The 72089-nt window shown below is 35.6% G+C and overlaps 1 pseudogene across 1 annotated transcript; it reads right to left on the bottom strand.

Annotated features, from left to right (window-relative positions):
• Positions 1-13487: 13487 nt before the first annotated feature.
• Positions 13488-43856, bottom strand: LOC308340201 (large ribosomal subunit protein P1-like; annotated as a pseudogene). Its single transcript has 3 exons — positions 43830-43856; positions 43226-43466; positions 13488-13854 (listed from the first exon to the last, which is right to left on the bottom strand). The product of its transcript is annotated as a large ribosomal subunit protein P1-like (transcript).
• Between the last annotated feature and the right edge of the window lie 28233 nt (positions 43857-72089).

Raw genomic sequence — 72089 nt, 5'->3', positions numbered from 1 at the left:
CAAGTGTTTATGTGCTGTCAAGATGATACACCATTTAAAAAATATATTATACCCATATTCGGTTTCATCAGTTTAAAAAAAGTGTTAAAATCACTAATTTATTTTTACACGCACACACGTGCACACTAACCACTCACAAACACGTATACACTACAAGCATAATGTATCATTTTATAACTACTGCATACAAAACACCAGAATACAAAACTGTAAGATGGATAATACCACAACTGACATTCTCAGTCTTGATTCTTGATATACAATATCTTGATCCAGAGAATAAATGTCTAAAAGTAAAAACACACGCACTATTGCAAACCAGGTAAAGAAATGCATTTAACAGAGGCAAGGCCTTTTTGTGATGGCCATTAAAATTACATCACGTAGATGGCTAGTGTCTAATCAGATGGCTAGTGTTTAATTAAAGGGGTGGATAAAAAAGGTCAATGCCATCTTTTTTAGATTTCTGCACAAGCACTATGTATTAGTAACTAATTTTGATTTCAATATTATGAAAAATGGAAATCTTATAGGACATTTAAATTGCCCAAGGAAAAGGGATTAAATATTATTTATTAAATTAGAAAAGATGTTATTTTCTAATCAGTTGGAATTGGCAGTTCTTGCATTTATGGTAACTATTAGGCTGTGAAAAAGCATTATCTCACATGAGCAGTTGCCTAGAGCAGTGAAAATATCATGTGCTTTGGCATCAAACTCAGGAAATCATACTTTGCTGTACACTGTGCTTATGGGGGAATCTCTTACTCCATTCCTGATACTAGTCAAATTCCCACCTTTTAAGTCTTATTTGGAGATAAACCATTTATATTATCATAAGTGATAAAAACATTAGGCACCCATTTTCCCAGATCTCCAGGTAGCTAGGGCAGATCATATGACTCGGTCTCGCCAATCAGACTCACGTGTCTGGATTTTGAAATTAGACCTGTTGACACATTGGAAAATTAATGAAAGAATTACCTCTGGCTGCAGTAGCAATGGCAGTAATGAGAATATCCTCCACAGTTGCGGCAGGGAACATCTCGGGGTCCAGGGCTGGGGAAGGATTTGTTGCAAGCTTTTTGCTGCTGGTTAGAGCATTGGCAGCACCATCCTCAGCAAAGGAGTGCTACAGCAGAATTCCAACCAATTTTGATTATGGGGCCACTTTCTTTCCTGCCCATGGACCCAACCTGGTTCTCTGATTTTTCCAGAAATTCTGGGAGCTACTCATTTACCTTTCTCTACATGGTTTTTCTGCCTGAGTAAATCAGGAAATCAGACTGATCTGAAGTGGGATAAACTGATTAACTATACCTTCTTATTCTTCTAGGGAAGTCCTGTTTGAGTTGGTTATTACCCCCCAAATTCTACCAATCCTTTTTCTAATGCTCGTTTATCAAAGAAAATTGTACAAAAAAGTAGGTAATTGGGAGCTATTTTCACCCAAAGATGGTTCAGGGTTTCAGGCTATGATGGTACAGGCATACAGCACAGGAATTTAAACTTTGTAATCACGTTTGAAAACCCACAGTGTCACTGCAAAAGTGACATTGAGAAATAAGGCTCTATGCCTAGTAGATAGGTTGTTTTAACTTTGCGGCCGTTCAGTCACATATTCAGTTGTTACGTTGAAGGTAACAGAAGGTAAGCTGATGTTGGCATATGATGCTGCATGGCTTGCATAATTCCCTTGAGAGAATTTTGTTATTTCTCATTCTACTTGTATCCCTGCAGCTAGGCTAACTAGCTACATTTCTGTTTCTTCTTGAACAAGCACCTCTATTACAGCCATTTATTAAACATACTTATAAATTTCCAATTACTTCAAGCTTAAATTCATATCTAAATCGCAGTGAGGTATCCCTTTCCTGGAATATGTTGCTTTGTTCAAAGCCTTTGTCCTCTAAGGTTATCACTTAGCCTAGGATGTGATGTTATATCTAGTATTTACTAATATAAGCTAATATAAACAAATATATGTACATATACATATATACACACAGATATAGGTATACATGCATATGTTTGTGTGTGTTTATATGTTTTCTGAAGTGTGATTTTCTGTCTCTAGTTGGTTGTTTCCAATTAGTATGAATTTTGGAAAAGTGCCTAATTGTATTTATCATCATTTTTTGTTATTTTATTCCAATTAAATTGGAATAACTTATTTTTGAGAACATAAGATTCTGTATAAAAAATGGACAATTTCTTTTTTTTTTTTAAGATTTTATTTATTTATTTGTCAGAGAGAGAGTACACACAAGCAGGCAGAGAGGCAGGCAGAGGCAGCGAGAGAAGCAGGCTCCCTGCTGAGCAAGGAGCCCGATGTGGGACTCGAGCCCAGGACCCTGGGATCATGACCCAAGCCGAAGGCAGCGGCTTAACCAACTGAGCCACCCAGGTGTCCCAAAAATGGACAATTTCTATTCTTTGTCTATAATCTTTATAATATTCTCTTTCTGCCTTACTTTTTTTTTACTTACTCCTCTTTTCAGCATGGCACAGCTTAAAATTATCATGCTAAAAAAAATTCCATTGACTGGCTTGGAAAATATATGTGCATAGATTATTTCAAATATAATGAAAACCTTTAAATAAAGAAAGTAAATTTACTAGTTTAATAGCTATGTCAGAAATTATTATATTAGATACTAGATTTGCATTTTAAAACTCATACAGTAACTTGTTTTCTTGAAAAAGAATTTTTTTTTGTAAAATAGGTTCTAACTAAAGGTAGATTTAGCAAAAATTTGTTTTACAGTAACTTTCTAAAATGCCTTTGTACACAGCCATTGATTTTTACATATCACTGTAATTGACCTCAAAGTGTTTGAATCTAGTTGGATTTAGCTTAATTTGTTAGCTTATTTGTAATGTTTTTTAATTTAACTACTTTTAATTGTTTATTTGTGAGCATACAATCTGCATAAAAATAACTGTCTTTGAAGAATATGGCTACAACAAATTATAAATATTATCCCCTTTGATTTAGGATCTAAGTGGAAATAATAACTAAAATAAATACACAATAAAAATTTTCTTACACTTCAATGCCTCTTGTCTTTGGAACTGTAATAGATGTTACTAATTTGAAATGAAAATATCTTACTGATAATTATCAAATATTCCACCCCTTTTGAAATTGGAAATAAATATATTATTTAAAGCATAAAACATTAAAAACATATAATTTTTCTCATACTTTTAATCCTTTATTTACTTATTTTCATCTAAAAATAAGTAGTGGTAATAACTTATTTGAAATTTTCATAACTGTACTTGTTTTCAGTTCTCTTATTTTAAAAGAACACCTTTAAGAAACTCTGAGAAGATGATTATTTAGCACAGTATTATATCTGTTTTATTTATAGTTTTACCAGTTCAGCAAAATTTTGTCTTTTGCTTAATAAATTAGTTCTAGTTAAACTAAGCATATAGCTTCAAACCCTAAATGACTGGGTTTATTGCATTGTTTCTTTAAAAAAACAAACATTTTATTTATTTATTTGAGAGAGAGAACACAAATGAGAGAGGACACAAGCCTCGTGAAGAGCAGAGGGAGAAGCAGACTCCCTGCTGAGTGGGGAGCCTGATGTGGGACTCCATCCCAGGACTCTGGGATCATGACCTGAACTGAAGCAGATTCGCATTTGGCTGAGCCACCCAGGTGCCCCTATACTATTGTTTCTTAATTTTTTTTTTCCATTATTATTTCCAACCCCAAAGCCTTTTCAGACTTCTTTTTCTCCTAATCCTGCACCCATGAAATTTTCATAACAGAGATTATTCTGTATATCCTATTTGTCCTATGGCCCTACAGAGGTTCAGAAACCATTGTAATATCTAATATTCTGTCACTCCAATTTTTTGGAGTCTATTTTTCCCCTTTGGGGTGAAATCACTCTCACTGAAAATGTATGGTCTATTCCTAGATTTGCCATTTGTTTAGTAACATATTTACAATTCTTGGTGTTGCTGATGGAACACTTGCTGGTAGTCACTACCAGCACACACAATATGTTAATAGCATTAGGAGATAGCACGTAACATTTTGTCTCTGAGGTGGTCTTGAAAAATCAAAATCAAATGTCATATTTCAGTAAAATGTTTCTAAGGGAAATCAACCAGATGCAAAATCCGCTTTCCATAAATTATAGTTTGCTTCACAGTTCTTAAACATCTGCAAGCATGTCAATCAAAAGGCATGTTGAAATTGCTCTCCCAATCTATGCAAAAGGAGATTTTTTTCTTTTTTCATTTTAGTCTTATTACAACGAGTACCAGCACACATGTCTCTGGCAAATGGTTTGCTGCACTAGCTCCCCTGCTGTCAATGTCAATTAGCGACCATGGCAGGTCTTGTGGTTTGGCCAGGCTAGAGGATGGAAAAGCCACTACCCTAGAACCCGAGTCCCTCACCAATGGCGTGAAGAGGAGGGGAGCAAATCAATGGCAGAATAAATGGTCTTGTTTTAAAATCTATTTTTAAAATGCCATTACAACACAAAATCACGGGAAGCAGTAGGACCTGTAAATAGCTGTAGCTTGTATTTTGCAATGATAAGAATCAAATAATCATATATAATCATATAAGTTATATATATATATGATTATATATAATCATATATATATATAACTATTATTTGATAAATGGTCATCAAATCATTTTGTTTTACACATTTAAAATATTTAAAGGCATAAAAATATAAATAAATTAGAGGTTTTTCTTAATATGGTATCATTTCACTCTGATCTTTGGCTCTGGATTCTTCTCATTCTGTTTCATTGGATCAGAGGTAATACAATTACCTTTTCTGAAGCAATGCAGAAGTGGTATACAATTGTTATTATCTATAAGATAAATACTAGATCTTCAGATTTGGTAATGATGGAAGCAAAATCAAAATCCAGTAACACAGTACAGAACTGAAGGGAGTTTCACCAAAATTATGCTCCCAGGATAACACATCTATTCAGATTTGAGTTTTCACACATTAGCTACATCCTCCCAGTGGATCGATTATTGAGCAAACAATTGTTGCAGTTCAGTGCCCAAGAAGAGTAGATATACTTCTAATGCACTTTTTAAATTTCCCATGTGTGTATATCAAATATGATAATGTGGGAGGGCTTGCTATATTCCAAAGCACCATAAAAATGGGATCCACTTTGGCTAAATTTTCAACTCCTTGAAAAAAGGGATTGTGTCATGTTTATCTTTGTATTTCCAGCATCTGGCAGAGGGCCTGGCACAGTGCATCTGTACAGAGTTAAGCAATTAATTAATGGCATGCCTGGTGCCACAAAGGATTTGTGGTAGTTTATAGGAAATATATACAATAAAATAGCAAAATACAGACATATTTGTAGGGAGAAAACAAGTTGGAAAAGACCATCAGGACCGAACCTGAAAACTGTAGGTCCTCAGAAGCATTTTGATTATGTGTTTGTTCCTGAGTATTATGGTGTCCAAAAGAAAACAGACAATAACACTTTTGCTAGTTTATAAGGGCATGCTTATAGGTAAAGTGCATTCACATCTGCAAAATTACTTATGGGATGTCAAATTCATAGAATTGCTGTGAATTTTTTTTTCTCTTTCCACACTTAACCAGTACAGATAGCATAATAAAAAAAAAAGTTATACTTGTGTGTTATTAATCACCGCAGCTCATGCTCTGTTCTTTTAACCAAGCATTTCTTACTTTCCAATAGTCTATTTCCATTTATAAATATGTGTACTTGGTGCAAGGTATTTTTCAATATCGTTTAGTGGATGGCCAAATTCTGAAAGTAAATACTATATGGAGAGTTACTTTGTAATATGGGGACAAAACTCTGGTTCCCTTAAAAAAAACCTCATTTTTTGAGAAGTACTGAATTTAAGTGGATATTTTCAGTGTAAGTTTTTGTATAGAAGACACTGAAAAATGGTGATACATTGTGGATGACTTAATAACTCCTTAGAGAAAATACAGGAATGAGTTTTTAAGGCTGTTCCTGTAATAGCTTTTGGTGAAATAACACTACTGTACTCAAATAACTTGATAGGGTTCCAAGACCAAATAATCTATGTACAAACTACTTGATTGCATGGCTTAATCCATGTTTAAATCCTTAATTGTCTGCAAAGATAAATGGACTCTATATGCTTCATAAACTCCTTCCAAGTAACATTATAGTATCTGTCAGTCTGCTTTTTATAAAAGGTTAAGAAGCTTAAAAAATGCTCATAACTGTTTGTGCCATGAATGATGATAAATTTGAATTATTTCGAGAGCTGGGTGAAAAACACAAATGCCAATGCCTTCAGAAATAATACTTTAGAAACAATATTTATCTTCTTACTTATATGAAACAATGTTTTGATGTGGACCATTTTATTTTTTATCATTGTATATGTTGAAGTTTGCATTAATAAATGAGTGAGAGCAAAAAGAAAAGGAGAAAGGGGCTTTTTTTTTTTTTTTTTTTTTTTTTAAGAGAGAAAGAGAGTGAGAGAGGGATGGAAAGGGCGGGGAATAGAGAATCCCAGGCAGTATCCACACACAGCACAGAGCCTAAGTCTGGGCTGGATCTCAATATCCTAAGATTATGGCCTGAGGTGAAATCAAGTGTCAGATACTTAACTGACAGAGCCACCCAAGTGCCTCAGAAAGGAAAGTTTTTTAATATTAGCCAAGTACTCACCACCATTATTTCTTTTCTTCACATAGATTTCAAAATATCTGTCTGTGTTAAGAACTGAAAAGATGATACGAATAGAAGACAGAAGGAGTAGTTTTCAATCTTGGCCAACTATTGAAATGTAAAGTATAAAACACTATCAAATTAAAAATGCTAAAAAAAATTTTAAAAGTGCCAAAACCAATCAAAAGAGGTAGAAGAGGATTGAGATCTCAAAGAATACTAATTAATGCTTAAAGATAAATTTAATCACTACATTTTGCAGCTCAAAAAATAGAAGAGGAACAATTTACCAGTTGTACAATCTCTGCCCTGTCCATTTCATGTCTATATTCTGAAGATTAAGGGAAGTGATGGACACAAAAGAATGTTGTAAACTGTGAATCCCTGTCTTTGTTATCTAAGTGGCCATTATTTTACTTGTTTTTTACTGTTTGTAAAATATTTTTTAAAATGTATGACTATGTGTTCTTATATCATGGAGGATTTATGATTGCTAGGATTATGATGAAAATACAGTGACTGTAGTTAACAATAGGTATCATGAATTTAAAAATTTGTTTGGGGTAGGACACCAAGGTGGCTCAGTTGGTTCAGTGTCTGCCTTTGGTTCAGGTCATGATTCTAGGATGCTGGGATCCAGCCCAGCCTCAGGCTTTCTGCTCAGTGGGGAGCCTGCTTCTCTCTCTGCCTGCTGTTCCCCTTGCTTGCACTCTCTCTCTCTGACAAATAAATAAATTAAATATTTTTTTAAAAATGTGTTGAGGGTAGATTTCATGTTAAGTGTTCTTAGCCTATCCCCTCCAACATAAACAGAAACAAAGGGACACAAGGAAGCTTTTGGAAGTAATGGATAAATTTATTACCCTGTATATCTGATTGTGGTGATGGTAATATGAGTGTATAAATGTGTCCAAACTCAACAAATTGTATACATTAATTATATGTCACTTTTTGTATACTGATTGAATTTCAATAAATTTGGGGAGGACGGGACCTGTTAAAATAGTATCAAAAGTCAAACATGAGACTCAGAGAAAAGCTTGCAAAACAATAGTTTCCTTTTTTTTAGTGCTTATTCCCCAATAAATCTAAGTGTAAACTACTAGAATCCATAGAACAAATTTCCATTTCTGTCTCATGATAGTTATCAACATAGGTATGCCCGATGTTCCATTATAAATTATAAACAGAATTTATGTACATATGTATATATGTGTGTATGTGTATGCATATGTACATAGTCCAGTACTGAGAATAATGATATGGTGGATACAATGGTATGAGTGGCAATAACAAGGTTTGTTCACTAATCATTCCCTGAAATTTATACTTTTAGAGGTACACAAATTATGATAAACATGTCATGCCACCTTAAAGACCAGCTCATTAGGTAAAGACATGTACAGATACCACTAGAGTAGTATCATGGCAAGAAACTTAAAAACAAAAGAAAAGCATTAAAATGGAGCAAAATAAAAGGAGACTCACAGAGAAAAATGTATTGGCAAAATTCTTCACATCCAAGAATGTTACGGGGAAAAGTGAGTCCTGGGAAGCGTATCCACTTACATGCTTTAATTCTGATTTTATGCTCATCAAATGACCTTCTGACAACTATATGTCCTCCCCAGACATTCCCATGGGAAACAGGAATCAGCAGGGTAGATACTCAAGATAAATTTTTATTTATTTTTTGTTCAAGATAGATTTTTAAACAAAAAAATGGATGACCATTACAATTCTGGATTAACTCCTCTGAACTTTTTCACTTTATATCTTTGCTACTTATGTGTCTACAAATTATAGATTTCCTTTTATTAGAATTACTTTACATCTCATTTCTCGTTAGTTTATAAAATATCTATGCCTGATTTTCTTGCCGAAGCTGAAGATACTTTGAAATAGAACTGTGCTTTACACTCATCCATAGTAAATTCACAGTACACATTTATTCTTCGGTTTCTCATGATAAAAATAAAAACAACATCCAATTTGTAATTCTATGTGTCAAATAAGAGATAACATTGCTAATTTATTTTTCCTTTAGTGGCTCAGAATATAGAAGAAATTTGTAATTTCTGAACCTCAGCATCTGGAAGTATATGTTTAAATTTCAAATTATAGTATCAGTTAAACATATATGAAAATCACTTTTTAAAACAAAAACTAAGAGGATACCATGCAAGACACATGTGCGTACAATGGAATATTTGCAGTCAAAAGAGTGTTTTCCAAGGGTTCCTGGGTGGCTCAGGAGTTTAAGCATTGACTCTCGATCTCAGCTCAGGTCTTAATCTCAAGGTCTTGAGTTCAAGCCCTGAGTTGGGCTCCACATTGTGTCATGGAGCCTACTTAAAAAAAAAAAAAAAAAAAAAAAAGTGTTTTCCACAAAATGATTATTACCACTGAAGTAACTAGAAGCATAGTGTATCTTACTGAAAAGGCTAAAATTTTTAGATTCCATTTAAGATTTCTAAAGCCATTTCTATTTTTTTCAGAATAAAAACTCCAAAAGCACATTCAAACTTATACAAGTTTCTCTATGCCTCCCTCCTCATTATACCTGCCCTGGCTTCATTACTATTATTTGTAGGTTTTCAGTTAAAGCATATACCTAAAAAGAAAGAGAGAAGAAAGGAAAGGAAAGAAAGGAAAGAAAGAAAGGAAGAAAGGAAGAAAGGAAGAAAGGAAGAAAGAAAGAAAGAAAGAAAGAAAGAAAGAAAGAAAGAAAAAGAAAGAAAGAGACAGGGGAAAAGAAAGAAAAAGAAAAATCCACTCACTTGTGCAATGAATTCCTAAACAATTGTCAAGTCAATAAAATAATGCATTTCTAAGATTTCTTATATTTATGTAATTTCTTTTTTACTGTGAGACAGCACCAAGTTAATATTTGTTAAAACCATGCAGTATCTGTACAATAAATGTTACTGATTCAGCTGCTAACATGTTTATAGTCCATCAAAATATAATATTTATACTTAGCTTTAGTACATTGAAATAAAAATCCAATCATTTTATAGACTCTCTTCCAACATACCTTCAAATTAGGTATCAGAACATGCTATTACATTTACCCACATGAATATACCAGAAAACATATTTTAAGGTGTTGGATGCTTTAAATAAATCATTAAAATAGAAAATAAAATAGAAAAAATATATGCTGCATATACAATTGAAATTTAGTCATAACTAATAGGAATGTGTGTCCTTTTAGTTCTCAATTACAGGAATGTTATTATCTTCTGGGGTTATAGGAAGTAGTTCCTAAGATCATACAAGTCCATGACTTTGAGATATAGATAGATAGTATGAATGAATGAATGGATGAATAAATACAAGAGCTACTGTGATTTAGAAAACAGTGATGACATAGTGATTGTTTTGATGAGAAGCATAGTTGTTTTGTCTTTGAACACTTCCTCTTTGATTGAAGAGCTACATTTTGGATTTTGTAATAACTTGTAGTTTGCACAGAACTATTTCCTTTTAAAATTAGGCTGAATGTTTTGCTGCCCTCACCAGGATACCACAGCATATGCAACTCTTAATTTCATTGAAAAGAATTTTGAATATTTGCTTAAAAATATTCATATACTTCTGTGCATATACACAAAATCTTACTGGAAGCCTTATTATACATCTAATTGTTTTGTTCATTCATTTGTTCATTCACTCATTCATTCAAATTTAAAACTAAGGCACTAGCAATATCAAAGAAAGCCAACTGAAAATTAGCAGTAGTTACTAGCAATAAAGCATGCTGATAAGGGAAATACTTGTTTTATAGTAATTTATAATTTTGAAGGTTAAAATAATAAGCTTATTTTGTGTAGATGAATACAATTATGTTATCATGTACAATTAAATTATAGAATATAAGGCACGCATTTATTTCAGCAGCTACATAATAACAATAGATTCACAGTTTATATAAAATGATAATTATTTAACTACAAGGAAAAACATCCCCTTGTCTGGTGAAAAAAAAAGTACTCATTTAATGGCAAAGGCATGCCTCTGATAACAGCCAGGGAGAATGGCTGAGGCAATCAGAGAAATCTACAGAGCAGTTTCACTCTTCTGTAGGCCTTCAAAATATAATGGGATATACTATTATCTACACACTTTTCCTCAAAGGCCTCTTTTTTTTTTCTTTCAAAGTAATGATCACTGATAATTCCTTACTTTTTTTTTTTTTTAAGATTTTATTTATTTATTTGACAGAGAGATCACAAGTAGGCAGAGAGGCAGGCGGAGAGAGGGAGAAGCAGGCTCCCCGCTGAGCAGAGAGCCCGATGCCGGGCTCGATCCCAGGACCCTGGGATCATGACCTGAGCCGAAGGCAGAGGCTTAACCCACTGAGCCACCCAGGTGCCCCAATTCCTTACTTTTTATACTACATTTCTTTTTTATGAGAAAATTATACTATTTTCTGAGCTCCTTATTATTTAGAAGGTTAGTTTTATTATTATAGAAAGATCTATATTAATGAGTTCTCATTAGCTATAATTTTTGAAGAAAAACACTTCTGGACCTTGAGGATAGTATGCTAAGTAACATAAGTCAGACAGAGAAAGACAAATAGTGTACAATATCATTTATATGTAGAATCTAAGTAAGTAGATCTCATAGAAACAGAGAAGAATGGTGGGTTACCAGGGGCTGTGGGGTGGGGGAATTGGGGAGATGTAAAAGCGTATACATACTTTCAGTTTAGAAGGTGAATTAATTTTGGAGATTTAATGCACAGCTTAGTGATAACAGTCATTAATACTACACTTCAAAGTTGCCATGAGATCTTAAATGTTCTCACCACAAAAAAGAATAATTATGTGATCTATTAGAAGTGTTAAATAATGCCACACTGGTAATCACAGTTTAATATTTAAGTGTATCAAATCAACAGGCAGTACTCCTTAAACTTACATAAGTCTATCTTAATAAAAAATGTGGTGGGGCACCTGGGTGGCACAGTTGGTTAAATGTCTGACTCTTGGTTTAGGCTCAGGTGGAGAGATGCAGCCCTGCATTGGGCTCTGTGCTCAGTGCAGAGTCTGCCTAAGACTTTCTCTCCCTCTGCCCACGCCCCCCCCTCCCCCGATCTCTCTCTCTTTCTCAAATAAATAAATATTTTTAAAAATGGTGTAAGTATAAGGTACAAAAAGGAAAGAAAAACTTTACTTCAGATTTTTATGGTAACAAAGGACAATAGCTATCATCCATGCTTTTAAACTTTGATGAGTACAGACTGGTAAAATCAGAGATATTCTGTGATTTCCCTGGTAGAGCTCTGGATGCTATATAATATCCCATAGTCAAGATTATAGAGATAAATAATGAAAACATTTGTCCTTTACCTGAGAGTTTGTTCTGAAAAAAAAAAATGTACATACATGCATATACATATATTTGGTAACTATGGTTAATATACATATACTATATTCTTGAAATTTGCTGAGAGTAGATCTTAAGTGTTCTCACCACACACACACACACACACACACACACGCACACAGAGGTAACTATGTGAAGTTATAAATACATATTAGCTTGATGACAGTAATCATTTCACAATGTATATGTATATTAAAATATCACATTGTATACTCTAAATAATATAATTTTTATTTGTCAATTTTAGCTCAATAAAGCTGGGGAAAAAGATAAAACAATAGTTTTATGTGCAAAATTTGAAGAATTTTGAAGAATATAAGAAATGAAAACAGTTTTTGAAAAATAGACATATTGTTGAAACAGGTTAATGATTATATTTGATAAACTATGTATAATGGGTATTTGAGTGTTTATTTCATTCTTCATTTTAATATGTATCTATCTTCATTTCCTCTTGATGAAAATGTATCTCTATTATTACTCTTTTCAAATGGTGCCCTTTTTTATTGTCAACTTTTTGTTTATCTTCTCCTTTGAATCTTTATTCTTTAGTCCATTAATTACTTCTCTCATGTTAAGTGGTTCCTGCCTTCTTTGGATTTATTTAATGTTCCTTCTCAGAATTAAGTTAGCAATTTTCTTACTATTTTTATATTTTTATTCTTTTCTAACAGAAATGCTAAATCTATCATTTTTCTTTAATATATCATTATCCATTATTTTAATACATATTTCCATTGACTTCCATTTTTATGTTATATATAAGTTTATTTGGTGCCATTTAAAAGTGCATTTTAAGATTTCTATACTTTGTATTGTGATACTGATTTCTAAGTTAAACTGCATTGTGCATTGGAATGCATGATGATATGCATTCCAAGCACATCATCAGTCTCACTACCATACTTTACAAATGTCAAACCTGACCAGTTGTAATACATATTAACTATACTTTAAGAATGCATTTCCTTAAACACTGGATGTTGCATACTCATGTTCAGAAATTTTATATTCTATATTTTTGTTTACTTGAATATCAAATATTTGATTCAGGCATGTTTTTGTCCTATAATGCAATGGATTTTTTTTCTAAAATCTCATCAAAATTAGATTACTTTTTGCTCATATATTTGTTATTTTATGAGACATTAATCCGTTTTGATATTAATATGAATAATCCTTTTTCTAGGTATTTATTATATATTTGGTATCATCCTTCCTCTCATCTCCTCTGTTTTCCTATATCTTAGTTATGGTTTTTAGAAAGAGGGCATAGCAGCCAATCTTTAGATATTAATTGGCAAACTTATTTTCATTCATCATCATGCCTGATAGATTTGTTTTTAATTTTTTTAGAGAGTTCAGCTTTTTATTGGACAGGTTACAGAAGAGGTTTAGTCAAAAAGATCAAAGCCCATGTCATCATCAGACTCCTCTAATTCTACTTTCTTTGCTTCCATTTTCTTCTCCTCAGCTGGGGCAGCAGTGATGGAAGGAGCAGGACTTCCTGCTGGTATAGCACCAACTGCTGGGACGGGTCCACCGGCTCCTACATGGCACATGAGGCTCCCCATATAGACAGACTTTGGCCAGGGTCTTTGCAAAGAGCCTGGCCATAAATGTTTGACATTTACACCTGCTGCTTTAATGAGGGCATTGATTTTATCCTCCAGTATTGTCACCTCGTCACAATGCAGGATGAGGGCCATGAGCAGATGCAGGAGAGCTCAAGGTGCAGGAGAAGACTGAGCGGGGGGCTGCCTGGGAATGGCACTTATCACCAGATGAGGAGAGGGCCTTACCCCAACGCAGCCTTTGTTTCCTCGGAAGGACCGAACACCTTAGCTGAAGGTAAGGAAAAGCTTTCCTGATATATTTGGATTTATTTCTACCTACATATTTTGTCTCCTCCATTTGCCCCCCTCCCCCTGCCATTTTACATTGTTTTTATCTTTCCTTGCCTTATTCTGATAGGACTTTTTTCTCTTATTCCAACTTTTCCATCTACTATTTTAGAATTTATGCATTCTATTTTTATGTTAGTGGTTATGCTAGAAATTTTACCATGCTACTTAAGTAACGAGGCTAAAAATCTGAAGTTATTTAATTATCTTCATCCTCAACAAAGCAAAAGCTTTGGAAGACATTAACTCTAACCACTCTCCGCAGATCACATGCTGCTATAGTTCGGTTTAATAAGATAATTTTTGTTTGACTTTGTTTCTTTGATTTACTCATACAAATGCAACATCTTGCTTATATTCTTTCTTTTACCTCAGTCCTTTCTTCTGAGATCATTTTCTGTTAGGTTTATAAAGTTATAACTTCTTTGATCTCAGGCTCCTTCCCTGTTTATGATAATGTGACTCAAATGTAACTTTCATTAATTTGTATGGAAACTACTTCTCCAGGGAAGGTTTAGAATCCATTCTTTTTTTTTTTTTTTAAGTTTTTATTTTTTTGTTTTATTAACATATAATGTATTATTAGCCCCAGGGGTACAGGTCTGTGAATCACCAAGTTTACACACTTCACAGGACTCACCATAGCACATCCCTTCCTCAATGTCCATAACCCAACCACCCTCTCCCTCTCCTCCTCCCCCTAGCAACCGTCAGTTTGTTTTGTGATATTAAGAGTCTCTTATGGTTTGTCTCCCTCCTGATCCCATCTTGTTTCATTTATTCCCTTCCTACCCCCAAAGCCCCCATGTTGCCTCTCAACTTCCTCATATCAGGGAGATCATATAATTGTCTTTCTCTGTAGAATCCATTCTTTACCTTTCAAAGCCTTTAGTCACTTCCTCTTTGAGCACTTGTCAAGACTATGCAGCCTAAACACCTTTCTGAGAAATTTCTGTTAGCTTTTGTTTTCTTTGCTCTCTTTATCTAGAGTTCATATTTAGTTGTATTTTGGGTCTCTCATGAGTATATCTTCCCTCATTTTATCCTTTGGTTCCATATCTTTGGTGTATAACTTGACTTATCTAAGTTGTCAATTACTTTTTATTTAATTTTAGAAATACTGATTTTTAAGAGCTTCCTTCTTCCTATTTGCTTTTTATGTTATTCTTTCATATATTGTGAATGCAATGTTTAAGGGAAATACAATTATTTAAAATTATCTTCTTTTCTTCAATCTGTTTCCTGTTGAGCAGTGTTTCTCAACTGGAGATGATTTAGTCCCCTCAGGATATTGGCAACGTGTGAAGGCATTTTTAACTATCATAAGTAGGATGGACACATTATTGGTTTCTACTGTGTATCATTTCCAAGATGTCAATAGTGCCATGACTGAGAAACTGCTTTAGATTCACTTTTAAAATCTCAATCTTTCATTGTTCTACTGTTCCTAGGATGTCCTTTCATATTTAAAGATTTATTTATTGGGGGGCCTGAGTGGCTCAGTCGTTAAGCATCTGCCTTTGGCTTAGGTCATGATCTCAGGATCCTGGGATCGAGTCCCACATCCAGCTCTCTGCTCGGCGGGAAGCCTGCTTCTCCCTCTCCCACTCCCCCTGCTTGTGTTCCTGCACTCACTGTCTCACTCTCTGTCAAATAAATGAATAAAATCTTTAGAAATAAATAACTAAATATTTATATTTATTTCTATTTTATTAATATTGATATTAATATTTTATTAATATTTAAATATCATGGTCCTGAGATCATGACCTTAGCTGAAGCCAAGAGCTAGATGCTTAACCAACTGAACCACCCAGGTGCCCCTATTCTTTCATATTTAAAAATGAGACAATAAAAAATTGGTTTGGAACTTGGATGATTTTGTCAATGGTAAGCTTTGTCACAGGATGAGTACAACAAAAACAACAATTTATACTTGGCATTCAATTGCTTTAGAAAAGAATCCTTTAAATCTTTGCCTGTGTGCCTAGCTTCCAGGCCTTAATGAGATGGTACAAAAGAAGAGGTAATAGAATATTGTGCTCATATACAGAAGCCATGTATTGAATCCTCTTGTTTAGAACCATACATCGATCTCACACTTTATTGTATACACTACTCTCGAGTTTCTACTTTCCCTAGGGTTCTCCTATGACAAGTCTTTGCTATTTCAGTCCTTCCATTTGTACTAGAAGCTCCAGCTATTGTTGTCCTAGTTCACCACTTGTTACTTCATTTGCTCTCAGCATTCAGAATTTTATTGAAATCTCTTCTCTGAAGAATGTACTTTACTTATCCTCTTGAATACTGTGAACTTATAATTTTAGGATTGTAACATCCCACCATACTGATGTTTTGGATGTAAAGAAGATACACATGCAGAATGTACTGGCCACGTGGTGGTGATCACTGAAGAATATTTGCTTTTTTCACTTTTGGACTTATGGAATCATCAGAAAATACTAAAAGCAGTAATCTCTTTTTCATCATAGTTGAGGTGATTTTTTTAATATGCTTATCAAAAAAGATAATTGTCTACTCACAATCTTTTAATAGTTCCCAATTGTATTTTAGCTAAAATATAAAATCCTTATCATGATATCCTACTCAAAATGTTTGAGGATGGTCCGTCTACCTCTGTAATACCACTCCTGTGATCTCTCCAGGGCAACCACATTTATATTATTCTTCCAAAGAATTAACTTATCTCCAGAATTAGAGATATTATAGACGATGTTTCTTTTGCCTGGGAAAATTTTTCTAACTGAAGTATTGCTTCCACCAAGAGACCTTCTCAGACTACTACCCATTCCATGTCTTGATGTCTGATTGTAATAATTTCTTATTTTGCTCCATATTTTTCTTTCAAACCACTTTTACATCTTGTAACTATTATATAGTCACTCTATGTGACTATTGTAAATACTTTTCCCTTCTACAAAGTATTGAAGTTTTATGAGGGCATGGACCACATCTTTTAACTGAACACAGCACTTATACAGTACTTATGATGGTGTCTAACAGATTATGCAGCAATTACATAATTATAAATGAGTCAGCAACACTAAAAAATGCTATTTGTATTTTCGATGTTGTCAAGAATTGTGATGACTCTCTTTTTAAATTTAAATTTTTAAATTTTTTAAAAAGATTTGATTTATTTATTTGACAGAGATCACAAGTAGGCAGAGAGGCAGGCAGAGAGAGAGGGGGAAGCAGGCTCCCAGAGGAGCAGAGAGCAGACGTGGGGCTTGATCCCAGGCCCCTGGGATCATGACCTGAATTGAAGGCAGATGCTTAACTGACTGAGCCACCCAGCACCCTGTGATGACTCTCTTTTTAATAGATAAACTTCATTTGTATTTCCCTGATGCCAAGATACCACCTCACACCAGTCAGAATGGCCAAAATTAACAAGTCAGGAAACAACAGATGTTGGCAAGGATGTGGAGAAAGGGGAATCCTCCTACACTGTTAGTGGGAATGCAAGCTGGTGCAGCTACTCTGGAAAACAGTATGGAGGTTCCTCAAAAAGTTGAAAATAGATCTAGCCTATGACCCAGCAATCACACTACTGGGTATTTACCCTAGATACAAATACAGTGATCCAGAGGGGCACATGCACCCCGACGTTTATAACATCAATGTCCACAATAGCTAAACTACGGAAAGAACCTAGATGTCCATCAACAGATGAATGGATAAGGAAGAAGTGGTATATATATATAATGGAATACTATGCAGCCATCACAAAACAAAATCTTGCCATTTGCAATGACGTGGATGGAACTAGAGGGTATTAGGCTAAGCAAAATAAGTCAATCAGAGAAAGACAATTATCATATGTTCTCTCTGATATGAGGAATTTGAGAGGCAGGGTGGGGAGTTGTGAGGGGTAGGGAGAGAAAAAAATGAAACAAGAAGGGACAAGGGAGGGAGACAAACCATAAGAGACTCTTAATCTCAGGAAACAAACTGTGGGTTTCTGGAGGGGAGAGGGTGGGAGGAATGGGGTGGCTGGGTTATGGACATTGGGTAGGGTATGTGCTATGGCAAGTGCTGTGAATTGTGTAAAACTGATGATTCACAGACCTGTACCCCTGAAGCAAATAATATGTGTTAATAAAATTTTAAAAAATTAAATAATAGATAAACTTCAGTTGCCTAAAGTTTAATCACTGAATGAATAGAAGATTACTATGTATCATGAAAATGGGGAGTATCTTGTAACTTGTGTATCCATATGTGTGTGCATGTCTGTGTGTATTTTCTTTTAATCTTGAAGCGACCAAAAGTCCTCATAGTTTTAATGTTACCCAACATCTTAGAGGTCAATACTAGGTTATAATTTCTCTTAGTTTTTCAATCTCTCTCTTTCCCCTTCTGCCATATACACAGTTATGTGATCCTGACTTCTTTCTCATGGTGTTAACTTTGCTCGGTGACATGGCATTTATATCCCTGGTATACACTATAATGAGCAAAAATGCCTTCAGCATTATGGTCTTGAAACACTATTACATCATAAATTACATGAGTTCAGTAATTGAACCTACATACTATTGTTTTTTTAGAAATATTAAGAAAAAAAATTTCTATTTTTACATTTGATATAGAATTTTCATCACTTAATAACAAAACTCACGGGCAGATTTGTGTTTGTCATATAAACCCCAAATTGCATATTTTTTAAAAGAACTATAGGTTATTACTTGATATAGTAAATTTCCATTAGGTTTTAAAGCCACAAATAAGCACTTTACCAATGTCCTCCTTAACCTGTATCAGTAAATAGATGCTTTTTATCTAGATAATGGAGAAATAGAACTGTATAAAGAGCTGTAGTAATATTCACATCAGAACAGTTTCTCCAAATGTCCTTTGCCTCTCCACTAAATTACTTCATTATAATCATAAAAATGTAACTTTATGATTACATCAATGTTATATCCCTCTGCAATTGCATATGCCTTTTGACCTTTCAATACATGTCTGTATTGAGAAAAGAGTATCATGTTGAAAAATTGGGGCTGCCTTGCCTCAAAGACAAGAAATTTTATTCAGATTTTTGTTTGTTTGTTTGTTTAAGCATTTCACTACTGTTCAAGCTTTAATCAATTCCAAAGTGCTGAATTCTGTGTTTAATTACGTGTATGTGTAAGTAAAAATTTTTGGAGCTTTGTGGATATGTGGCATTCTTGTTAGCACTTTCTTACATCTGTAAGGTAATTACTACCTAAGACACTGGTCTAATCCACACAGTTGTCATTGGTGGACACCTGATCTAAACCTAAGTTTATCTAATTGTAAAATCCACATGCTTAAACTGAAGGCTATATTCTTAATTTATGATATATTTTACCGATGCTGATTACCTTGGAGTCTTAACATCTTCACATAAGTGAAAGAAAAAGTATCTGCTTCAAATACATAATACATTAAATGTCATATTATATTATATTAAATAAAATAAAATATTGCTGGACCAAAATACGGGGTAAGAAGATAACAATCTGCAATTCAGACTTGTAGGTAGTAATACCATACAGTTCATATGCTAATATGGGAGACAAATCAAATTGAAATATTACACAAGAATAGATTTTTCAATATAGTCCATAGCTTCTGATTCTGGTGGTATGTCTGTCTGTCTCTGTCTTTCTCTCTTTCTCTATATATACAAAATGTAAAATTTTGCCTTTTATGTCAAATTTTGAATAAAAATCTGATTTGTGTCCTGTAATCATAATGACTTCATCTCAGGGCAATGATGGAGTTTTGCTTTTTTTTTTCCCTCTCTCTCTCCTCATGCTCTAAAGAGAAAATATATGAGATCATTGTCATTTGGAATTGGCCCAGAGGCAGGATGAGTTACCAAGAACACAGTTGGAAGGTAAGCATTATGAGAAAAGGGATCTTGTCCTTAATGATGGCCTTCCCCCAACACCAGTTCAGTGTCAAGCACAGGAGTGGAATAAAATTTTACTCAATAAGTATCTGTTAATTCAATGAATGACTATAATAATATCATTTCTATGACTAGATTTATGCTTAACAGGTATATTTAAAAAATATATAACCACTTACCTTCTTCTAAAATGACAGTCAAAATCTTAAATTTATTTTTCTTAAATTTCTTTTCTTGCTCAAGTTCATATATGTACTGTAATAAATTGCTGATAAAAAACATCTGTTAAAAATTTTTGGCTAAAGGGGTGCTTAGCTGTGTCAGTCGCTAGAGCATGAGACTCTTGATCTTGGGGTCTTGAGGTTGAGCCCCACATTGGGTGTAGAGATTACATTAAAAAATTTGGGGCTCAGTGTATTTATTTGCACCATAAACTAATTTAGCTACATGATTTTTGATTGATTGACTAATGATATAGGCATCATTTATAATGACTCAAATCAATTAAAAAAAAGGAACTCTCCCTTTTAAGTCAAAATCAAGCAATTTCCCAACACAGTAATGCTTTATGCTTTGTGTGGCAACAAATTAAAAAACATGGTCATTATTAGATTTATTGGATGCAAGTCAAAGGAATAACATTTCTTGAGAATTTATTTTTAACTCTTAAAATGACTTATCACATCAAGATCACCTATAAATACGCTCTCTAAGAGCAAATAGTGAATTTTCTACTTCTTTGTATATACAAAGTCCATGGTATAATATTGAGTTAGAACAAAAAGTCTTCTTGAATATGGCACTAAATACCTTCTACATGATCCAAGAAAGAACAGTTTAGTTGTTCTCCTCCATTAGTTTGAAAGTATATGTTTGATTGATAAATAGGAACCTTCAGATGGCAGTGATAAATAAAACCGCTATAAATTTCTGTTGTTTCCAATATCATCTGCAAGAAAACTTTGAACACAAATATTAAATCGTATTAACAGATCTGGTAGATATGGTGATTTCTGTATTTCCTTTGAGTTTTACTATGATAGGGAACTTTTTAAAGCTTTACTCTTCAATAAAACCCACTTATAATTAATATGTCATTTAAATGTATTGGATGTGTTTTGAAGTTATTAATCCTATGCATTCCTCTTGCATAGCAAAACTCTATTTTGTGAGGCATCATCACTCTACTCCTATCCGGGAGTAGAAGCTCTAGCCACCTCTTTGTTTATGATTTTGTTTTCCACTTAGGTTTTATTTAAATCACATAAATCATACATACAATTTAGACCCTGATGGATCTTAATACTGTCTTTTATAGAATTTAACTCTGGTTCAGTAGCTATTTTGAGTTAATGAATACTATGATAGAATATGAAAGGAATGTTGAATTTTCTGACAAGACAGCAGTATATCACTCTCATTAGCATGTAGTATAGGTAACTACCTAATATCACAGGCAGTGAATATATTTACATTTGAAACTGGCTATTTCAGATAAAAGTTTACACTTTGTGAAACCAATATTTATTTACTGAATGGTCATTGCAAAGATGGGAAAAAGGGTTATTTCACTTACTGGAAACAGCTAATAACATCTTATAATATTACTAATATATTTAGAATGTAAAACTTTCACAGTGCTAAGACATTGATGTCTAAGAAACTTTCTTCCAACAGCACATCATTTATAGTTATTTATAAAAGTTTAATTTTAAACAATCAAAATCAATCAAAATATCAAAAATGATTCTCAAAATATTACAATTTTTTAAAAAAGATTTTATTTACTTGTTTGACAGAGAGAGATCATAAGTAGGCAAAGAGGCAGGCAGAGAGAGAGGAAGGGAAGCAGGCTCCCTTCTGAGCAGAGCCTGATACGGGGCTCCATCCCAGGACCCTGAGATCATGACCTGAGGCGAATGCAGAGGCTTAACCCACTGAGCCACCCAGGCACCTCTACGAATTACTTTTTGATAATATTTTTTAGGTTTTTGCATTTATTTAGTTTGGGCAAATTAAATTGGTACAAATCCAGTTGGTACAATTGGTACAAATATAAAAGGATATTTTTGAAATATAAATATAAAAAAATACAAAATAAAAGGATATTTTTGAAATATAAATATTCATTTTTAATTTTATATACAACAAATTAAAATCAATATCTACACAGAATAATAGTGACTAACCATATAAACTATAAAAGAGGTTTAGAAAAACACTTTATTGGCAAATGTTATCTTTTAATGTGTATATATATAATGTTTTACTGTGTATATATGTATGTCTGTACTTTGTTCACACATTGCTTTAAATTGTGGTCATAATCTAAAGCAAAATACTATTGCATAACCTGTGAAATAATCTAATACCCTGTGGAAAATGCTACTTTAATGTCAAATTATAAAATATTTCATGTGTGAAATAAATGAATATATTCAAGATCATATAAGTTGGATATTAGTGATATTTGGTTAAGAGCTTCCTGTGTCTTTTTCTCCCTTCAATACACAAATATAATTAATATACCCACCAAAGAACTTTCATGGCATTATTTATGGAAAGCAAGTCAGTGAAAAAAGAAGTTGGGGAGAGATTACCTAAATATTTATTCTCTAAAATGATGATAGCTTTGCTCAGTGTAAGGAAGAATTTGGATAAAAAGTTGTAATAATTTAAAGATGGAATGCTCATGGTGCAACAAAAACTTCCAAGATCCATATTTTTATTTTTAGATAGTAAAATAAAAATTTTAATTTCTATATAGTTTGTTTCTCTCATTATAGATGTCCTACTAAACATATTTGCTCTCCATACATTATTTAGTATACTTCTTTCTTTGATTCTTTAACTACAAAATACTACCAGCAAACTCTTACTCCTTACATCATTATCCCATGCCTATTTGGCTAACACCAATGTAGTATTTATATTAAAAAAAGCATTTTGATCTTAAAAAACTATTCTCTATTACTGGTGTACCTATACATGATTTTTATGTTTTAAAGAGATATAGAAAAATTTAAAGATATATATATCCTTAACTTGAAAAAAATACACATATTGAGGATTACAGATGGATTTTTCTGCTATGCCAAAATATCTGAATGTGTTTTTAATGCTCAAAAATTAATGGCTCACAACAACAAAAATCTAAATAGTTGTAATCATTTTCTCAGGAATAAAATTTATTTCTAATTTATCCTTGTGGCTCTTTTCATGTGAATTTTATTTTATATATTGAACACTCTAGCTTTAATTAATTTCTTTGTAATAAATTAATTTTAAATGGTAAAGCTATTACTTATTATACATAATAGATGAATCATGATAAGTTCATGCTGTTTGTAGACACTAAAATTTTACTAAGATATTGAAAATTGCAGCATACAAACCATACTGTTTTTTCTGTCTCTAAAAGTTATTATAATATACAGAAGGAAAAATGAAAAGCCAAACAATCACTTCAAAATCCATATGGTGGCAAAATGATGGTTATAAAAATTTCAAATATAAACCTAGCAGTATAATAATCTACATTACCTCCTTGGAAAATTTGATTTGGGTAATTCTTTAGTAGCTTTTTAACTACCTGCATTAAGACATCCATGAACCAGCACTTCAATTGATCTACATACTCTGACTGTATTTCCAAAATATACACAGTAGAGGCATAAGTATAATATATTGTTCTCTGCTTCTTAATCACACTTATACTTCAAATTCAGCCTGCATTGAGTCAACTACTTATATGACATTCACACAACTTTTATCATTTTATCTTCACAAGAAATTGTGAGGTTTACAAATCTTTTCTCATCTTACAGATAAGTAAACTGGGGAATAGAGAATATAACTAACACTGTAAAATTCACTTAGTAGATAATTCCCAGACATGTGTACTTTTTTTTATACTTCTGTAAGAGCTAACAATAATAGTATTTGAAATAAATTTTTGTCTAATCTCTGAACAAAGTCTCTGAAAAATGTTACCTGTGTTTCTTGCTGAAATTATTTTGTAAGTTATGGAGAAGATGGAATGATGCCTAAGGAAGGATTCAAAACACCTTATGGTGGAGGGAAGTGAGTGGCATATAGAAAAAAACAAGACAGGCCATGGGATGATACTCACTGAGGCTGAGTAGTGGGTAAATAGGAAATTATTATTTTTTAAATAGGAAATTATTAAATTCTACTTCCTGCTTTTGTAAATTCTTGAATTTTTTTCATTAAAAATTTTAAAAATGTATTGAAATTACTTCATCTAACAACAGCAGAATGCACATTCTTTCATACTCACATGGAATATTCACCAAGATAGACCATATTCTGGGTCATAAAACACACTTTAAAAAAGTTAAAATAATAGAAGTCATAATATCTGTTTTCATATCATAATGTAATTAAACCAGAAATCAATATCAGAAAGATAACTCAAAAGTCCCGATAGAGATTAAACAATATGCCTCTAACACATGGGTGAAAGAAGACACCTCAAGAGAAATGAAAAAACATTTGGAACTAAATGAAAATGAAAACACACTTATTAAAATATGTGAGATGTGGCAAAAGCAATGTTCAGAGGGATATTTATAGCATTGGGTAGTTATAAAAAAAAGGTTTAAAATCATGTTTTAAGTTTCCATATTAGAAAATTTGAAAAAGAAGAGAAAAATTAAACCCAAAGAAAGAACAAATAAATAAATAAATAAATAAATAAATAAATAATAAATTTAGAGCAGAAATCAATTAAATAACATACAGGAAATCAATGGAGAAAATCAAGAAAGCCAAAACTGATTTTTTTCACAAGATCAATAAAATCAATAAGCTTCTATGTAGCCAGTCTAAGAAAAAAAGAGAAAAGATACAAATTACTAATATTAGAAGTGAAAGATGGTATATCACTGCAGATCCATGGCCATTAAAAGGATTTAAAAAATTCTATAAAAAACCTCTATGCTGGACACATTTGATAACCTAGCTAAATGGACCAGTTCCTTGAAAGATACCAAATACCAAGGCTTATACAAGAAGAAACAGATAATCTGAATACGACCATATTATTCAGTAATTAAGAACCTCCCCAAACAGAAAGCACCAGGCTTAAATGTGTTCACTGATGAATTGCACTGAACACAGAAGGGAAAATTAAACCAATTCTCTACAATTTCTTTCAGAAGATAAAAGTACTCTTACCATATGACCCACCAATCACATGTGAAGAAGTGGAAAATTTATGTCCACACAAAAACCTTCATACAGATGTGTAAAACAACTTAATTCATAATTGCCAAAACTTGGAAGCACCAAGATGTCCTACAGTAGGTAAATGGATAAACTTTGGTATATCCAGACACAGAAATGAAAAGGCACGAAGGAACATTAACTTCATAATATAAGTAAAAGAAGGCAATCTGAACAAGTACATACTATACCATTTCACCATATGACAGTCTGGAGAAGGTAAAACTATGGAGACACTAAAAAGATCAGTGGTTGGGAGAAATGGGGAGGGAGGATGGACGAACAGGTGGAGCACAGAGGATGTTTAGGACGGTGAAAATATTTTGTTTGATCATAATAATGGATATATATCATTATGCATTTGTCCAAACCTATAGAATACATAACACCAAGAGTGAATCCTAAAGTATACTATGGATTTTGATATGTCAATGCTAATTAATGAATTATAACAAAGATACCCTCTGGTGACAGATATTGATAATGAGCGAGGCCATGCATTTGTGAAAGTAGGGGATTTATGAAAAATCTCTGTATCTTCCTCTCAATTGTGTTCCGAACCTAAAATTGCTGTAAAAATTAAGCCTTTCTTAAAAAAATAAGAAAAAAATGTGTTGTAGGAAACATCTGTGGGAAGAAATAACATTGTAAACTTAGACTGAACACCACATATACCTAATAAATCTAAGCCAAATTTAAAAAAACTATATAAAGTGAAATAATAAAATAAAAGCCCTAATTTTTTTTTTTTTTTTTTTTTTGGTCCTGGTAAAAGACTTTGGGTAGACAAGTAAAAATGATAGTAATATGCTATCAGGGTCATAAACTGAGTTAAGTGAGGGGGGAAAAATGTGACAACACAATAAAAATATACCACTGAAGTTAAATTTGAAATGATTAGTAAAAAGAAAAGACACAGGATATAATACAAATAATGGTATTATTTAATAAACAATTTACTTTATTATATTTATAACATAGTTTTTTATGATGTATACTTTTTAAAATAAATTGAACACTAGCCATGTTAGTAAATTGCTTAAAATTTATAAATTAGAAGTTTCCTAATGATTCTTGCTCGTTTACACAGTATACTAAACTGTTGTCTATATCTTGTTCCAGGAATTTTGTTGCCTATGTTGAAAATTCACCTCTGCCATTTATTAGCTGTGTAATATTAGACATATTACTTAACCTCTGTATGCTTCAAAATCTTTATCATAAGTGAGGATAACAATAGTATTTATTTTGTAGGGTTATTTTGAAGAGTCATGGAATTAATAATATTAAGCTATTAAGTATATAAAACAGAGCCTGACATATACACAAATTAAATGTTACCTATGATGATGAAGATGATGATGGTGGGGTGATACAAGAATGGTCTGAGCTTTGATTTTAATAGTCACAATAGAAGAAATCTTTACTAAACCAGCATTGAGTACAGATAGTCAATGAAGTATCTAATGTCATCTGGCCTTATCAGAACCTCACAGCATTTTCCTTCATCCTGCAAAGTCATATTCCTAAAGGTCTACCCAGAAGGGAAAGGGGTTTCTGCACATATTCTTTTTTTTTTTTTTTTAAGATTTTTTTTTTAATTTGACAGAGAGAGACACAGCAAGAGAGGGAACACAGGCAGGGGGAGTGGGAGACGGAAAAGCAGGCTTCCTGTTGAGCAGGAAGCCCAATGTGGGGCTCTATCCCAGGACCCTGGGATCATGACTTGAGCCGAAGGCAGTTTAAGGAGAGCCACCTACGTGCCCCTTTTGCACACATTCTTAACCCAGGACCGTTTTGATGAGGATTCCATAGAGTTTCCATTATTTCAACACTATACTGATTGACAGGGAAATGAGGAAGGAAACAACTAGAGGTTGTGTACTTGTTTCTATTTTAGAACTCCTATCATCTTCTCTGTAGAAAAAATGACTCTTGTTGTTTCCTAATATTTATGCTTGAGTACAAAAATAACAGCAAAGAGTAACATTCAATTTTTGTGTTGTGGACTTCACTCATACCATAATCTCTAAGTATGGAAGCCTATCTCCAGGGATGCATTCTCCTCCCATATGGTATACGCTGACAAAATGAGATTCTCTCAGCTTCCCAGTTACTCAATCTCTTCAGATGAGCTGAAGATGAATTTCATTTCATCTTAACATAAATTACTCTCAAGAGTGAATGATACATAAATGAGGTTCCTACATAATAGCTCAATGGACTGATAACATATGCCTATTGCAGAGACCTGACATTTACTTATGGAGTATATTTGACACTTGGTCATTCAGTACCAATACGAAAATTTCCCACCAGCTAGTCTTTTGATCTAAGACTATATTTCTATCATAGAATCCAATATAACACAATGTTTGTTTTTCACTTTGGGGTTTTTTGTTTGTTTGTTTTTTGGGGGGGGGGCTCAAGTCATTATCTATTATCTGGGTTTCCCTATGCAGGAAATGAAGATAGTTAAGTCAGCCATTCAAACAATGAACACAAAATATTGTCAATCTCTGTGCAATCAATAGCATGTTCAGTTACCATATATCTTTGTTTCTGCAGCTATTGATAAGCTTCTGAATACATATATCACTTATGCTTATGGATTTTCTTCTGGATATTGGAGTTATGTAAATATAATGAATCACCATTATTATTGTAAGTTAGAATAATAAAATGTTGCTTACGCTAAACCATGCAACAAATTATCATGGTATTCATTTGGCACTGTTAACACTTCATTAGAGTTCCAATGAAGAGAAGATAACTAATTTAATTTTGATATTTAACAATGTAATATGGGAATGAGGTGAGAATGTTCATTATGAAAACAGCCATCCTTTCCTTGGTCTTATATCTTAAATATCTCTATATGCCATAAAATTCAGTTTTAATCTTTCTAAATAGGATCCATTCTGATACTTTAGACAAAGGTAAACATTTTCCATTGTGTTTCTCTTGTTGTTTTCTCAATTTCATTTTTTAAATAAATGGGAATCTGCTAAATGCCTTAGATTGCACCTCAAATCCATTCTTCAGTGGTTCAACAAACTTACCCCTTTTAAAATAAAAATGGGAAAAAAGTAATTAGAACTTTAAATCAATCACACATGAAGCTGTTTTTCTTCCTACCTTCTATTGATGGTTTTCATCTGTGTCACTTATATGCTATAGAAAATAGTACCCTATTATGTTGAGATGACTTTTTCAGTAATGTCAAATATCTACAACAGTCAAAAATATGAAAACAATAAACTCATGCCACTCAATCATGTGCAAAAACTATACAGTTTCCTCAAAGAAAAGTTCTTCAGGTTGCCATATAGAGCCTCTACACGCTAATTTTAGACATCATTTTGAGGAGACTATTCAGTTGCTATTTGAGTTTGTAGAACATTAGAAGCAGTAAATTAAAAGCCTGTGTGTGTGTGTGTGTGTGTGTAGTTGTGAGTGTGTCAAAGGTTAGGAGATATATTAAAATATTGATAAGGGTAGAAGAAATTACAAGTAAATACAGCTAGGGCAAAGACCCGAAAGTGGGAACATGACTCCTATCTTGAGAGAGTAGCAGAAAGTAAGATAAGAGCAGTAATGAGGAACCAAGTCATTTAAGGGTTTTCAGGCTATTGTAAGAATCAATAGGACTTATCGGAGTGTGTTGAGTTGAAGAATGCCATGATTTGACTTAAATGCCAAAAAGATCATTCCAGTTTCTGTGACAATAGGCTGAAGTGGGTATGGGAAAAAGTTAAGAAATCAGAAAGCAGGCCTTAATGCAATCCAGATGATACGTGATATTTTTCTGGACCAAACTAATATTGGTTAAGGGTGATATAAAGAAGGAGATACAGATAATCTTGAAGTTAGAGTCAGCTGATATAGATAACAAAGGTCCTAAATCATTACATGAAAGTTAAATTATATTTAGTACATGTTATTTAAAAGGCAAGAACATGTATAATCAATTTTGGAAAAATTGCCATTAAAATGGTTAAACCAAGGTTACATTAAATGTTTAATTTTAAAGGGTAGTTTTCTATTCTGGGAAAAATCACTTACATAGGTTAACATATAATCTGACAATCTGGGGAAAAGATTTCTAAATAATAAAACAACATCCCTACTAATGAAATTCTGGAACACAGCTACTGTGGTGGTTAATTTTATGTGTCAACCTCACTGGATCACAGGGTACCCAGATATTTGGCTAAACATTATTTCTGAGTGTGTCTGTGAGGGTGTTTCTGGGTGAAATTAGCATTTGAATAAGTGGATTCAGTAAAGCAGTTTATGCTCCCCAATGTGGGTGGACATCACGCAATCTGAGGACCTGAATAGAACAAAAAGGCAAAGGCAGGAAGAATTTGGCTTTTTCTGCTTGATTGCTTGAGCTGGGACATCAATCTTCTGCCCTCATTGCTCCCAGTTCTCAGGCCTTTGGACTCAGACTGAATTACACCACCAGCTTTCTTGGGTATTTGGTTTACGGATGGCAATTAGGGGACTTTTCAGCCTCCATAATTGTGTGAGCCAATTCTTTTAATAAATCTCTTCCCATTATGATAGACAGATAGATAGATCTCCAATTGATTCTGTTTTTCTGGAGAATCCTGATACAGTTCATTTAATCCTAATAGCAGAATTTCATAGAAACTGCACTGATATGGAATAATCACAAGAAGAGTGTCTGGAAAATTCTTAAAAACTACCTTAAAGCAGGAGTACAAATTATAGAATTATAGACAGGGAGATTATTGACTACAGAATGAATAGGGAAATGTAGAACCAGAGACATGGTTGGAGGTTAATGCAATAATTCATATGGGAAATAATGAAGGCATAAATTAACTCAGTATCCCTAGTATTGGTGGTAACCAAATTTTGGCTATAGGATCTAATCAAGGTTTCTCAATGCTATTGTTGAAACATATTTGCTGTTATAAAAATAAATTATATAATGTAGATTATTCTGTTGTATATGCTTTGAGAAGTTGAGTGACATATAGTATTAATATCTGAAAGTTGTAAAATTCATAATGAATACAAAAGCATGAGACTGTCAGATACCTGAGAGGTTACATCACCAAAAATTTAGTAGTAAATGATCACTTTGGGTCCTAACACCATGTTGGGTCCTATGGGATAACGTATAAATAAATGTGAAATGTTGCATTTAACATTAGAGAATTCAGAAATATATTCGTAAAGTGGGCTAAAATGAAGTTACATATCAACACAATGAAAAACTATGATGATAAAGATTTGATCTGACAGGAAGATTCTGGGAAATCATTTCTATGGTTTCAAAGATGACTTTTGTGCCAAAACTACCAAATATACACCTTCATCCAATCCTGCTTCTATACCTCACTCTCCACTGTCAATTCATACTAATGTTATACCAAACTCCCATATCAAATGCTAATATGCTAGGATGAATTCATTAGTTTCTCCCTAAAGGTGGTTCTATTTATTATTTCTGTTGAAATTCTATGCTCACTTTCACCACTTTTCTCACATTATTTAGAAATATTAAAGTTACTCTTACTTCATTCATTTTTTTCCCACTTCCCATATCCACTCACCTGTTAAATTCTGTCCATTCTCTTACTACTACATTTTTCAAAATTCTCTGCCTTTCTCTTCTAATGCTTCCTCTTGTTAATATCTTGGTTCAGGTCTCCATCATCTGCTTTATCTGCTCCAAAAATCTATCCAACTAATCTCCAGGTTTCTGGATTCTAATCTTTTAATCTGTTCTTCACATTGCCACCTGAGTTATCTTCATAGAAACAGGTAAAATTCTGTCACTTTCCTTTTCAAAAACTTTCTGTGGTGCCTATTTTCTACAGAATTAGTTCAAATTCTCTAACATAGCATTCAAAGATCTCAATTACTTGATGCTAAATTACCTTTCTATTTTCATCATTTAAAACCAAACTATTTTCCCCTTTTCACGACCTCATCACTTGCATCATTTCTTTCAGAAACTCATGAGTTAAATCACACCAGGCTACTCACTACTCTTCAAATATGCCCTTCAAATATACATATACACAAATTACCCACCTACTGTGCCTCTTTTTCATCTTGGACAGATATGACCTCAAACTTATTTATTTTAATAACAAAATACCAAGCAAAATTTTTGATTGACTTAAATTTAAAAAAAATGAAATCATTGATGTCAGAACTTTCATGAGACTGATGCACTACCTATAGCCCTAAGGAGGCAGGTGGATTTCAGAACTTTTAATTTATTTATTTTTAAGATTTTATTTATTTATTTGTCAGAGAAAAAGAGAGAGCAAGGGGAGTGACAGGCAGAAGGAGAGGGAGAAGCAGGCTCTCTGCTCAGCAGAGAGACTGATGTGGCCTGAGATCACAAGTAGGCAGAGAGGCAGGCAGAGAGAGAGGGAAGCAGGCTCCTCACCGAGCAGAGAGCCCTATGCCGGGCTCGATCCCAGGACCCTGTGATCATGACCTGAGCTGAAGGCAGATGCTTAACTGATTTGAGCCACTCAGGCACCCCATAATTTCAGAACTTTTAAAACAAGAGTTTACATCAACAACCCTGGAGATTTATGTCTGTGGTCCTGCTCACTGAGAATATTTTTAATTAAAATTTCTATTCAAATAAAATACCCCATATAGAAAAGTGCACAAATCATAACTATGGAATCTGATGAATTTGCCTTTGTAAACACAACCATGTAAGCAAGAATCAGATAAAGAAACACAACACTGACAGCAACCAGAAGCCCTTTCTCTCCCCCTTCAAGGCCACAATGCACTAGAGAACCTCTAACCTAACTTCTGCCACAAATATGTGTTCACATATGTTTTGCTTTCTCTATTTTACTTAGAGCATACAGCATTGCTCCTTTGTGACTGTGTTATTAGCTCAAAATTTTACTTATGAAATTGACCTATGTTGTTACATGTAATTAAAGTTCACCCTTACTACTGTGTATTCATTCATTAAATATTCATTGAATGAATATTCCATAGCATAATTATGCTTTATAATATTGAAGACCATTTCAGGTTTTTTTTTCAATATTTGGCTATTTTTAATAGCTATGTAAAAGTCTCATACCTATATTTAGTTGTGTTTGGAACACATTTCTATTTGGTAGCATTAGGCACCAAATTGCTGAGTAATGGTGTTAGTATATACAGTTTTGGTAGAATCTGCGAAACAGTTTGCAAAAGTGCTTATACAATAGTCTCCCCTTATTTGTAGGAGGCATTCCAAGAACCCCAGTGGATGCCTGAAATCATGAATAGTACCAAACACTGTATATACTGTTTTCTTCTTATACATACCTATGATAAAGTTTAATTTATAAATTAGCACAGTAAGAAATTAATAACAATAAATAATACAATAAATTATAACAATATACTAATTTATGTGAATGTGGTTTCTCTCTGTCTGAAAATACCTTGCTGTACTATTCTCACCTTTCTTGTGATGATGTGAGATGATAAAAAGCTTACCTGATGAGATAAAATGAGGTGAATGACTAGTATTGACTTTCTGGTGATATGTTAAGAAACGGATCATCTGCTTCCTGATCTTGATGGGCTACAGGCAACTGAAACTGTGGAAATTAAAACTGCTGATGAGGGTGGGGGGTGGGGAGCTCCTGTACCAATTTATTCCCCTACAAACAGCCTATGAGAGTTTGAGTTGCTCCATATACCTATAGGTATTTAACATTTTTGTCTTTCTTATGCATTCCATTGTGTATACAGTAGTATCAATTTTAGGGTTTTAATTTTAGGTTTTTATTTCCCCTGAGGACTAAAAAGTTGAGCACACTTTCTAATATTTGTTGGGCATTTAGATTCTCTTCTGTTGTTTAAAGTGCTTAAGTTTTTCCCCCATTTTTCTCTTTTCTTGGGTGAATTCTTTATTTATTCAGAAGAGATCTTTATATCTGTGAAATCTTCATCAGATTTATGTGCTGCAAATGTCTTCTCTTACAATATGGATTGCCCTTTCACTTTGTAACTGGTAACTTTTGATGAAAAGATGTTCTTACCACTATTATTAATGGTAATAATAATTTTAATAATAATAATAATAATAATTTTTATTTGATTACAGATTTTGTATTACTTAAAAAAAAACTGCCTGCTCCAAAATTATAAAGATATTCTTATACATCGTACTTTTTGGAAACTTCATTATGTTACTTTTCATATGTAAATCTATAATCCATCTGAAGTAGATTTTTTCTGCAGACAGATAAAAATTCATACTTAAAAAATGGATAGCCAGTTCACAGCCTCATTGGTTGAAAATACATTTTTCTACTGTACTCCAGTATCAACTTTTTCATAAATTATTTTGTTGCAAATTTGTGATTTTTTTTTTTTTTTTGCAGAGGTAACACACCATGTTACCTTAGTTTCATATGTACAACATAGTGATTCTACTGGTTTATACATTATGCTATGTTCACTACAAGTGTAGTTCCCATTTGTCTCCATACAATATCATTGTATTGTAATATCACTGACCATATTCCTTATGATGTATCTTTTATTTCCATTACTTATTCATTCCATAACTGGAATCCTATATTTCCTACTCCCCTTCACCCATTTTGTCCAACCCTCACCCTTCTTCCCTCTGGCAACCATTAGTTTGTTTGTCTGATTCTGGTTTTTGCTTACTCTTTGCTGTTTGTTTTAGATGCCACTTATAAGTGAAATTGTATGGTATTTGTCTTTTTTTTTTTAGTCTTTTTAGACTTATTTAGACTTATTTCACTTAGCATAATACTCTCTAGTTCCATCCATATTGTCTCAAATGGCACAATCTCATCCCTTTTATGGCTGTGTAAGATACCATTGTATGTATATATCACATCTTTCTTATCCATTCGTGTTTTGATGGACACTCAGGTTGATTCCATATCTTGGCTATTGTAAATAATGTTGCAATAAACATTAGGGTGTACATATCTTTTCACAATAGTGTTTTGTTTCCTTTAATACCTAATGGTAGAATTATTAGATCATGCATTTCTATTTCAATTTTTGAGGAACCTCCATACTATTTTCCACAGTGGTTGTACCAACTTACATTTCCATCGACAGTGCACAGGGGTTCTTTTTTTCCCACATTCTCACCAACAGTTGTTGTCTTTTTTATTTTAGCCATTGTCCAACAGGTATACAGGGATATTGCATTGTGGTTTTAATTTTCACTTCCCTGATGATTAGTGGTATTCAGCACCTTTTTATGTGTCTGTTGATGATCTTCATGTCTACTTCAGAAAAATGTCTATTCTCTGCTCATTTTTCAATTGTATTATTGGCTTTTTGGCTGTTGAGTTGTGTAAGTTCTTTATTTTGCTTCTATATTTTGGTTATTATCTGATATATCATTTGCAAGCATATTTCCCATTCAGTAGGTTGTCTTTTTGTTTTGTTGATGATTTCCTTTGCTGTGCAAAAGCTATTATTTTTTGTTTGTTTGTTTCCCTTGCCTTAGAAGACATATCTAGACAAATGTTGATATGACCAATGTTAGAGAAATTACTACCTGTGTTGTCTTCTAGGATTTTTGTGGTTTCAAGTCTCACAGTAGGTCTTTAATCCATTTTGAGTTCATTTTTATGTATGGTGTAAGAAACTGATCCAGTTTCCTTCTTTTACATAAAACTGTCCAGTTTTTCCAGCACCTTTATTGAAGAGACTGTCTTTCTCCCTGGTATATTCTTGACTTCTTTGTCATAGATTAATTGACCATATAATCATGGGTTTATTTCTGGGTTCTCTATCCTGTTGAATGTTTTTGAGCCCTGTATTCCATTCTAATGATGTTGAGGAATCAAAAGCCAATTCGATTTTGGAAATCTGTATATATGTATTATAAAGTACTAGGCAAATAATTAGAATTATTTGGTGACTATTTATTTGGTAAACCATTTATTTTGTCTAACAAATAAAATTTTTTTCTAGTTATTCATTGAGTATGCTTTGATAATATCTAAACACCCATCTTGTTCCTTCTGTTGTATAAATCCACCCTAACTAAATTATCTCTCTTTACTCACTAATGTATCCTATTCTAGTATGCTCAATAGTCCTTTGCAATATGCTACTGCTCCGTCCCAATTGTCTGTGTCTATTTTCAAGTAATTCTCCCAAATCAAATTCTGATCTCACTCTTTCTATATACCTAGCTCTACCAACTCAAGTTCATTATTATCTACAAATTTGATTTAAACATTTTTTTCTCTTAGGAAGAGTTTCGCAGATAGTCACATCTGTAAGCTTCTTAAGTGATGAACTGCTTCTTGTTTATATAACATTCTATTATATGGAGCACAAAATGCATGTGCTCAATCTCCTCTCTAGTTGTCATCTAGAACATTTCTCTAATATACAATTCCTATTCTCTTTCTTTTTGCTGTATAAATCATACCTATGTAAACAATATCTTTAATTTTTTCTAGTTTTATTGAGATGTAATTGACATAAAAAATTGTGTAAGGTTAAAGTGTATAATGTAGTGATTTTGTATGTGTATATCTTTTAAAATAATTACCAAAATAAGTTTAGTTGAGACATCCATCACCTCATATAATTAAATTTTGTTTATGTAGAGTAAGAATTTTTAAAATCTATTTTTCAGCAACTTCCAAATATACAATACGGTATCATTAAACAGCCATTATGCTGTACATTACAGCCCCAGAACTTACTAATTTTATCACTAGAAGTTTGTATCCTTTACTATCTTCATCCATTTTTCCTACTCCCCACCCCCTTCTCCTGGCAACCACCAATATGCTCTCCGTTCCTGTTTGTTTTTTATTTATTTATTTATTTATTTACTCATAAAAGGTGAAATCATATAGTATTTGTCTTTTCCTGGCATATTTTACATAGCATACTGCCCTCAACTTTCATCTGCACTGTTGTAAATAGCAGGATATCCTTCTTTTCTAAGGCTGAATAACATTTCTGTGTGTGTGTGTGTGTGTGTGTGTGTGTGTGTAAACACACACTGCACTTTCTTCATCCATTCATCCATTGATGGACACTTAGGTTATTTCTATGTCTTGGCTGCTGTAAATAATGCTACGGTGAATACAGGGGTATTTCTCTTCTAGGTAGTGATTTCATTTCCTTTGGATATATTCCCAGAAGGGGGATTGCTGGATCATATTGTAGTTCTATTTTAAAATTTTCAGGACATTTCTTACTGTTTTGTGTAGTGGCTATACCAATTTATATTCCCATCAAGAGTGTACAAAGTTCCCTTTTCCTCACATTTTCCCCATCATTTTTTGTCTTCTGCCTTTTTTATATCAGCCATCCTAAGCATCATAAGGTAATCTTATTATGGTTTTGCTTTGCATTTCCATGATTATTAGTAGTGTTGTACATCTTCTCATTTATCTGTTGGCCATTTGATAACCTTCTTTGGAAAAATGCCTATTTAGGTCCTTTGCCCACTTTTTACTTAGATCATTTTTATTTTATTTTCTTGCTATTGAGTCATATGAGTTCCTTACATATTTTAGATACTAATCCTCATCAGATATGTTGTTTGCAAATATTTTCTTCTATTCTGTAGGTTGACTTTTCATTTTTTGTCTCTTTTGCTTTGTAGAAAATTTTTAATTTGATGTAGTCCCTCTTGTTTATTTTTGCTTTTGTTGCTTGTGCTTTTGGTGTCATATCCGTATAATCATTGCTAAGATCAATGTCAAGGAGAAGTTTCCTTATGCTTTCTTTTAGGAATTTTATAGTTTTATTTCTTCTATTTAAGTCTTAAATCCATTTTGAGTTAATTTTTGTGAGTGAAAACCAACTCTTTTTTACCAACACTGAGACATTGTACCTTGAGCCTTTATTTTATTTTATTTCTTTTCAGTGTTTCAAAATTCACTGTTTATGTACCACACCCAGTGCTCCCTGCAATACTTGCCCTCCATAATACCACCACCAGGCTCACCCAACCCCCCACCCCCTCTCCTCCAAAAACCTCAGTTTGCTTCTTAGAGTCCATGGTCTCTCATGGTTTGTCTCCCCCTCCGATTTCCCCCAACTCACTTCTCCTCTCCATCTCCCCATGTCCTCTGTGTTATTCCTTATGCTCCACAAGTAATTGAAACCCTGTGATACTTGACTCTCTCTGCTTGACTTATTTCACCTAGCGTAATCTCTTCTAGTCCCGTCCATATTGATATAAAAGTTGGGAATTCATCCCTTCTGTTGGAGATGTAATATTCCATTGTATATATGGACCATATCTTCTTTATCCATTCGTCTGTTGAAGGGCATCTTGGTTCTTTCCACAGTTTGGCAACTCTGGCCATTGCTGCTTTGAACATTGGGGTACAGGTGGCCCTTCTTTTCACTACATCTGTATCTTTGGGGTAAATACCCAGTAGTGCAATTGCAGGGTCATAGGGTAGCTCTATTTTTAATTTCTTAAGGAACCTCCACACTGTTTTCCAAAGTGGCTGCACCAACTTGCATTCCAACCAACAGTGTAAGAGGGTTTCCTTTTCTCCACATCCTCTTTAACACTTCTTGTTTACTGTCTTGTTAATTTTGGCCATTCTAACTGGTGTAAGGTGGTATGTCAATGTGGTTTTGATTTGAATCTCCCTGATGGCTAATGATGATGAACATTTTTTCATGTGCTTGTTAGCCATTTGTATGTCTTCTTTGGAGAAGTATCTGTTCATGTCTTCTGCACATTTTTTGATGTGATTATCTGTTTTGTGTATGTTGAGTTTGAGGAGTTCTTTATAGATCTTGGATATTAGCCCTTTGTCTGTAGTGTCATTTGTTAATATCTTCTCCCATTCCGTGTGTTGCCTCTTTGTTTTGTTGACCGTTTCCTTTGCTGTGCAGAAGCTTTTGATCTTGATGAAGTCCCAAAAGTTCTTTTTTGCTTTTGTGTCCTTTGCCTTTGGAGATATATCTTGAAAGAAGTTGCTGTGGCCAATGTCAAAGAGGTTACTCCGTATGTTCTCCTCTAGGATTTTGATAGATTTCTGCCTCACATTGAGGTCTTTTATCCATTTTGAGTTTATCTTTGTGTATGGTGTGAGAGAATGGTCGAGTTTCCTTCTACACATAGATATCCAATTTCCCCAGCACCATTTATTGGAGAGACTGTCTTTTTTCCACTGGATATTTTTTCCTGCTTTGTTGAAGATTATTTGACCAAGAGTTGAGGGTCCATATCTGGGCTCTCTACTCTGTTCCACTGGTCTATATGTCTGTTTTTGTGCTAATACCATGCTGTCTTGGTGATCACAGCTTTGTAGTAAAGCTTGAAATCAGGCAACGTGATGACCCTAGTTATGTTTTTCCTTTTCATCATTTACTTAGCAATTCAGAGTCTCTTCTGGTTCAATATAAATTTTAGGATTGTTTGTTCCAGCTCTTTGAAAAATGCTGCTGGAATTTTGATCGGGATGGCATTGAAAGTATAGATTGCTCTAGGCAGTATAGATATTTTAACAATGTTTATTCTTCCAATCCATGAGCATGGAATGCTCTTCCATCATTTTGTGTCTTCTTCAATTTCTTTCATGAGTGTTCTGTAGTTGCTCGAGTACAGATCTTTTACCTCTTTGGTTTGGTTTATTCCCAGGTATCTTATGGTTCTTGGTGCTATAGTAAATGGAATCGATTCTCTAATTTCCCTTTCTATATTTTCATTGTTAGTGTATAAGAAAGCAACTGATTTCTGTACATTGACTTTGTGTCCTGCCACGTTACTGAATTGCTGTATGAGTTCTAGTAGTTTGGGGGTGGAGTCTTTTGGGTTTTCCATATAAAGTATCATATCATCTGCAAAGAGAGAATTTGACTTCTTCATTGCCAATTTGGATACTTTTTATTTCTTTTTGTTGTCTGATTGCTGTTGCTAGGACTTCTAGTACTATGTTGAACAAGAGTGGCAAGAGTGGGCATCCTTGTCATGTTCCTGATCTCAAAGGGAAGGCTGGCAACTTTTCCCCATTGAGGATGAGATTCGCTGTTGGTTTTTCATAGGTAGATTTTATGAAGTTGAGGAATGTTCCCCCTATCCCTATACTTGGAAGTGTTTTAATCAGGAATGGATGCTGTATCTTGTCAAATGCTTTCTCTGCATCAATTGAGCGGACCATGTCATTCTTCTCTCTTCTCTTATTGATTTGTTCTATCACACTGATTGATTTGCGAATGCTGAACCACCCCTGCATCCCATGGATAAATCCCACCTAGTCTTGGTAGATAATCTTTTTAATGTACTGTTGGATCCTATTAGCTAGGATCTTGTTGAGAATCTTGGCATTTATATTCATCAGGGATATGGGTCTGAAATTCTCCTTTTTGGTGGGGTCTTTGCCTGGTTTGGGGATCAGGGTAATGCTGGCTTCATAAAAAGAGTCTGGGAGTTTCCCTTCTATTTCTGTTTTTTGAAACAGCTTCAGGAGAATAGGTACTATTTCTTCTTTGAATGTTTGGTAGAATTCTCCAAGGAATCTGTCAGGTCCTGGGCTCTTGTTTTTTGGGATGTTTTTGATCACTGCCTCAATCTTGTTAATAGATATTAGTCTATTCACATTGTCAATTTCTTTCTGATTTAGTTTTGGAAGTTTATAGTTTCCAGGAATGTATCCATTTCATCTTGGTTGCTTAACTTATTGGCATATAACTGTTGATAATAATTTCTGGTGATTGTTTCTATTTCCTTGGTGTTAGTCGTGATCTCTCCCTTTTCACTCATACTTTTATTACTTTGGGTCCCCTCTCTTTTCTTTTGGATTAGTTTGGTCAATGGTTTATTGATCTTATTGATTCTTTCAAAAAACCAGCTCCTAGTTTTGTTGATGTGTTGAACTGTGTCTTTAGTTTCTATCTCATTGATCTCTGCTCTAATCTTGATTATTTCCCTTCTTGTGTATGGGGTTGGCTTAATTTGTTGTTGATTTTTCAGTTCTTTAAGGTGTAAAGAGAACTTGTGTATTCTGGATTTTTCAGTTTTTTTGAGGGAGGCTTGGATGGCAATGTATGTCTCCCTTAGGACCGCCTTTGCTGTATCCCATAGGTTTTGGACCAAAGTGTCTTCATTCTCATTGGTTTCCATGAATTGTTTAAATTCTTCTTGATTTCCTGGTTGATCCAAGCATTCTTGAGCAAAGTGGTCTTTAGCTTCCAAATACTTGAATTCCTTCCAAACTTTTTCTTGTGGTTGAGTTCCAGTTTCAAAGCACTGTGGTCTTGAGAATATGCAGGGAATAATCTCAGTCTTTTGGTATCAGTTGAGCCCTGATTTGTGACACAGTATGTGGTCTATTCTCGAGAAAGTTCCATGTGCACTCGAGAAGAATGAGTATTCTGTTGTTTTAGGGTGGAATGTTCTGTATATATCTATGAGGTCCATCTGGTCCAATGTGTCATTCAATGCTTTCGTTTCTTTATCGATTTTCTGCTTGGATAACCTGTCTATTACTGAGAGTGGCATGTTAAGATCCCCTACTATTAGTGTATTCATATCAATATGACTCTTTATCCTGATTAATAGTTGTCTTATGTAGTTGGCTGCTCCTGTATTGGGGGATATAAATATTTACAAGTGTTAGATCTTCTTGGGGGGTAGACCCTTTAAGAATGATGTAGTGTCCTTCTTATCTCTGTCTTTAGTTTAAAATCTAATTTATCTGATAGGAGAATCGCTACCCCAGCTTTCTTTTGAGGCCCATTGGTATGAAAGATGCTTCTCCATCTTTTCATTTTCAGTCTGGATGTATCCTTAGGTTCAAAATAGATCTCTTGTAGACAACATATGGACGGGTCCTGTCATTTTATCCAATCTACAATGCTGTGCCATTTTATGGGAGCATTTAGGCCATTCACATTGAGAGTGGTTATTGAAAGATATGTTTTTATTGACATCATGTTGGCTGTGAAGTCCTTGTTTCTATCAATTGTCTTTTCTGTTCTATGACACTCTTGAGTTCTTTCTTCTTTTATAGAACCCACCTTAGTATTTTTTAGTGTTCGCTTGGTGGTCACATATTCTTTTAAACCTTGCCAGTCTTGGAAGCTCTTTATCCCTCCATTCATTTTGAGTGTTGGCCTTGGTGGATAAAGTATTCTTGGTTGCATGTTCTTCTCATTTAGTGCCCTGAACATGTCTTGCCAGCCCTTCCAGCTTGCTAGGTTTCTGTGGACTGGTCCGATGTTATTCTGATGGACCTTCCTCCGTATATAAGGAATCCCTTACCCCTATCTTCTCTCAAGAGCTTCTGTCTTAAATTATGATTAAACAGTTTCATAATCAGGTGTCTTGAGGTCTTTCTAGATTCGTTCATCTTGGGGGGTGTGATCTTTCTACCTCTAGGACATGAAATCTGGTTCCATTCCCCATACTGGGAAAATTTTCATGGAGAATTTGTTCAACTATATCTTCTAGTCTTCTTTCTTTCTCCTCCCCTTCAAGTATCCCAATAATTCTGATGTTGCAATGTTTCATGGCATCATTTATTTCCCTAATTCTGTTTTCATGGCTTCTAAGCTGTTTCTTCCAAGCCTCCTCCTGATCCTTTTTCTCTATCATTTTGTCCTCTAGATCACTAATTCTGTCTTCTGCCTCAGTTACCCTCGCCTTTAGAGAGTTTAGATTAGATTGGATCTCATTGGTAGCAGTTTTAACTTCTTCCCATGCAGCTTTCACTTCTGCCATAATCAATTCCATGTTATCATTAATGTTTTCTCCAACCTAGCCATTGCCTGGATAATTGTTACCCTGAATTCCTTTTTTGACATACCGTTTATGTCCATATCCAATAGATCTGATGGAGAGGGCAAAATTTCTGGATTTTTCCTCTGTTGGGCATTCCTCCTCATCATCATTTTGGTGAGAGGTGGTTGAGGGGATATGTAGCTGAATATATTAACCATGATCCAGGCAAGGTGCACCCTGGAACGCTTCTGAGCAATATGAAGTCACCACCAAAAAGAAAGAAAAATGAAAAAAGAGAGAGAGAAAGAGCAAGACAGAAAAAAAGAGAGAGAAAGATAGAGAGAAGATCCAGCCAGAATGGGCCCCAAAGGTAAGATTTATAAGGTATACAAACAAAAACAGACAAACAAAAAGACCGAAAAAAGTAAATGACAAGAAAAAGAAAGAACCCAGCCAAAATGAACCCCAACTAGAAGATTTATTTAATACCAGAACAAAAACAAATACACAGAAACATTAACAGAAGAAAAAGATGGGAGGGTGGTTATAAATCCTCAATGTGGGCGAGGAAGGTTATTTTGATTCTTCCTGGGTGTATCTTGATAGCATTCTTAACGGACTCAACTTTCCAGAGATAAAGGGAGATTAAAACTGGTTTATATATAGGGGTAGTATTGATTAGGGAAAGAGTATTACCTTAAATCTTAAATCTATATGTATATTAAGAAAAATAGGAAAGAAAAACACAGGTATATATATGAAAAAACTTCAAGTTAAAAGGTTATTATGGAATATGTTGTATTAAATCTCTAGTTGTAATGATAAGTAGGTTAAGAAAAATTAAACAGTACAAGAATAGTGAGAATGAATTAAAAATAAAAGTTGTATCTGTGAAATATACAGGTTTTAGGGTGATACTAGGAGCTTAATATATTGTTTTCCCGATATTGGGACTTTACAGTTTTACGGGGGACCCTGTGGTTGTTGTCCTCCCATTATTTTGGCTGGCTTGCTGGGGAGGGGGGCCTGCCACATTGTTTTTCTGGCAGTCTTGCTTGGCTTGAGTCCTTCTGCCCCCTATCAAGGGGCTGGGCTTTGTGGAAACCATTTTTTCAGGCTTTTGTTCTCTGGTGTTTTTCCCTCCCTTTGGTGGCTTTTTACTTTTCAGAGGATTAGAGTAAAGTAAACTGCACCCAGACCTATATCTCAGAGAGAAGCCTCAGTCCACTCCCCACTGTGTGGTCCAGAGCACACAGACTCCCCTTCTCCAAGTTCTGCTGTGTTGTGCAACCTCCCACAGGCAGAGCACATCCCAGCCACCATCTCAGGGGTCGCCTTAAGCACCTGCTTGTCTCTGCACCCCTCGTGCCAAAACTGTGAGCAATATTGGTCCACAGAGCCCGCTTCTGGTGGCTGCCTTTGCCCAGACTGTGGACTTCAGGTTGCCAGCTGAGGTGATTGCACGGAGGCTGGGAGAGTCCAGACCCTCGGCCAGTCCTAGAGACCTCTGGCTAGCTCCAGGATGGAGCTTTGTCAGGGCTGGCGGGGACTGGATCAGCCCCTGGTCTCCCAGTGCACAAAAGTTCTAGGGAACACAGGTTGGCACCATCATCAGACTCCCTTGTGTGGGGGTGGGAGTGGCTGTGATGCAATCCACACAACCCCAGGGGCACAGCTGCACTCTCTCTGGCATAGGTGGTCACCGGCGGTGGCCATCCTGGGTCCATGGGTTTAGGTCCAATCCCGTGACTGCCCAATTCTACCAGTTGCCCCTTAAGATCTTTTGCTCTTTTTGAGTGCTTGTAACCAGACTCCAGGATAATTCTGGTCCCCAATCACAGGGTGCTCTCATATTGGGGTATTACTTTCCAATGGGTTGCTTCTGGTGGTTCCCTCCCCCTTCTGTTTATCCTCCAATATCAGTCCAATCATTTCCAGTCTGCTTTACCTCTCGACTGGCGTCTTCTGCCCCCATAGAGATCCAGAAGTGTATAATCCTACACCTCAGGCTGATTTCATGGGTATTCAGAGAGTTTTGGTAGATAATTAGCTCACTTTAGGGGACCGGTTAAAACAGGGTCTCCTACTTCTCTGCCATCTTGCCCCTCCTCCATATCTTAAGCTTTTAAAAAAGAAAGACATCTTTAAAAAATTCTCTATTTACTTTGGTTGTTTTTTTTTTTAATTAAAGAAAAGATTACAATGTTATAATACAGTGGACTTGTAAAAAGCACATCATTAACTTAATTTCACTGAGGATCTAAAAATAAGTACCAGTATATAAAAAATAGTCACATACATTTAAACTTTTAGGCCACCAGTTTCTACATTATATTGAACACTGTTCTTGATTTTTCTTCCTCCATTTTCCATTTTAACTTGTGGTTAATGACAATACACTTTTCAGAGACTTAATTAGATCAATTAAATATAGAAGATATTATTGAACCAAAACATTTCTATTAGCAAAAATTTTCCAAACTGAATTCCCAAGGAGGATTCTGGACTTCCAAATGAGCCAAAGAAAGGTCTGCAAGGTACAAAAAAATTTTTCTTTATGGATTATCCAGTTTAATATTTAAAAATGAGAAAGAGCCATTCTGACAGGTGTGAGGTGATATATCATTGTAGTTTTGAGGTCTATACCTGATGATTAGTGATGTTGAGCATCTTTTCATATGTCTATTGGCCATCTGTATGTCTTCTTTAGAAAAATTATATCTTCTGTCCATTTTTTAAATTGGATTATTCATTTTTGGGTATTAAGCTTTGTAAGTTTTCTAAATATTTTAGATACTAACCCTTTATCAGATATGTCATTTGCAAATATCTTCTCCCATTCCACAGGTTGCCTTTTAGTTTTGCTTATTGTTTTCTTCGCTTTACAGAAGTTTTTTATTTTATTTTTTTAATTTTAGGATGGATTTATTTATTTGAGAGAAAGAGCAAGCACAAGAGTGCACAAGCAGTGGGGGAGAAGCAGAGGGGGAGGGAGAGAAACAGAATCTCAGCTGAGCATGGAACTGGATTCAGGGCTCAAACTCATAAGCCTAATATCATGCCCTGAGCTGAAAGCAACAGCCAGACACTTAACTGACTGAGCCACTCAGGCACCTCTGGAAGCTTTTTAGTTTAATTAAGTCCCAATAGTTTACTTTTGCTTTTGTTTCTCTTGCCTTGGAGACCTATCTAGAAATAAATTGCTATGGTGATGTCAAAAAGGTTACTGCCTGTCTTTTGTAGGATTTTTATGGTATAATGTCTCAAATTTTGGTTTTTAATCCATTTTGGATTTATTTTTACAAATGGCCCAGCAATTGTAATACTGGATATTTACCCAAAGGATATAAAAATACTAATTCAAAGGGATACATGGACCCTGATGTTTATGGAAGTATTATCTATAATAGCAAAATTAGAGAAACAGCCCAAGTGCCCTTTGATGAATGAATGAATAAAGACGATGATATACACAATGGAATATTACTTAGCCATAAAAAGAATGGAATGGAATCTTGCGATTTGCAACAGCATCAATGAACTAGAGAGTATTATGCTAAGTGAAATAAGTCAGTCAGAGAAAGACAAATACCATATGATTTCACTAGTATATAGAATTTAAGAAACAAGACAAGCATAGGAGGTTAAAGAGAGAGAGAGAGAGAGAGAGGGAGAGACAGGCAAACCAAGAAACAAGACTCGGAGAACAAACTGATGGTTACCAGAGGGGAGGTGGGTGATGGGTCAAATAGGTGATGGGGATTAAAGAATGCATTTGTGATGTACTGGGTGTTATATGGAAGTGTTGAATCATTATATTGTACACCCAAAACTAATATAACACTATATGTTAACTGGAATTTAAACAAAAACTTTAAAAAATTGAAAAATAAAAATGAGAAATAGGATATTTTTGCCTCCTTAGATTTTTCCCAAGGAACATCATCCATATTATAAATCTACTTTATAGATTACAGTCACTTTTGTATGATACCTACTGTCTACCATCAAACTATTTGTCACCTAACAGTGACAATTTAAGGTATTTTACAGGTATTCTATTAAAATAATTTACCTTTGGATATAAAACCACATGCATCTACATTTCATATCAATTTTTTCTAATTAGCTCAGTATTCAGAGACAAACCCCAATCCTACTCACATCTTTCATATTTCTAGATGCTCTTTTTATGGGCAGCCAAATTTAAAATAAGTTTTCATTATCTCTTTGAATTTAATTTAAAGCAGCTACTGCAAGGGTAATTAGTTTAAACAATTTGTTTATTTCTTGTTGATAAAATTTACTCCTATAATCTTAGAACATTTGGTGATTCATTTTTAGTGAATTTTATCTACATAAAGTGTGGAAGTAAAGCTATGCAAATATAAAATTAGTACATAAAAAGAAGAGTTGTTTGTTCTAATTTGTTCAAATTAAAAATATAAAACTTCCTTTTTCATTTTCAACAAGAGCTTGGAAATGATCATTTCCATCCTCAAAAGGAAACATCTGAACAAACTGAAGATCAATGACTTTTCTTAGACCCATCAGAGAATTGAGATTTCAGGGCTCACCACGACCCCTAAATCTGGAAAGGCATGAGAATAAAGAAAATCACAATCAAGATCTGCTTACTTAAAACACAAACTGCTGGATTCCATACCGTTAGAAACTTATACGATAATTTTGGCAAATTGCTACAGGTTGATTGTGGACAAATGTGAGATTTGGAAAGTCCTGGAGGCCTTAATATTAGTGTGGGCCCAATACTTTTGTACATATTACCTCTGGGAAAGAAGTCACCATGTTTTCATGGTGAAGAACCAAGAGAAAACCCATTCTTGGATCTGGAAGGAGAAAGAGAAAGTAGCCATTTTGAAATATGTTCAAATCCTTCTTCTGAAGAAAAAAAAAACATCTCACCTAGGGAGAGAGATAGGTAATCAACTCCAGGCCCCACTAGCCTTCCTGTCATACTTAATGATGAGAAAAAGAACACTAAGAGACATTGTAAAGTTTGTAGTCAAGGGTCATAGGTCCACTAAAATACTGAGAATTAATCATAACATTATAGAATATATCTTTCCCCCTGTCATACACACACCTACCACCATTATCAACAGGACTCCAGTCTAACTAACAGTACATTATACCTAAGTAACACATAGGGCATAAAATTTATTGTCTCCAATAGAACACTAGAGTAATTTGAAGCATCTGGCATCTACAGCCATAGCAAATTTTAAGAAGAGCTCAAATTTTATCCAGATTAACATAAAATGTCACGCTAAAATCCTTTTACCTTAGTTCCTACTACCTGATATATCATGTTTGAATTTCATTAAAAATTATAAGGCATATTGGGGTGGCTCAGTGGCTCAGTTCATTAAGCATCTGCCTTCGGCTCAGGTCGTGATCCCAGGGTTCTGGGATGAGTCCCACATCGGGCTCCCTGCTCAGCGGGAAGCCTGCTTCTCCCTCTCTCACTCCCCCTGCTTATGTTCCCTCTCTCCCTGTGTCTCCCTCTGTCAAATAAATAAAATCTTTTAAAAAATTTATAATGCATATTAAAAGGCAAGAGAAACACAAACTGAAAAGACAAAGTAAGCATCAGAACTAGACTCATATACAACAGATTTTGAAACTACCAAACAAGGAATTTAAAATAACTACATCAAGTCATTAATGGGAAAACAGACAATATGCAAGAACAGATGGGAAACATAAGCAGAGAGATGGAAACAAACAAAACTCAAAAGAAAAGAGTAGAAATAAAAAACAATTACAAAAGTTAATAATGCCTTTAATGGGCTTATCAGCAGACTGGATATAACCAATGACAGAATCAGTGAACTTAAAGATAGGTCAATAGAAACTTAAAAAACTGAAATACAAAAAGAAAAACAATGAAAGAAAAAAAACAAAAAAGAACATCCAAGAACTGTGAGATAATTAAAAGTCATAACATATCCATAACTGGGAGATAAGAAGAGAAAAACAAAAAGAACTGAACAACAGAAATATTTGAAGTAACAGTGTCTGAGAATTTTGAAAATTAATAACACACACCAAAACACAGATCCAGAAAACTAAGAGAATATTAAGTATTTCATTACATCAAGGCCTAGCCTATTCACACTGTAAAAAAAAAACAAACAAAATCTTGAAAGAAGTCAGAAAAGTTAAGAATGTGCTGCTTACTGTGGCACATAAGATAAAATTTTGACAGGTAGTGGCACCTGGATGGCTCAGTCAGTTAAGCATCCAACTCTTGATTTAGGCTCAGGTCATAATCTCAGTGTTGTGAGATCAAGTGCCCCATTGGGCTCCCCAATGGGCCAAGAGCCTGCTTAAGATTCTCTCTCAGGCACCTGGGTGGCTCAGTGGGTTAAGCCACTGCCTTCAGCTCAGGCCATAATCTCTGGGTCCTGGGATCGAGTCCCGCATCGGGCTTTCTGCTCAGCAGGGAGCCTGCTTCCCTCTTTCTCTCTGCCTGCCTCTCTGCCTACTTGTGATCTCTCTCTGTCAAATAAATAAATGAATAAATAATCTTAAAAAAAAAAAAGATTCTCTCTCCCCTTCCCTCTTCCCTTCCCTTCCCCCCACCTAAAAATTTTTTTTTAAACAGGTAAAGATTAAACTAGAGGGAAATTAAGAAAAATTCTACATTAAATATTGAATATCTATTATAAATTTTAGCATTTTTATATCCAAATTATGATCTTCTACAATCTAGTTTGAGATACATGGATACACATTTTAGTAAGAATTCTACACCATATTTCTAGAGTACCACAGCAGACTTTTTAAAAATTGCAAGTGGCTTATTTGAGTGACTGCTATGATATGAGAAAGATCATCGAAGTTTTAACTCACAGTTAAATGTCCAAATTCTATCATTGTAAAAGGTTTCAATGAGTTCTGGCCTCTAAGGAAATCATAATAGAAAGCGATCAGCCCTCAGCTGCAGGGGAAAGCCACTGAATAATTGTGGTCATAGAAAATAGGGTCCACTCAGCTCTTACAAGCCATTCTCAAAGAAATTCATATTTGTCTTTCTAAGAGCAGTGCAGAACAGCCTACAGGATTAAAAGCTTGTCACATGAGAAAAGAATACCTCGAAAGTGAAATCAATGGTCAGTACCCACAAAAATCCTAGACAAGCTTTCCATTGTACTACAACATTCATGACCAATTCTATACCTTGGGTATACAAATTCATAAAACCAGTAGTTATATATTTAAGCAAATGTAAAAGCACACTAACTATGTTTAAATTTAGTTGAATATTATTAAGAATACCAGGCATACAATTTTAAATGTATTATATATATAATTATATATATTAATTAATATATAAAAATATTTTAAAATTAAAAAGCTTTATACTTTGATCAATCAAGGACCTTGCACTTCTCAGGAATACTAGTAACTATTTTACTTTGTTTTGTGTTAATTAAGAGAAACAATCAGAAAGGCAGGAATCATTTGCTGAGAAAAGTCAAAGACATAAGTTCTCTTTTAAAGGCTTCCTGTCTGAAGCTTTCAAAAGAGAAAAAAACCCCAAAAGCTTCAGATCTTATTTTCAAGGAGTCTTAATATGTTAATTATAGTCATTAAGGATGATATAACTTAGAATCTCACACTTTGTCAAAGCTGAAAGCTAGTGAAGCAAAGATCTATCATTTACTGATTTGACCTTAAAACATTCTAGATTTAAACATAATAACATGTTATAGACAACTGTAAAAATGTCTTTATTATAGATAGCTAATAATTTTTTTTCTTTTCAAACTAAAAAGCATGAGTTTTTTTTATCCTTAATATAGGATTCAAGCCTTTTTTGTTGTTGTTGTTGTTGGCTTTTGAGAGATTTCAGTATAGTAAAGGATTTAATTATAAAATTTTTACAGAAGACTTACAACTGACATCAATTATGTCTTTAATCCGTGAAGCCTCTTAACCTTTGCAGCAAACACTGTCAAGATTCTCTCAATCCTGTTTCCTTCCTCTTCCTCCTCCTCCTCCATCTTCTTCTTTGATCACTTTCTCATTAGCCTGTAGTTATTTACATTCAGGTTCAAGGTAAGCAAATAAAAGTGATGAGTGACTTCTCCATGGTTGGCCACTAAACACTCTGCATGAGAATGTACATTTTCTTTACTTGACCTGCCAGATCCAGTGGAAGATTCTGAAGAGGATCCTAGTGGATGTTGGAGCTATAACATGGAAAAGGTCAAGGTCTCTTGAGTCATTGCTTAGAGGAGAACTCTCCAGAGAGACATCTGGCTGCAGTGGACAGTTGCATGAATGAAAAACTAAAAATTCACTTTTGTTACATTATGCCGGTGAGGGTTTGGGATTGTCTCATTAGCTAGCTCTAATTAAACTGATAAAACCATTATAATACATTTTTTGATTAATTAATGTGCTATTGTCAGAATGACATAGTCTTTATTCTGTCACTGCCATGTAGTCATGTGCAAGTCACATAGTTTTGGGTTTTAGTTTCATTATTTAGAGAAATTGGAATAACAAAGCTTTATATGGCCAAAGGAGGCTGGGTCAGTTTAGCTCCTCAGAAGCCTATTCTACTAGTTCTAAGGTCTGAGATTCTAAATTTTGTTGTTTGTATTGACAATCTTTAAAAAAAAAAAAAAAGATTGTTTTAAAGTCCACTATAAGCTCAACACACTGTGAGAGTAAGAACTGCATGTTTTTTTCTACTATTAGAGTACTGAACCGTGAAATAAATTAATATAAAATGAAAAAGTAGAAAACATTAAAATGTTTAATGTTTCCATAGGACATTAACTTCAACGTGATTTTAAAGAATATAATGTTCCTTGTGAGTATAACAATAAGAGAAGACACAGATGTGAAAATTTCATGTGAGTTATGACTGGTGGGATGGATGGGTGCAGGTTGTGGGCATAGAAAGAGAAATCACATTAGCAAAGAAATGCGCTGAGCATAGCACATTTAGATTTCAGGAGTCAATTGTTTTCTAATAATTTCTGTTGACTTTTCCTACATGGGATGAGAGCTAAACTATAAAGAAAATTTTAGTCTTCTTAATTTTAACAGATGAAAAGTCAGAATAGGTTTTGACAATTATTTTAGTTCTATATTTTTATATATCAGGTTGTACAGCTAAATTGTCTTTTTTTTTTTTAATTTTTTTATTTTAATAAACATATAATGTATTTTTATCCCCAGGGGTACAGGTCTGTGAATCGTCTGGTTTACACATTTCACAGCACTCATCATAGCACATACCCTCCCCAATGTCCATTTCCCCACCACCCTCTCCCATCCCCCTTCCCCCCCGCAACCCTCAGTCTGTTTCTTGAGATTGAGTCTTTTATGGTTTGTCTCCCTCCCAATCCCATCTTTTCATTTTTTCTTTTCCTACCTCCCCCCAAACCCCCCCACCTTGCATCTCCACTTCCTCATATCAAAGAGATCATATGATAGTTGTCTTTCTCCGATTGACTTATTTCGCTAAGCATGATACCCTCTAGTTCCATCCACGTCGTCGCAAATGGCAAGATTTCATGTCTTTTGATGGCTGCATAGTATTCCATTGTGTATATATACCACGTCTTCTTTATCCATTCATCTGTTGATGGACATCTAGGCGCTTTCCACAGTTTGGCTATTGTGGACATTGCTGCTATAAACATTCGGGTGCACGTGCCCCTTCGGAGCACCACGTTTGTATCTTTAGGATATATACCCAGGAGTGCAATTGCTGGGTCATAGGGTAGCTCTATTTTCAGTTTTTTGAGGAACCTCCACACTGTTTTCCAGAGTGGTTGCACCAGCTTGCATTCCCACCAACAGTGTAGGAGGGTTCCCCTCTCTCCGCATCCTCGCCAGCATCTGTCATTTCTTGACTTGTTAATTTTAGCCATTCTGACTGGTGTGAGGTGGTATCTCATTGTGGTTTTGATTTGTATTTCCCTGATGCCGAGTGATGTGGAGCATTTTTTCATGTGTCTGTTGGCCATCTGGATGTCTTCCTTGCAGAAATGTCTGTTCATGTCCTCTGCCCATTTCTTGACTGGATTATTTGTTCTTTGGGTATTGAGTTTGATAAGCTCTTTATAGATTTTGGATACGAGCCCTTTATCTGATAGGTCGTTTGCAAATATCTTCTCCCATTCTGTCAGTTGTCTTTTGGTTTTGTTAACTGTTTCCTTTGCTGTGCAAAAGCTTTTGATCTTGATGAAATCCCAATAGTTCATTTTTGCCCTTGCTTCTGTTGCCTTTGGCGATGTTCCTAGGAAGAAGTTGCTGCGGTGGAGGTCAAAGAGGTTGCTGCCTGCATTGTCCTCAAGGATTTTGATAGATTCCTTTCGCACATTGAGGTCCTTCATCCACTTTGAGTCTATTTTCGTGTGTGGTGTAAGGAAATAGTCCAATTTCATTTTTCTGCATGTGGCTGTCCAATTTTCCCAGCACCATTTGTTGAAGAGGCTGTCTTTTTTCCATTGGATATTCTTTCCTGCTTTGTCGAAGATTAGTTGACCATAGAGTTGAGGGTCTATTTCTGGGCTCTCTATTCTGTTCCATTGGTCTATATGTCTGTTTTTGTGCCAGTACCATACTGTCTTGATGATGACAGCTTTGTAATAGAGCTTGAAGTCTGGAATTGTGATACCACCGACTTTGGCTTTCTTTTTCAATATTCCTTTGGCTATTCGAGGTCTTTTCTGGTTCCATATAAATTTTAGGATTATTTGTTCTATTTCTTTAAAAAAAATGGATGGGATTTTGATAGGGATTGCATTAAATGTGTAGATTGCTTTAGGTAAAATAGACATTTTCACAATATTTGTTCTTCCAATCCATGAGCATGGAATATTTTTCCATTTCTTTGTGTCTTCCTCAATTTCTTTCATGAGTACTTTATAGTTTTCTGAGTATAGATTCTTTGCCTCTTTGGTTAGATTTATTCCTAGTTATTCCTATAACTAAATAAATTTAGTTAAATTTATTCCTAGATTTATTCCTAACCACATATCTTATGGTTTTGGGTACGATTGTAAATGGGACTGACTCCTCAATTTCTCTTTCTTCTGTCTTGTTGTTAGTGTAAAGAAATGCGACTGATTTCTGTGCATTGACTTTATATCCTGACACTTTACTGAATTCCTGTATAAGTTCTAGCAGTTTTGGAGTGGAGCCTTTTGGGTTTTCCACATATAGTATCATATCATCTGCAAAGAGTGATAGTTTGACTTCTTCTTTGCCGATTTGGATGCCTTTAATTTCTTTTTGTTGTCTGATTGCTGAGGCTAGGACTTCTAGTACTATATTGAACAGCAGTGGTGATAACGGACATCCCTGCCGTGTTCCTGACCTTAGCGGAAAAGCTTTCAGTTTTTCTCCATTGAGAATGATATTTGCGGTGGGTTTTTCATAGATGGCTTTGATAATGTTGAGGTATGTGCCTTCTATCCCTACACTTTGAAGAGTTTTAATCAGGAAGGGATGCTGCACTTTGTCAAACGCTTTTTCAGCATCTATTGAGAGTATCATATGGTTCTTACTCTTTCTTTTATTAATGTATTGTATCACATTGATGGATTTGCGGATGTTGAACCAACCTTGCAGCCCTGGAATAAATCCCACTTGGTCGTGGTGAATAATCCTTTTAATGTACTGTTGGATCCTATTGGCCAGTATTTTGGTGAGAATTTTCGCATCTGTGTTCATCAAGGATATTGGTCTGTAATTCTCTTTTTTGGTGGGATCCTTGTCTGGTTTTGGGATTAAGGTGATGCTGGCCTCATAGAATGAGTTTGGAAGTTTTCCTTCCATTTCTATTTTTTGGAACAGTTTCAGGAGAATAGGAATTAATTCTTCTTTAAATGTTTGGTAGAATTCCCCTGGGAAGCCGTCTGGTCCTGGACTTTTGTTTGTTTGGAGATTTTTGATGACTGTTTCAATCTCCTTACTGGTTATGGGTCTGTTCAGGTTATCTATTTCTTCCTGGTTCAGTTGTGGTAGTTTATACATCTCTAGAAATGTATCCATTTCTTCCAGGTTGTCAAATTTGTTGCCATAGAGTTGCTCGTAGTATGTTCTTATAATTGTTTGTATTTCTTTGGTGTTGGTTGTGATCTCTCCTCTTTCATTCATGATTTTATTTATTTGCGTCCTTTCTCTTTTCTTTTTGATAAGTCTGGCCAGGGGCTTATCAATCTTATTAATTCTTTCAAAGAACCAGCTCCTAGTTTTGTTGATTTGTTCTATTGTTTTTTTAGTTTCTATTTCATTGATTTCTGCTCTGATCTTTATGATTTCTCTTCTCCTGCTGGGTTTAGGCTTTCTTTGTTGTTCTCTCTCCAGCTCCTTTAGGTGTAGGGTTAGGTTGTGTATTTGAGACCTTTCTTGTTTCTTGAGAAAGGGTTGCACTGCTATATATTTTCCTCTCAGGACTGCCTTTGTTGTGTCCCACAGATTTTGAACTGTTGTGTTTTCATTATCATTTGTTTCCATGAATTTTTTCAATTCTTCTTTAATTTCCTGGTTGACCCATTCATTTTTTAGAAGGATGCTGTTTAGTCTCCATGTATTTGCGTTCTTTCCAAATTTCCTCTTGTGATTGAGTTCGAGCTTCAGAGCATTGTGGTCTGAAAATATGCAGGGAATGATCTCGATCTTTTGGTACCGATTGAGACCTGATTTATGACCCAGGATGTGGTCTATTCTGGAGAATGTTCCATGTGCACTAGAGAAGAATGTATATTCTGTTGCTTTGGGATGGAATGTTCTGAATATATCTGTGATGTCCATCTGGTCCAGTGTGTCATTTAAGGCCTTTATTTCCTTGTTGATCTTTTGCTTAGATGATCTGTCCATTTCAGTGAGGGGAGTGTTAAAGTCCCCTGCTATTATTGTATTACTGTCGATGTATTTCTTTGATTTTGTTATTAATTGGTTTATATAGTTGGCTGCTCCCATGTTAGGGGCATAGATATTTAAGATTGTTAGATCTTCTTGTTGGACAGACCCTTTGAGTATGATATAGTGTCCTTCCTCATCTCTTATTATAGTCTTTGGCTTAAAATCTAATTGATCTGATATAAGGATTGCCACCCCAGCTTTCTTCTGATGTCCATTAGCATGGTACATTGTTTTCCACCCCCTCACTTTAAATCTGGAGGTGTCTTCGGGTCTAAAATGAGTTTCTTGGAGGCAGCATATGGATGGGTTTTGTTTTTTTATCCATTCTGATACCCTGTGTCTTTTGATTGGGGCATTTAGCCCATTAACATTCAGGGTAACTATTGAGAGATATGAATTTAGTGCCATTGTATTGCCTGTAAGATGATTGTTACTGTATATTGTTTCTGTTTCTTTCTGATCTACTACTTTTAGGGTCTCTCTTTGCTTAGAGGACCCCTTTCAATATTTCCTGTAGAGCTGGTTTGGTGTTTGCAAATTCTTTCAGCTTTTGTTTGTCCTGGAAGCTCTATCTCTCCTTCTATTTTCAATGATAGCCTAGCCGGATATAGTATTCTTGGCTGCATGTTTTTCTCGTTTAGTGCTCTGAATATATCATGCCAGTTCTTTCTGGCCTGCCAGGTCTCTGTGGATAGGTCCGCTGCCAATCTAATGTTTTTACCCTTGTATGTTACAGACTTCTTTTCCCGGGCTGCTTTCAGGATTTTCTCTTTGTCGCTAAGACTTGTAAATTTTACTATCAGGTGACGAGGTGTGGACCTATTTTTATTGATTTTGAGGGGCGTTCTTAGCATCTCCTGGATTTTGATGTTTGTTCCCTTTGCCATATTAGGGAAATTCTCTCCAATAATTGTCTCCAATATACCTTCTGCTCCCCTCTCTCTTTCTTCTTCTTCTGGAATCCCAATTATTCTAATGTTGTGTCGTCTTATGGTGTCGCTTATCTCTCGAATCCTCTCCTCGTGTTCCAGTAGTTGTTTGTCTCTCTTTTGCTCAGCTTCTTTATTCTCTGTCATTTGGTCTTCTATGTCACTAATTCTTTCTTCTGCCTCATTTATCCTGGCAGTGAGAGCTTCCATTTTTGATTGCACCTCATGAATAGCTTTTTTGATTTCAACTTGGTTAGATTTTAGTTCTTTTATTTCTCCAGAAAGGGCTTTTATCTCTCCGGAGAGGGTTTCTCTAATATCTTCTATGCCTTTTTCGAGCCCGGCTAGAACCTTGAGAATTGTCATTCTGAACTCTAGATCTGTCATGCTACCTATGTCTGTATTGATTAGGTCTCCAGCCTTCGGTACGGCCTCTTGTTCTTTTTTTTGAGGTGAGTTTTTCCGCCTTGTCATTTTGTCCAGGTAGGATTTGCTTTCTCCTGCTGTGGAATTCCGCTGTTCTTGGTGACTGAAGTTGGTTTTGGATGGTTTCTTGTTGATCTTCTGGGGGAGGGGCCTGTTGTAGTGATTCTCAAGTGTCTTTGCCGCAGGCGGAATTGCACCGCCCTTGCCAGGGGCCGGGCTAAGTAATCCGCTCGGGTTCGCTTTCGGGAGCTTTTGTTCCCTGAGCGCTTTCCGTAGAGTTCCGGAGGACGGGAATGAAGATGGCGGCCTCCCAATCTCTCGGCCCAGAGGAGCCGAGAGCTTGGGGTTCCGCTCCTCAGTGCGCTCTCAGAGCAAAGCGCCCAATAGCCCCGCCTCCCTGGCTTGCGGTCGCGCCTCGAGGAAAGCAGTCAATTGTTGGAGCCGGAGACTAGCGCCGGGTCGCTTTTGTCTCCGTGGCCTCCGGCCGCACTCCGAGCCCACCCAGCCTGCGACTGGCACAAGGTAACCCCGGGCTTAGAGCTCACTCCTCGGCTTTGTCGCTATAGCCGGCTTCCCCGCTCTAATACCTGCGAGCTCTGCGGCACTCAGACACCCCCAGTCCTTCTGTGACCCCGCGGGTCCTGGGGTTATGCTGACCCCGCCTGGGTTTCCCCCCAGTTTAGCCTCTGGAGCGATGTCTCCCAGTGGAGCCGACTTTTAAAAGTCCCGATTTTGTGCTCCGTCGCTCCGCCGCTTGCCGGGTGCCGGCCCCTCCCCCCGGGGTCTATCTTCCCGTCGCTTTGGATTCACTTCTCCGCAGGTCCTACCTTTCAGAAAGTGATCGATTTTCTGTTTCTGGGATTGTTGCTCTTCTTCTCTTCGATTTCCCGTTGGATTTATAGGTGTTCACAATGGTTAGATAAGCTATCTAGCTGATCTCCTGCTACCCGATGTCGTCTCAGCCTGCTACTTCTCCGCCATCTTGACTCCTCCCTCCCTAAATTGTCTTTTTTTTCAGGCATTGGCAGACCAAGTCCTTAATCCCTCTGCTACCTGTTTTTGTATAGCCTGCAAACTGAGAATGAATTTTACATTTTAAAATGACTGGAGAAAAACAAAAGGAGAAAAATATATCATGTCACATGAAACTCACCTGAAAATCAAATGTCAGTATCCAATAAATGAAGCTTTATTGGAAACAACCACACTCCTCTGTTTCTGTATTTTTGTGGTTGCTTTCATGCCACAACAGAACTGTAGTTACTATAGAGATCATATGGCCTGCAATGCCCAAAGAATTTACTATCTAGCCTTTTGCAGAACAATTTTGGCAATCCTTGCTTTATTTTATTCCTGTAACACTCACTGTATTAATTTGTAAAATATGATAGATAATATAAAAATTTATCTGCAGTGATGACCATAGATAATAGCAGACTTTAAGAAATCAGTGCTGTTCAATTTTGTGTAGTCTCTTGGAAAGAACTTAATCTATGAAATAAGTCAGACATCAGTTTAAACCTGGGATCCCTCATTTACTATCTCCTTGATTTTATACAAGCCAGTTAGCTTGTGTGAATTGCTTTTCCTCTACTAAAATGTTATAATTCCTCACAAAGTTGTTTTAAGGAATAAGTAATACAATACATGCATATATATAAGCATTATACATATATATAAAACATGTATAATATAACTATAATATTTATGTATGTTACTATTAATATTTTTATTATTTGGCTATAAAAGAATAAATATGCATTTTAATCTGAAATTTAAAACATTATTTTTGGTTTTATTTAATCTACTACTTTTAATATGGAGAGGCTTTGTGTAATTTAGATAGGTATATTTTCCTTAGCATGGATTAAAATCAGAATATTGTACATAATCTTCTTAAGAAGATAGTTCTAAAATACATATCCAATATAGTTGCTAGGAAAGGTGTCCTATTCCTAGATTATTTTGGAAGTACATATAAGATTTCTCTGGATTACATCTGGCAGAATTGACTTTAGGAAATCAAGCTAAGGATCTATTCTTGTATTATTACTTGTCATAAGCAATGTATCATGATGGTGAGATTTGTTTTGAATATTCTATGTGTTTGTTCAGTATGAAATTGTGGAGTTTTTATTTTAGTTTTTCACAATAACTTAATCACATTTCAGTTTTATGCATTTTTCATGTTTTCATATTATTACATAGAAATACATTAAGTACAGTTTATATATAGTTATATATATGTACTATACATAATCTCTTGCATTTAAGATTGTGCATAATTAGTTGATGGATATTACAATAAGAATTACAATTTAAAAGCATCATATACTACTAAAACCAAGAATACTATAAATGGTGTGTCTCTTTCTACTCAACTACTGGCATCCATTCTAAATTCAGTCAAGTTACTTATATACTTTAGGCATTTATTTACAATTAGTCCACACCAGAAAGAAAGGGTTTGAATCTACAATGTTAGATAATACTAATTAAATTTCTACTTATATCTGTAGCTTGTTATTCATCTCACAATACCAATGAAGGAGCTCTTAGTAACAATGAGAAGTATCTTAAGTGGATATTGGTCAAGAAAGAGAATGAAAGCCTAAACTAAAGAAGTGTGTTGAAGCTGTAAAGCTGTAGAAGATTGGCAACAAGAGATATTTAAAAGATAAAATGGTAGAATTTCATTAAATAATTAAGTAAAGGTGGTAACTAAAAGAGCTAATTACGAACCTTAGCCCTATGACGTGAGTGTCATCAGGAGATGGTTTGTCACCAATAAAGGTGGAGGATCACAAAAGTGAAGGAAGTGTTGGAAGTTCCAGAGACACATGGGGAGAGGTCTCTATGCAGCATCCTAATGGAAACACTCTGAAGGTAACACGATAGATAAGTCTGGAATCCTGGATAAAGTTTAAAACAGGACATCCAGATTTCAGACATTAGTGTTTGGGACAAATGTCCAACAGCATTAACATTTAAATAACACATAAAAGGGAAATGTCGAAGAAGTATATTAGGAACCAGAAGAGTATTTTGCCATCTGCAAAAACAACAGCGCTATTTCATACTCAAATTTATTCTATGGATCCAAATAGCCTATAGGAGTCATAGTTTCGCTTCTTTGCATGGCACGTATGGCACTGATGCAGTTCATACTCTGGCATTTGGAATATTAGGCACACTTCCAGCTGCAGACATTTTTTTGAACTATATAGTCACGTGGAATACCTGTGCTCTCTTGATCAGGTCATGCATTCTTACACTGCTCTGATGTGCACATGCCAATTCTTTTTCATGGAATCATCTTCCTCTAGTTGTGAACCTAACAAATACCTGTTCATCCCTAAAATCTCAATTCAAAGTCTTTTTAATGAAGACTTCCCTAAGTTTAAAGGAAGATTTAGTTCTTTCATCAATGCCTCCATTGAGTTTTCTATCATTTCCATTAGATTTTTTGTGACATTTTAATTGTCATTTATATAACTATTCCACATCGAGAATAATCTTCTTGAAGGCAAGGTACTTGAAAAATATCAAAGTGACAATAATCAGTGGGGTTGGTAAGATTATGCCTTAAGGAGGAGAAGTAAATGTCATATCAAGGGTTGGCTGGTGAAAAGGTTGCTGGAATTTTGATCCCTGGGCTGTCAGTGTCTGTTATGGTAATAAAAAAAGTTCCTGAAGAAGGGTATAAATACAGGTTTCCATTAGGCCAAGTGTTGTCAGGCTATGTTACTTAGTCATTCATGAAGATACTGAAGTTACCCCAGATGCCAGGATTATTTAATGGCAAGAAGAAGACGGAGATTGAGAGCCTGTAGCCTGCCTCAGTGATTGGGAAAGTATGATGTGGAAGTTAGCAGAGGTTGAAAGGATGGGGTCAATGGGTTTTCCATTCATATTACTGCCCCACCCATGCCTGCGCCTCACAAACTCTCTTCTGTTTTTCTACTGCTGTTTCTGGAAATGGTGCAATTGAGCCAGCTACATCTGTCAAAGGATACAAAGTGTGAGCTAAGAAACAATTTTTGCATGAAAGCAGAAAAGCAGGAATTTCACCATGGCTTCTAGAAGTATCTTCCTAATTAAGCAAATCTGGTAATACTGTTTCCATTTTTAGCACTTCAATTGGCCTTTTGTTGCTTAAAAAGAAAACTCGTGCTCATAGTACCTTCCAACCCATCCCAGGTCTAGTTTTGTCCTTGTGTCCATCCCCCCATCCTCCTCCAAGCACAATGTGCTCTGCTTAATGCCATCTTATTATTTCTCACCCTCTCCTTCATATTTCCCTCAGTGTATATGCTGCTTTCTCTCCCTGGAAAGTACTCTCTCCCCAGACCTACATGATAAACTCCTCAAATTCAAAAGTCAGCTCAAATGCTTATTCCTTGCTGAATCTTTCTGTGAATATCTTTGCTCAGTGTTTTCATAGTACTTGGTTTATACCTCTACTCTCCATATTTTATTTACAATAATTTGTTCACACCTGCCTCTCATTTTATTGTGGGCTCTCTCAGAGAGTGCCATATTTTTTTCAGCTTTGTCTCTTCAACAGTAAGCATAGAACCTGGCACATGGTCCATGTCAATAAACACTGGCTGATTGTACACAATGAAATTGTACTGTTTCTTGAAAAATGATGAAGTTTTGATTAAAGCACTCTCCTTAGCCAAATATTTCTTTATAAGAGCAGTATTGTTATACTTGTGCATTCTTTGTTTTATGCCCTTTCGACTTTTCCAACGTAGCTTTTTCCTCTTGTTATTCATTGTCGGTCATTATTATTTTTTATCATATGCCTAGCAATTGTTTGGAAGGAAAAGAATGAGGTATGTAAACTTACTTACAAGGACATAAAGAGATATACATACATGTTAGTAATCATTTCGTACTTTCATCCTTGCTCTTTTCAGAACTTCTCTATGACTAAAACTTAATCATTTAGACTGCAAAATTTATATCCTTTAAAAAACTGGTAGGGAGAGAGAGATAATCCTCCCTTTCTCAACTTTATAAAGAAATCTTTTCATTCATAAAATAACTCGCATGGTTTATTTTAAGTTATTTTTGTACGAATGTGTTATTATCATATTTTTGTTATTTTATATTACCTTGTCTGTACTATAAACATCTGGTCAGATTGTTATGTATGTAATTATTAACATTCATTGCACCATAAATGGAATTACTGCATATCAAAAAGGTATGCTGATAAGGAAATCTAAATTTAAAAATGCTTTCAGTTGGCTTGTCTTGTAGCACAAAAACATACTTTGCATGAATAAAATACTCTTAAATTTTAAAAGACCATATTTTTCTTATTTTGTTTTCATTCGAAACAATTTTTCTTATACTTTTAGTGGAAACTATAATCTACAGCTACAAAAACACATTTTCCTGTTTACATTTTAAAGCCAACAAAAAATTATTCAAACAGGCATCAAAATTCATCAAAATTGGGGCAATAATGAAAAGTGCTTAGAAATGCTGCTTCTAAATTCTAATCTCAAGTCTTCACAAATGAAGTATATGATCTTGAACTGAACAATGTTCTTAGTTCCTGAAAGTATCCTGTATTTATTTATAAAACTGGCTTTAGGGACGCCTGGGTGGCTCAGTTGGTTAGGCAGCTACCTTCGGCTCGGGTCATGATCCCAGCGTCCTGGGATCGAGTCCCACATCGGGCTCCTTGCTCGGCGGGGAGCCTGCTTCTCCCTCTGCCTCTGTCTGCCAGTGCTCACTCTCTCTCTCGGTCTCTCTCTCTGACAAATAAATAAATTTAAAAAAAAAAAAAAAAATTTAAAACTGGCTTTACTTATATTATTTTCACTATAGGGTTGTTGCTTAGTAGGGTCATGCTGAAGAGCATAAGCCAGTATAGGTAAGGTAAGCAATGAAATAAGTAAAATGGGATCCTTGAAATATAGTCAGGAAGGATGAGGATTGTGGTAAGTCTTATTTTAAAAAACTTAAAGTTCAAATTTTCCTTCAATTTATTATTGTTGTTGTTATTACAGTTTTCATTATTCTATCACTACAGCTATAGTAATCCAGTATTACATAGCAATGAATTTTAATTCATTGATTGTGTTGTGGTATTTTGGTGTGTTCTCATTATAAGTCAGGTTAAATAAGGGCATGCTGGATTAAAAATTCAGAGAAAGCTAATAGTATACATATTGTTTCTATTGTAAAACATACACATAGAAATAAAATGATTTCAGTGACCATTTTTAAAACAAATATTTGAAAAAGTGAAATAACAGATTGAAATGCAATTATGTAATATATATTAGAAGTTCTAAAATGAAAGTTAAATTTCACCTTATGCAAAGATGAAAAAAGAGCCTAAGTGTTTTTGATTTGTTATCTAAACAAATCGTTAATATTTACAGAAATCTTTTACTTGTTCAAAATAAATATATATACATCTCTATAATTTGCCATATGCATCCATGAAGAGGAAAATATGGATAAAGTTTTGGGACATCTCAGAGTCACTGACAACACAACATACATTGCACAGAACTGCCAACTGTCTGTCCTTCATCCAGATGGAATGAGACTCAGTGAAGAAACTATTTAAAGGTGGTCGAGAGCTGCCTTAGGTACAGGCTAACAGTATTTTCATCACACTACAAGAGGTATTTTCTCTTCAAAAGTAATGTCAGGGGCTCATAAACACAGGCATTCCTTAGGGAGCCATCATTGCCTTAAAAGACCATTGAGCCTGAAGAAAACAGTGGAGTTTTTAGAACTCTAATTTATAATACTGTTATTTTGTTCATGAAACAGGTCCCCTCCTCCCCTGGTTTCAGGGAAAAAATAGCTAATGCATATACTATGTAATTAATAGAATTGAATAAAGGTATTGTTCCTAATTTATAACCAACTATGTTTTCTTATCTTTTAAGGATTAATGTGGAAACGTATTCAATAAATAAGTGGAGGAGATAAAAGCTCTGGGGTTATTTGGGGTAAGTAAAACTAGGATTTGCTGGGTTAGAGTCAAATAACTACGCTGACAGGTTTTACAAAAATGTAAGTCAGAGAAAACCACTCCTTTCATTAACTGATTTTTTTTTATCTTTCATTTAATCTGGAAAATCTTAGAAGATACATATATTCTTTTCTGAAATTAGAGAATGAAACTATGTCAACCCCAAACAAAAGCACTTTATACAAGCTATTGAAAGATACCTCTGCTAATATGTGACTACACAAGTAACAGAAAATTCTAAAGGTAAAGATATCACACTGGTAAGTGCAGAGAGTCATTAGCCATCTTTTTGTAAAATTTTTTTTAATATAAAAAATAAGTATGTATTCTTAAGAATATGTATTTTTAAGAACATTTAAGAATGTGTATTTTATTTTAAGAACAGATGTTCTATTAAAATAACTTATGCATGTTCCCATGGCTCCACACATCCCATGACACTAGTCTTACAAAAACATTGGTAAAGAATTATAGTCATAATAGTGAATTTCCCTATGCAAAAAATAATGTTTTTTTTTAATTTAAATGATTAAAAGCCTCATTTTGAGAAGTAGAAAAAAAATTAGGTCTAACTATAAGCATTAATAAAATGACTGATGACTTAATAATTTTGAGTATTACGCCTATTGTGATACAGGATAACATTACTGTATTGAAATAGCCAAACTGCTGGGACTTACGCTATAACTACAATATGGTGCCTAAATGGGATCTCTCGATCAGATGGGGTCCCACAAATGTGGGGCGCTACAGGGTGGAAGCTGGTAGCATAGGCAGTGACAGAACTGAGGTGAAGCAAAGGAGATAGAAGTTTACTGAATATACCATAAGGGAGAGGCTGGCAAGACAGTAGAGGAGAGTCTGTCTGCAATGAGGCAGTGGGAGGGGCTATTTTTAAAGGTGGAAGATGAGGAGGTACGGTGACACATGGTATCTTCCTTTTTTGGGAATTGTGCCTAGCTGTAAGTAGTCCAGTGGTCAGTTAGCGCCTATGGGTATTTTGGGGTGGGTTGCCTGATGGGCTGTCTGTATTCAGCCAGGTGATCTCTGTGGCACCTTCTGCATTCCATTACTCAAGCCTGTTTGCCTAGAAGCAGCCTCTAAAATTCCCCTGACAGACGGACAATGACAAATCTTTGGCATTTTGGTGGAGGTCTCAACTTCAGTAGCTTCTTCCTGCTGACTAAGGGACATAGAGATGTCCTTACCTAAACTTATCATTTCATCAGGGGTTCTGCACAGTTATACATCAGCAGAGTATGGTATTGTATTAATGTGCTGATAGGCAATTTGAATGAAACTCCTTGGTGGTCAGGTCCATGGGATTTGGGGAAGAGAACCCTGCAATGGGATGGCCTGGAATCCCTGTTGAACCATCATCCCTATATGGAATTTTTAGATTCTAAAAGAGACAAATTTAACAAAGAGATTGAAGAGAGGGGGACCAATAATTAGGAATAAAAGTGTTGAGGCCAGGGGTTCTAAAAAGGGAAGAAACCGGAAGAACCATGAACAGGTTTCATTCCAGAAAACCATCCTTGTGTTGACAGTCCCGGAAGGAGGAAACCAAAAGAAGGTTATGATGAGAAAGACAAAGCTTATCTCCAAAAGGGGTGATGATTGTATTGTAAGAGCAGGACAGCAAGGGGTAGGGGGGCAGTTCTAGGTAAGTTATGATTTCTGACCAAGTAAATTCAGAGAGGTCACCCTGAAGGAAAAGGTTGAAAATGAAGACTTGGGACTGGGAAGGAAAAATTGTGAGAGTTTTTGGAGGAAAGTATTCAGGGAGTTTTTCTAAGATACTATCATAGAATGATTGAATGCGAGAGAGTAGGGATTGAAATGGGCCAGATTCATAGGCCTCTAGCCTCTGGGTCTGTAGCTCCTGCGTCTCCTTTAAATAACAGGCGTAGATCTACAACCAGCTCACAGCTATACTTGGTGAAGGGCTCCTCATCTGGGGCTGGAGGGATCTTGATTTTGGAAGGATGGATCAGTGGGGAGAAGCCCTTAAGTTTTACCACTGTAGGAGTAGTTAAAACTTCAAGAGAACCTTATAGGAGACAGTTCAGACAGGTTCAAGTGGCTTTTTTATCCTGTGAAAGAGTCTTAAGGTATATCCAATCCCCAGGTATAAGTTTTGAATGTATGTTACCTGAGAAAGAGGGGTCACGTTTTGGATTTTACTAGTTTTGATGGTTATTAACAGCGGAGACAGTTTGCCCAGAGATATCCTCTGATAGCTGACAAAAATCTTCCTCTAGTCCAGGAGTTAAACCAATCATTAAAGGAAAGAGAGAGATTGGTTAAAGCACCAATCTGAGTACTCATGTCTTCTAGGAACCCTGTCACATTTTTGTGGTAATCTGCAGTACATACATAATACTGGTTTAATAAAGGATAGGTTCCTCCTTGAGCTGTGGTCAGGATGTCAAGGGCCATTAGGTTTTGGAGAGCCATCTTTTGAACTCATGGGGGACTGAATGTTCAGCTCAGGTGACTGCTGAATGCTTGGCTAAAGCCTCTATCAGCAACTTTCAGCAATAGAGGTAGATCCTAGGACCAATATGGCTAAAGGGTAAAACCATCGAGAAGCCCTCTTTATTTGATGTGTAGCTGTGACGATATCCTAATTAAGAGGAGTCACTGGTAAATGGGAGAAGACTTGTCTCAGTAGATAAGGGTATTCCCAAGTATATCAACAATCCAATTATAGGAAAGTAGGACCACCCATTATTTCCACAACCCCACAGTTAACTCCATGGAGTGGGGTACACTTTGGCTTTTAGGGAATAATTCTGTCATTCCAACCACAAAGAAATGGTCAAGGTGCAAGTTGAGTTACACAATTGTTGGGGAATCAATCCCATTTTCCAGTTGTTCAAATAATTATATGCCCATCGGGTCCTGTTATTATCCCCACGGCACAACAAGCATGAAGATAGTCTATGCATGAGCTATTGTGGCAATTTCTCTGAAGTTTACCTCAAGTTGTCTAGCCTAGGCAAACAACATTCAAAGATAATCAGAACCAGAATTTAACATCTGCAAAGGTGTGTTATGAAACAAAATTTTTCTCCCTAGAATCACCCCTATTTCCAGAGATAGCCAAAATGAGACTAATTCATTTGCAAAACAAGTCCCTTTTTAATAATCTTGGCCTAATTATTTACATAAGCTCAGCAAGAATAGTTATTAACCATATAGTTCTTTCAAAATCTGCTTTGCTGGAACTTACTATAAGGAATCTTGATTGACCTTTTAGCAGCATTCCTAGAACAGAGGCCAAGCCAAACACTTGCCATCAGACATGCCTGCGATACCTATAGATTTGGGCAAATTCCTTTTCATGAGTTCCCCCAAGTATCCTGAATCTCCTCTACATGCCAGGGAGCGACATTCTTTACTCACCTGGTAAGGTTGCTGGGAACTCTGCAAGCAAGGTTTCAGACCAACATTTCTCTGGGGCTTTATGCATGCTTCGTAAAGTCAGTGTAAGTTCCTTAAAGTGTTCGGTCATTCTGAGTCTATGCATGTCTCTCTCAAATATGACATTCCAGTCAAAGCCTTGGTAAAATAACCAATGTTTTCAATGGTGTCCTGTTACAAGGAGAATGGATTCTTATTGAACTTATGCAAATGATTATGATTGCCATGAAAGAAAGAATACTCAGAGACCTTTTGAATTTCAGAGGATTCAGGTAGAGAGAAAAGTTAAATGTTTGAATTTGTTTACAAGTGAATACTTCATCACATTTTTGTAACTCATAGATATCTTAAGAGAAAGTTTCCTTTATCTGGAAGAGTAAACATTAGAGAACCAGCAATGTTTCAAAAAAGAGTTAAGAGTTACAAAGACTACAATCATCTTTCTTAATTCATCTGGTCCCATTTTACTAATTCTTACTCAGTTTGAATGCAGCTTTTTAGTTCTGGAAATTCTTACCCATTTCAGTTTTCTGATCTTAAAGACATCAAATATCTGCATTTGTCCTAAAAGTCCTTTTTATAAATCCCCTTGAAGATGGAACACATTTCACAAAAGAATAAGAACAATTATAAATGACAAAAAACTCAGAAATGGACGTTGTTAATGATCTAATAGGAGAGTTCATTATGATTGACAAGGAAATTCAGTTATTTCTGTGACACAAAACATTTCAGTAATCAGAATATCGAGTGATGAACTTATACCAGAATGCAACATACCAAACAAACACGACTAATTAGTCAAAAAGACTTCATTTACGATTTAAATCTTGGGGATGTTTGTTAAATCCTTAGAAAGTTTTAAAGTACATGCCTAAATAGGATGACAGATCATCAAAGACCTGATGAAGACAATGCACAGAAACTGTTTTTTTTCTGGGCAAAGCAGAAGTAACTTTGTTGGGGCCGATTTCACGTTAAAACCTGCTAAACCCTTAGGGCCTGTCTGGGCCTGCTTAGCCAGAGTGACTCCATGTTGCCTAGATAGCCATTTCATTGCCTAGGTAGCCATTTTGTTGTTACCATGTTGCCTAAGTAGCCATTTTGTTGTTTAATAAACGTCTCAGCAGTTAGTGATATCGGTTCCCAGTAACCGTTGCTAAAACACACACCTAAAATAAGGCCAGACAGGTAAAAGACATCCAATCAGCCAACATACATAGAGGTCTGCGGTTGTGCCCTATAAAAACTAGCCTGTAAGACCAAGGGGGGTCGCTCTCTTCGGAGGCGGCCCCGGCCAGTCAGTCTGACTTCTAATGCTTGGCACAGAATAAGGCTTTGCATAACTTTCACTTTGTCTCAGTCTCATTCCTTTGATAACAGACCCAACAACTTTATTCCCATTTTCTTAAAGAGCAAACCAACAATTCAAGAAAACTTTGTCTTTTTAACAGAAAGTGGACTTTCAATCTTATACCACTGTACTTCTATTTTTTAATTTTTTTTTAAAGATTTTATTTATTTGAAAGAGAAACCTAGAATGAGTGACTGAGAATGAGCAAACGGGGGAGGAGAGGAGGGAGAAGGACAAGCAGATCCCTCGCTGACTGCAGAGCCCAAAGCAGGGCTTTGGGATCATGACCTGAACCAAAATCAGGGGTCAGACACTTAACTGACTGAGCCACCCAGGCACTCCACTAGTGTACTTTTAAAATCCATTCATTTCAACCTTAGCCTGTCCTGACCACACCTAAAACCCCTTTACAAAGATTTCCCTTCACAAACCTTCTATAACTTTCCCTTGCATTCAGATTTTGTCCCAAGCCATTTTTCTCCAACCAGTCACATTTAGGACAAAATTACTTTCTCTTACCTTCTACAAAAATGTATTTCCATTTCTCATACCGTCCTTACACATGCAGAGTTGCTTCCCTTATTTCCACCAGTCTTATTTCCACCACCACTAGTGAAAACTAGGTAGGTGAACTGTCACACCAGAATTCTTTAGCCAGCAAATTTATGAATCAATTAAGCACAAAGCATGTTTTCCAACAGACCCAAATAGCCTTAGTTTCTTTGTAATAAGAAGTCCAAAAGCACAAACCTTATGTTTAGAAACCAATACTTTAGTATTTTATGAGATTATCTGACCTTTAGTAAACCTTGGTAGAATAAAAGTTTCATATTTAATGCTGATAATTCTAAAGACATGTCTATTTTAAACCAACAAACTTAAATACTGAAGTATGTTCCACCTGGGTCCAGTTAAAAGTCAATCAATTTGTTCCCTATTGTCAAGTTTTACCTGGGGCACAGGTGCAAAAATCTGAAACAGGTGGTGATAAGGCCAAGCCAGGGCTCTTCACTCCTTGACAGCAAGGGTAGGGGGAAGAGCCAATGGTATCAGAAGCACCCAGGATGGTATAGGAACTAGTTATGCAGGCTGCATCCAAGGTGGTGCAGAAATAGGAGGAGGGAGTGGGGGACAGAGAAGAGATGAGGTTCCACCAGAAGGCTAAGAAAGAGGGTTCCTGGTTCTAAACCTTGTCAGCTCTGACAGAGGCGCTGACACCATGTTTTCTCACCAAAGTGAAAATAGGCAGTCCCTGCTGGGACAGAGAAGATGGGAACTTCCTAGGAACAAAAGGAGTTTTGGCAGCTGCTTCGGAATATTCCTTAAAATCCCCTACCCGAGGTAGACTAACCATGGTTGGCTCCAATGACCATGTCCATTAACCAGGGAAATGAATGAGGAGAAGCCCCACATCTATTAGAAGGAATAACAGAAAATCAGCATCCAATATATCAGGAGGCGGCTGATTACCACCCAACGCGTTCTGCAAGAAGCTCTTAGGTCAGGCTCCTAATTTAGGGTCATGAGACTAAGCAAGGCACTATGGGAAGTACGACCACTTAGAGGAGTTCTATCTAGCAAAGGAGATCCAGCTGGAGAATAGTATTAGAAGAGAATTCTGTAGGAGGGCCTTACCTCTTGATCTGAGAGTTTGTACTGAGGCCATGAAACATAGGCCTTGGGGGTCAGTTTGTTCCAGCTTTTAGGAACATAGCCCGAGGGTGAATCTGAAGGAAGAGGGGGGTGGGAGAGACCGCTGCTGATCCCCAGGGGGGTGTCCTGTCAAAGAGAATGCAGTTCTGACTCCAGGTCGTGATTGCAGTCAGGGGGTCCTACTGATCTGAAAAAATGACTGGACCTATAGGAGGTGATGGATTCTTCTGGTGGCGTCCCACCATGGAGAGGAGTTGCAGCAAATGTGGGGCTACTGACTCTTTGGGGTGTCCCACCACAATGAAATGTCCCACCAAGAGGGTCGGGGCAAATGGCATGGCACTTCCTCTTGAGGCATCCCCTGGCAACATGGACAGCTGGACACCAGCTTAGCCAGACCAGGTAGGAAAAAAGGTGAGAGAGGACTTACCACTTAGATGCATAGGAACACGTTTGCCCACAGATGAAGATGGTGGCTGGATCCCCAGGAACAGAGGAAAAGGGCAGAGAAGAAAGAAGCAAGGTGGCTGAGAGTCAGCCAGCCTTAGGAAAGGGTCCCAACCGAGTCCATTTGGTGTATGATTTGCTCTGTGTGAGCTAACAATTGAATCAGACTTTGGGAGCAGATCTCTGGGGGGAATGAGAAAGCAGAGGAAAGGCGTCCTTCACTCTCACAGGCGCATTTAGTCCACGAACAGTGGACCTGTTTGCCCTCAGAACTTCAGGCTACACCTGGGAGCTGCCCTGGCCAGAGGCCATCAGTTGTCTGAGCAGCACTAGGGTTAGACTGTAGGAGGGCCGAAAAAGGAAAAGGAAAGGAAGGGAAGGGTCCCTCCAAGGAGCAAAAGGGGAAATCAAATACCTCACCTTTTAGGGCATGGGTGATCTGGCTGGTTCCTCCGTGGGGCTTTGCATCCTCACTCGGCAGTAACCTCAGAGAGGAGGTCATCAGCTCCCCAAGAAGTACTAGAGTGGGTCTAACAACATAAAGTCCCAAGACATTCCCAGAGAATCCCAGGAGAGTCCGGACTGGCAAAGGCTCCTCACCTGGGGTTCTCCCAAATGTGGGGGGCCCACAAATTATCCGCATACAGGCCACTAAGTGTGGCACCTAAATGGGGTGTCTCTGGCTGGATGGGATGAGGGCCCCGGAATGTGGGGTGAAGGCGGAAGTCCCTCGCCAGCAGTGAAAGAATTCACCTGAGGCAGAACACAGGAGATAAAAGTCTATTGAATCCACCCCAGGAGCTTGAGCAAGATAGCAAAGGAGAGACTGTCCGAAAAGATGCAGTGGGTGGGGGTTATTTTTAAAGGCGGAAAGGTATGGCATATATGGAATCTTCCCTTTTTCCGGAAACTATGCCTAGGTTTAAGTAGCCCACTAGTCAGTTAGGGCCTATGGATATTTCGGGGTGGGTCCCCCGACGGGCGTGTCTTTCTTCAGCCAGGTGGTTGCTATGGCCCTTTCTGCATTCCATTGCTCAAGCCTATTTGCCTAAAAGTTACCACTACCTACACAATTTATCAAATCAACAGCCCAGAGTAGTTTTCTTTAAATGGTTACAAGATTAAAAAGTTTAAATAGCTGAACAAATGATTTTATTTTAACTAAAAGGTAGCTATCTAACTTATCTTAAAAATAGAAGCAGGCTGGGGTGCCTGGGTGGCTCAGTGGGTTAAGCCTCTGCCTTCGGCTCAGGTCATGATCTTGGGGTCCTGGGATCGAGTCCCCGCATTGGGCTCTCTGCTCGGCAGGGAGCCTACTTCTTCCTCTTTCTCTCTCTGCCTACTTGTGATCTCTGTCTGTCAAATAAATAAATAAAATCTTAAAAAAAAAAACAAACAAAAACAGAAGCAGGCTGAGAATTAGAAACTCTGTCCATTACTTATGGCTGAAATAATATGTAGCCGGAAGATTATTCTTCAGTGTGTAAGAAACAACGGGGAAGAACTATTGGAATGAAATTGTTACTATGCCTTGGAAAAAAAAAATTACAATTAGAGAACAGGAAAAATGCATGCATCAGTCTTTCTAAAATATATGTTGAAAGGGACAGTAGTGCTTCGTGTTGCTAATGATATTTAACATAAGAGAAAGTTTGATAAGAATTAAATATGTTAGCTTGTGCATTTTTAATGATATTCCACACTATAAAAAAAAACACGAAAAACTTAACAGTTTGTTAAGCACAATATGTTCCATAATAAAGGCATATATAAAATCTTCTGAAGGTATAGTGAAGGTTGGTTTGTTTTAAATCACAAAACAGTATCAACCAGAAGACACATGTAGGCAGTGGAATCATGATTAGTGATTTGGCAACTGAGTAAGGTAAGGGGAAGGCATTCCACCTTGAGGAAATAGGATATGCAAGGAAAGAAGGTGGAAAAAAGCACAGGATGGAGGGAAACTCTGAATACTTACTACTCTAAGGAGAAATAGGCAGGGATGAGATTATGAGAATATGTTATGCAGTGTTAATA

Source organism: Martes martes, assembly GCF_963455335.1.
Source record: "Martes martes genome assembly, chromosome: 3".
NCBI lineage: Eukaryota > Metazoa > Chordata > Mammalia > Carnivora > Mustelidae > Martes > Martes martes.
Note: the sequence above shows the minus strand (reverse complement) of the source record. Positions and strands in the feature narration are given on the sequence as shown.